The sequence below is a fragment of the Notolepis coatsorum genome (genome assembly GCF_963971535.1).
Source record: "Notolepis coatsorum genome assembly, chromosome: 1".
Classification (NCBI taxonomy): Eukaryota; Metazoa; Chordata; class Actinopteri; order Aulopiformes; family Paralepididae; genus Notolepis; species Notolepis coatsorum.
In genome coordinates, this window is record NC_140165.1 from 96,470,880 (window position 1) to 96,542,968 (window position 72,089).

At 44.4% G+C, this 72,089-nt stretch overlaps 2 protein-coding genes across 2 annotated transcripts; both read right to left on the minus strand.

Moving 5' to 3' along the window:
• Window positions 1-18,554: 18,554 nt before the first annotated feature.
• LOC311243764 (TRAF-interacting protein with FHA domain-containing protein A-like) lies at window positions 18,555-19,149 on the minus strand (the record flags this gene model as incomplete). The annotated part of the gene is given in 3 exon segments (XM_084333106.1): window positions 18,555-18,801; window positions 18,803-18,991; window positions 19,097-19,149. Coding segments are annotated over 3 exon segments (489 nt in total).
• A 4,978-nt stretch (window positions 19,150-24,127) lies between these two features.
• LOC311243852 (uncharacterized protein) lies at window positions 24,128-32,882 on the minus strand (the record flags this gene model as incomplete). Its single annotated transcript, XM_084333224.1, has 2 exons — window positions 24,128-25,905; window positions 32,684-32,882. The coding sequence occupies 2 exons, from the start codon at window positions 32,880-32,882 to the stop codon at window positions 24,908-24,910; spliced, it is 1,197 nt and encodes a 398-aa protein (XP_084189350.1). The 3' UTR covers window positions 24,128-24,907.
• Between the last annotated feature and the right edge of the window lie 39,207 nt (window positions 32,883-72,089).

A 72,089-nucleotide genomic window follows, 5' to 3' on the forward strand; every position in this document is an offset into this window, starting at 1 on the left:
ATGATTGGATAAATGAACGCGAAAGACGCGCATTTCAAAATGGAATTGGAGGATCAAAGTATCTAATGGATGTGTGATGCTATTAAAGATAATGCAATGTGCGATATCATGTGGGTAAATGAACGCGAAAGACGCGCATTTCAAGTGGATTTGAAGGAATATTATGTCATCATCAAATAAACCCTGTGCACCGTTATAACTAGATAAATAGATGCTGCATAACGATGTCTGGACAGGATAAAGAGGAATTGGGCCATTCTGAAGCTGTGATTGTGACTGAAGTTACCGCCGTTCACACTTCTGATAAAAATATTAATTTGCCTGTGGTTGAGGGAAAGAGACAAGTGAAACCCACGCAACGGGCGCTTGAGGCTAATTATGAAAAGCAATGTAATAGAAGAAAAGCTAAACTTGGACAACTCACAAGCAAAAGAAATGTGTTACAAGTAGAGCTGGGCCGTTAACGGCGTTAACGTGCTGCGTTAACGCTATACTAGTATCGCGCGATAATATAATTAACGCATTCATCTAAAAAAAAAATTTTTTTTTTTTTTTTTTTTTTTTTTTTTTTACATTTTTTTTTTTTACCTTTATTTACTCAGGGTAGGTTCGCTGAGCACAGACGCTCTTTTTCAGGAACGCCCTGCTTCACATTCACACAGTTCCATTCACACCTGGGAGCTGCCCAGTACAACCACAGTTGACACCATTGGCCACTGAGCAACTCCACTGGAGCAGTTGATTCAAGCCATGTCACATAGTTCAAGTTTGAAATGATTCTTTCTGTTTTGCTCCTGAGAGTGTGCTAGATACTGTACTGTACTGGTAATATTATTTATTTGTGTTAACTTCTGAATAAAACAACTTATTAAACACAAGTACATCTTATTGAACATTATTTTGATATTTCATTACCAATTATCATAGCAAAACAGCTTTTTCAAACAGTCTGTAATGCATTTTGGAATCGGGAGATGGGCTCATGGTGTAATGGGCCACCTGGCCTGAGAAACATAAGGAGGAAAGAAAAAGTAAGGACTTACTTCTGGTCATTATTTGGGTAGAACACACATATTTTGAATGCCTTCGGCAGTTTTTTTTTTTTTTTTTGTGCCATTTTAATCTAGATTAATCTAGATTAAATCCAGGATTGCAGATAGATTAATCTAGATTAAAAAAATTAATCTATGCCCACCTCTAGTTACAAGCACTTATGGTTGATTACAATAATGTGGAATTGGTTAAACAAGAATACAATGAATTTAATTCTAAAACGAATGACTTCAAATCACTTCACAAAACAGTACAGCAGCTGTTATCAGAAGAGGAAGCGGCAGAAGAACAAGACCAGTGGTACATGCCGAAGTTCAAAATCATATGTGAATTTCATGATAAGGTTATAGAATGGATAAATAATGCACCTGCAGCTATGGCACAAAAGCCACCAGAAGTGACACCAGCAGTGACACCAGCACAAAGTGTGAAATCATTTGTCAATAACTCAGTTGGCATGAAATCCACTTCAAGCACCGCAGCATTAAGACAGGTAGAGGCCGAAAGAGCCAATCTAGCCACACGTTCTGCTTATCTCAAACAAAGACAAGCATTTGAATTTCAGGAGGCACAGCTCAAAGCAAGAAAGGAAGCATTTGAATTAGAAGTGGAAATTGCAGCTGCTGATGCCAGGTTAAAAGTTCTGGATGTTACTAAACATGTAGACACCAGGCTTGATGTTAACCCCTTAATCCACATCAATGAATATTTTGACTCAATGCAATCCTTACCAGTGGACAGCCATAAGGTTAATTATAGATTGGATGATGAAGAGGAAGATGATGACTATGAAGAGAATAATGATGATGATGATGATGATGATGATGATGATGATGATGATGATGATGATGATGATGATGATGATGATGATGAAAATTATGAATTTGAAGGAGCAGCTTCCCATCCACCACTGAGATGAAGGTCTCAACATGCCCCTAGTGGCCAATTACGGCAGCCACAGAAACAAATGGCTCAGCAGCCTACAAGGTCACGAATGCCTGTTGCTCACCAACAACCCCAACAGCCTAACCCAAACTTTGGCTTGCAAGATGGTGCTCAGGTTAATGTTCAACCAGGCGGAGCCATGATGGACATTTTGAGAAAACAAAATGAAATCACAGAAATGTTAATTCAAGAACAGAGGTTCTCACTCTTGCCTTCTAGAGAGATTCCTGTTTTTAAAGGTGATCCATTAAGTTATGTCTCTTTCATTAGTACATTTGAACATTGTATAGAAAGCAAGACAAGTAACAACAGAGATCGACTGCTCTTTCTTGAACAGTTTACAGATGGAGAACCAAAGGCAATTGTGAGAAGCTGCCTTCACATGGATTCCCAAAAAGGCTATGTGAAAGCAAAACTTGCGGCTGCTACGCAAACATTTTGGAAATGAGGTTCTCATTGCTGCTGCCTATCAGGAACAAATTCTGAATTGGGATGCAATCCGATCAGAAGATGGTAAAGCCTTACACAAATACTCACTCTTCTTGAGAACATGCTGCAATGCTATGAGCAATAATGAAATTCTGCAAGACATGAACAATCCTACACACTTGAAATCTGTCTTGTCAAAACTGCCATTCAAGCACAGAGAGAGGTGGAGGACAGTAGCATATGGTTACTATGAGCGTACACACAGAAGAGCTAAGTTCCCACAACTTGTAAATTTCATTGAAAGGCAAGCAAACATTGCCATTGATCCCCTCTTTGGAGAAATACAAGACACAAAACCGAAGACAAGAGGACAATCCCTTCTCCCCGAAATAGTAATTTGAAATACATACCAGTTTCATCATACACTAAGAGCAGTTTTGCCACAGTAACCGAATCCTCAGAACCAAAGTCACAGTCGAGCACAAGCAGCTCTGCAGCCATGCAACAGAAAACATGTTTCTTTTGCAAAGAAAACCACAGCACAGACCTGTGCAACGAATTGGATAAGAAAATACACAAAGACAAAGTGGAGTTCTTTAAAGTAAATGGTTTATGTTTTGGTTGTGTGACTCAGGGTCACATGAGTAAGGACTGTGAAAGACGTGTGACTTGTAAAATATGTACAAAGAAGCATCCTACTGTGTTGCACATTGAATTAAAAAAAGATACAAGTCAAACTAGTCCAAGCACCGATAGCATGTCAGTGGGCAGTGCATTAGTCACCATGAAAAGGCCTATCCATACTGGGGCCGGTGACCAACAGAAACTGTCAATTGTTCCTGTGCAAGTCAAGTTGTCGAATTCTAACCAGGTACTTCAAACGTACGCTTTCCTTGATCGAGGAAGCACTGGAACCTTCTGTACTGAGGCTTTAAGGAAGCAACTGAATGCTAAGGCGACACCAACTCGAATCCTACTTCGTACTCTAGGACAAGAAAAGGTCATAAGTATTAACCGAATCAATGGGCTGGAAGTGTCAAGTCTTGAAGGAGATGATTTCCTAAAACTGCCACCACTCTATACTCAAACAGAAATTCCTGTAACCAAGCAGCAAATTCCCACTCAGGATGATGTGCAAGAATGGAACTACCTAAAAGAGGTTAAGTTGCCATATATTGATGCAGATATTGGACTCCTGATTGGTAATGATGCAGCTAAGTTTATGGAACCGTGGGCAGTAATTAATAGCAAGGGTAATGGGCCCTACGCTGTAAAGACAAGACTTGGATGGGTGGTTAGTGGGCTTCTACACAAACCCACAATAAGCCATAAGCAGCCAACCCATATTTTCGGCAATCGCATATCAATAATACATTTGAATGACCTCATGATCCAAAAAGGGAAATTCAAGAAAGATGTGGAGTTTCACAAAGAGTACACTGACTTTCTTGAAAGTGTCATTCAAAAGGGACACGCTGAAGCTGTGCCACAAGAGCAGTTAAATCTAGAGGAAAGAAGGACTCACCATGGAGTAGTGGCAGGCAACATGAATGACCACAAGGTGGCGCGATACAACGTAAGGAGGACTGTGTCAGAGGCCAAACGACGCTACAGGGATAAAATTGAACTCCAGTTTGAACAAGCTGACTCTAGAGCTATGTGGCAGGGGCTCAAAACGATGACAGACTACAAAGGCGCCTCCCTCAAACTGAACAGTGACATCTCCTTAGCAAATGACCTCAATACCTTCTATGCGAGGTTTGATGCTGGTAATAACAACACCAGCTCACAAGCCTCGGCAATGGGGGGGGGGGGGGTCGGCTGCTGATGGAGGCGCAGTATTCAGGGTAACAGAGCATGAGGTGAGGCGGACCTTTAAAAAAGTGAATATCAGGAAGGCAGCAGGTCCAGACGGCATCCCCGGCCGCGTCCTAAAAGTCTGTGCCGACCAACTGGCCCCAGTATTCACTGACATATTTAACCTGTCCTTTGAACAGGCTGTCATCCCCACCTGCCTGAAGAAGTCCACTATTATCCCTGTACCCAAAAAATCCAAGCCTGCTTGCCTCAACGACTACCGCCCTGTAGCTCTCACCTCCATAGCCATGAAGTGCTTCGAGAAGCTAGTAAAGGGCTACATCTGCTCCTCCCTCCCCATCAACATGGACCCCCTGCAATTTGCATACCGCCCCAACAGGTCCACGGAGGACGCCATATCCCATGTGCTGCACACAGCAGCATCACACCTGGACAAGAGGCAGGGGAACTATGTGAGAATGCTATTCATCGACTACAGCTCGGCATTCAATACCATAGTCCCCTCCATACTCATAGCCAAGCTCAGGGACCTGGGCTTGGGCTATGACCTCTGCCAGTGGGTCTTGGACTTCCTGACTGGCAGACCCCAGGTGGTGAGAGCAGGCAACTGCACCTCCTCATCCATCACCCTCAACATAGGGGCCCCCCAGGGCTGTGTTCTGAGTCCCCTCCTCTACTCCCTGTACACACACGACTGTGTGGCTCAGCGGAGTAGCAATACAATCGTCAAATTTGCTGACGACACAGTGGTGGTGGGCCTGATCTCTGCCAACGACGAGAGGGCCTACCTGGAAGAGGTCAAGGTCCTGGCGGGATGGTGCCAGGAAAACAGCCTCTCCCTGAACGTCAGCAAAACAAAGGAGATGATTGTGGACTTCAGGAGGTCGGGGGTCAAGGACTACAGCCCCCTCAGCATCGACGGGGCACCGGTTGAGAGAGTCAACAGCTTTAAGTACCTCGGAGCCTACATATCCGAGGACTTGACATGGACCACACACATTAACAGTGTTGTGAAGAAGGCACGACAACGCCTCTACTTCCTCAGGCGCCTAAGGAAGTTCCAAGTCAGCCAGAAGATCCTTAAGAACTTCTACTCATGTACAATAGAGAGCATCTTGACCGGCAACATCACCTCCTGGTTTGGGAATAGCACTGCACAAGACCAAAGCAGACTACAAAGAGTGACACGTTCAGCCGAACGCACAATTGGAGGGGGGCTCCCCACCCTCCAGAACATTTACTACAAGCGTTGCAAGGGCAAGGCTAAGAGAATCATTAAAGACTCCAGTCACCCGAACAACTGCCTCTTTGAACTGCTGCGGTCAGGCAAGCGATACAGGAGTCTCAAGGCGAGCACAGAAAGACTCAGAAGAAGCTTCTATCCCCAGGCCATCAGGCTGCTAAACGAACAATGAATGAACACTACACAACAACAACCACCAAACGCACATAGCACACACATCCACACGCACACACTCACTTTAAACAAACACACTGTAGCACCCACTCCACACACTTATAGCACACACCCACTTTAAACAAACACACTGTAGCACCCACTCCCCACACTTTATATTTATGGATGAAGGATTGCACTACAACTCGTACACCTTACTGTAAATTGTACCTAAAATTGTACCTCATCCCATTTCTGCTTTGCACTAGATAGTACTGTACATTAGTACACTGCATAGTATTGTGTATTGTATATTATATGGTAACTCAGAACATTTTACATATGTCTATACCGAACACTGTGACCTCATTTTCTTCTTCTAAATTCATGCTATATTATGTTATTATGTTATTTGATACTATCTTGTCTAGCACAGTCTCTGGAGCGTAACAGTAAGAAGCATTTTGTATGAAAGTATTCTGTACTTCTGTATGACAACTATTAAAGAACTTGAACTTGAACTTGAAGTATGCCACCCAAAGAAACGCAGACTGCGTGTAATCATGGCAAAGGCAAGAGACGCCCCCTTGAAACGGGTTACAATACCCAGAATGGAACTTACTGCTGCAGTACTAGCAGTGAAAGTGAACAGGAATGTGGATGAAGATACATTCAGAACCCAAGTGAACACCAAGATCAACCCTGCAGACCATGTGTCCCGAGGTCTTACAGCCGATGCATTTTTAAAGTGTGAAAACTGGAAGAAGGGACCGGACTTCCTACAGGAAAAAGAAGAGACATGGCCTAACTTACATGCTGATCTCACCCCCATACCAGCCGACAATCCGGAAGTCGAAAGAGAGAAGGTTACAGTCAATACCATTCAGATGACAGATCAAGATCCTACTAGCACTCTCATACAACACTACTCAAGTTTCTACAAATTGAAAAGAGCTGTAGCATGGATGCTGTATTTGAGAACTCACCTTTTGCAGTTGAGTAAAAAAAGGAAATATCTGATGCAAATTCAAGAACCAGACGCAGACAAACAAAGACAGACAATTGAAGTGGAGATGAAAAAATTTTAAAACACTGTAAAGGCACACAACCTCTCTCTGGAGGAACTGGACACTTCAGAGATAGCCGTTGTAAAATTCTGTCTCAACCAAGGATTTCAAGAGGAAATCAAAACATTGCAGAAAGGAAGTTTGAACATGCAGAAACACAGTTCAACCTACAAGCTTGATCCCAAACTTGAAAACGAAGCCATAAGAGTGGGTGGGAGATTAAACAGAGCAGCCATGCCAGAAGATGCAAAGCACCCTGCTATCCTCCCAAAAGACCATGTGTATGCAAAGCGCCATTGGAGACAAGTACAGTACCTGTCAGACCTATTTTGGACCAGATGGATAAAAGAATACCTACCTCTTATGAATGTACATAAAAAATGGAACCGCATCCGCAGGAACTTTGAAAAGGAAGACATTGTGATCATAGCTGACACGAATGCACCAAGAGGATCCTGGATGTTGGCTAGAGTCCTGGAAACAATGCCAGACTCAAGAGGACTTGTGAGAAGTGTGCGTCTTCAGACAAAAACCAGTGTACTTGAAAGGCCCATCAGCAAGATTTGCCTGCTGGTGCCAAACTCAAATTAGGTACTGAAGATTCAAACAGGCCTATACACCATGCCTGTTTCCCACCTCACAAGTATTTATTTTGTTTTGAACATTTTGTATGGCTCCAGCAGTTTTTTGATTTTGTATTGTTATTAGAGCCTGCCCATAACAATAGGGGTCGGTTATGTAGGAGCCATTTCATTTGATTTAATAGTTTTGACTAAATAGCGCCTCGTAAAATGGCACCATGGTCCTCCTATTAATTATGGCACAGCTGTGTGTAAACGCACGCCAGACGAGAAACAGTTTTTCAACCGCTCGTTTGCTACACACACACACAGCGCAGATTGAATGAATGAAAAACTGAAAAGAAAGACTTTGTTTAGAAATCATTTTGAGTTTATTTGAAACCCTTTTGCTGCGCCTGTTTGTTTTGAAACCCTTTTAGTACAAGTCTGGAGCCTGTTTTGTTTCATTGTTTTCCCGTTATTATTTGGAACTTTACGCAACTCCTTCCATAAAACTCAACCGGTTCGAACCCATCAGATGCAACTATCAACAAACATCAAACAGTGAGTAACAAACAGCCCAAGTCAATGTGGTGTGAGCGCGTTGAAGACGTATCCTGGCTTAGATATGCAAATTGAGCCTACACTATCTATTCTAAATCTATGGCCTTGCGATTCCGCGGCTGCGCAGTGTCGACAAGAGCAGGCGTTCCATCTCCTCTACAGAAACACTGACACTTCCATTCATTTAATGCAGGGATGTACACAGCATTTCACTTTCAATCAGGTATCTGATTAATTTAATGTAGCAATTAGTAGTTCTCCCAGTCCTTGGGTACATACAGGTTTTGACCAGCAGATGGCAGCGACGAGGCAGCTCAGCAGAGAGCAGCTGTCAACAAACATCCTAACAGAAAATATATACATACGAGGGGGAGGAGACTACCAGGGGTGCAGTCGTAATATGGGCGAAGGCCAAACGTCCGCGCACATGTTCCCTCGGTTGCGCACAGAACAGATGATATCCTTCCAGTTGGGAGATCAAGCAACCCCCCACCACACCTACAGGGCTTGTATTTGGTTGTCGGTATCCTATTATTATGCAAAGTCTAGGTGATAAGTGCCGCGGCCGGGGTATACGGCGCGACGAGTAATTTTTGTGTCGTCGCGCCGGCACTTATCACCTAGACTTTGCATAATAATAGGATGCGCGCACTTCGGCCTCAGTGACGAAGCCCAAACGTCGTTTGACCGCGTATGCCCAGCACTGCACCCCTGGAGACTACATTATTATAGGATTGAGAAGGCAGGCTGTTCAGTGGAGTTTTGCTGGGTTCCGGGGCATGCTGGGATTGAGGGAAATGAGACAGCTGATTCCCTTGCCAAACAGAGCCTGGGAAGGGAAGAAGAGATAAGCATTTCAATGGGAAGAGTTGAACTCAGAGAGAAGATTCAGAAAGGAGTTGAGGCTGAGTGGCAGGCTCAGTGGGAAAAGGGGACCAAGGGGAGCACTATTTCTCTCTGCAGCCTCGGGTCCAAATCAACGTGGCTGGATATGGGTCTAGGAGCGATAGGGTCAAGATGTGTAGATTGAGGCTGGGACATTGTGGGTTGAAGAGTACCTTAAGCATTGTGGGAAAACATCCAGATGGGCGGTGTGAATGTGGAGAGCCTGAAACTGTCAAGCATGTTTTCCTAGAATGTGACAGTTATAGGAAAGAAAGGGAAATCTTTTATAAAAGGTTATCAGAATTGGGAGTTTATTCTTTCTCTCTAAAAATCTTTCTTTGGCCTGAATAATGAGAACCACCAGCTGATCACAGAGGCAGTGCTGACATTTCTGCACGAGGCAGAGTTGTACCAGAGGATATAATGTTATTTTATTTATTTTGTGGGCGTAGTATAGAACTGAGGAGGGCAGTAATACGCCATGTTGCGTTTACACTGCAGGAAAAAATAAAGAAGAAGAAGAAGAAGAAGAAGAAGAAGAAGAAGAAGAAGAAGAAGAAGAAGAAGAAGAAGAAGAAGAAGAAGAAGAAGAAGAAGAAGAAGAAGAAGAAGAAGAAGAAGAAGAAGAAGAAGAAGAAGAAGAAGAAGAAGAAGACTACATTGGGAGGGGGCGGGGGAGGGGGGCGGGGCGGGACGAAATCTCCTGTTTTTTCAAATCCCAATGTTGACAGCTATGACGTACATGTCTAACGACAGTATTTTTCATTTAAAGCAAGAAAGTCCACCATTTAATCAGCTATCAGTTGCTGAATTAACGTTACTGAATTCAGTTGACCCGCTTCACAGCGCGTCTCTTGTATGTTTGGTTGCCCCTGGCAACGGCACGTGACATGAGAAAGCGGGAGCAGTTTTCAGTTTTCACTAGCATTTTTTGTCATCTAAATATTTTTCTAATATTGCAGTAATATAACATATACGTAGCCAGATACAGACATTTTGAGGTATAGAGCAGTGGTTCTCAAAGTAGGGTCCTTGAAAAGGTTCCAGGGGGAGGGGGATTAACCAGCCAAATTAGTCGTTCATTTCACAAATTGACAAGAAGTTAACCCAATAAGAAGAATGACTATTGTGATCATAGGTTTAACATAGGTTTAACTCTCTCCACTGTTATCTCCTCAACTACAGTATTGTCAGTATAGACATTTATGGAATGCTGGTGGGAATCATATGTAACAACAAAAATCTTGGGGGGTCTGTGAGATTACATTTTCATCAAATGGGCCTAGTAGTGCCTGTGCCGGGTACCAATTTGTGGGTCCTTGACAATAAATAGTTTGAGAACTTCTGTCCTAGAGGACCCTTTATGTGTGTGTGTGTGTGTGTGTGTGTGTGTGTGTGTGTGTGTGTGTGTGTGTGTGTGTGTGTGTGTGTGTGTGTGTGTGTGTGTGTGTGTGTGTGTGTGTGTGTGTGTGTGTGTGTGTGTGTGTGTGTGTGTGCGGGTGTGTGTGTGTGTGCGTGTGTGTGTGTGTGGTTACAAGAAGAAAGCAAGTGGAAAGCTGGACAGCCGCGCCCCCGGATTTGGGGTGTGGTCTGACTGGCCAGACCTGAATCACCTATGCGGCTGGTCCAACGTGGCCCTGGAGTGGGTGGGGCTGGACTCAGACGCTGTTAATGTTTCTGAGGAGATCATCTCTGACCCTACCATCTCTGTGAAGGCCACCATTGACATCTGTGGAACGTGGCAGGAACTGCCACTTACCAATGCCCGTGGCCATCTCATGTCGGCACAACAACAACGCCAACGTCAACACTGGACTGAGCTTAAACTGCAAGGGAAGCTTGCCTGTCTCCCTGCCGCTGACCACTCTGTCTTGCACGCAGTTTTTAAAAATGTAACTATTGATGAGAGCATCATCATTTTTACTTTAAAAGCTAGGCTACAGGTTTTACCATCAATGCTCAAACTTTCCATCTGGTTCCCTGGCAGTCATAGCCCACAGGCCACACTGCATACACCATGGTCACGAACAGACAACAGAAACCATGTCTCACATACTCAATGGCTGTCATGCATACAAAGGGCTCTACATTTTTTTCTTCTTTTTTTTTTTATTGCAAAACAAAATTGTTAAAAGTCAGTACTCAACACACAATGCATAATGAAACTAACAATTAAGGTGGCTAAAATGACATGCAAGTACAGAAACAGAAAACAAAAAAAAGTATATAATAATATTTTACCGTATACAGTGTATATCCAACGAAATTACCAATTGTACCAATGTCTTATACAGGATATACTCCTAATACCTATTATCTAAAACCCTACACACATATGCTCCAGCTCGAACCCCCCCCTCCCGGACCCCTCCTTGGATAGTACCTCCATTATCCCTCACTCCTAACCAGACACCACCATTATAAGCTAGCTTTTATTCTCTCCACCACTTCTAACCACATTGACATTTTGGATTCGTTGAGTCCCAGAATTCTTGCTGTAGATATTTCTTGATAAATCACATCGAGATATGTAAGAAACCAAACCTTCCGGCACATTTTTTCCGGTTGAAACCAGCGTGATGCGATCAGTTTTTTAGCTACTGTGATACCCGATAAAACCAATCTCTTTAGCTGTGGATTTACTGCAAACTCAAAAACATCATTCAATAGTAATACAGAGGGGTGTACTGGTATATTCCAAGATACGAGTTTTGATAATTGATGGGTCACATCTTTCCAGAATGCCTTAACTGGTGGGCAGTCCCAATACATGTGCATAAATGTTCCTTCGTCTCCATTTGTACATTGGGAGCATTTTGAGTCTTGTTTGAGACCCATTCTGTTCAGTCTTATAGGAGTCAAGTATGTCCTGTGAATATAGTTAAGATTGATTTGTTGATGGTCCGGGTTCCTTGATGTAAGACGGACATTTGCCCATGCTCCTTGCCAATCAAAGTCACTTTCCAGGTCTGGTATATCCCTCCTCCAGACAGAGTCTAGTTGGAGGGTTTCATACGAAGACGTTAGTAATTGATAATAAAAACCTGATACAAAACCTCTCGATGTCTCTCTTTCATAGAAGAATTTGTGGTATCTGTGGTGTTCAACTGGTATGTCTAATTATCTGTCTAAAGGGCTCTACATTTGTAGGCATGATAGGATCGTGGATCTGATTGCAGACAGTTCCACACTCGGGTCACCTGCAACATATAAGCTGTATAAGCACACCAGTGTGAAGCCATATATGCTCGATCTGTGTAGGGACAATTCACTGTTCTCTGATATTTCAGCAAACACCCCTGATGTTATTATTGTTAATGAGAATAACAGAGAGGTTCTCATCCTAGAAGTTGGTTGCACGTTTGACTACAGTCTAGAGGAAGCCTTTACAACCTAAATGTTAAAATATCAACTGTTAGACCATACCATATCACAACTCGGCTACAACTGTAAACTTTTAGTCTTCATATTTGGAAGCCTGGGTCATGTCCATAAGTTGGGTGTTAGAGGCCTTCAGATGGCCGGTCTTCCGAAGAGAAGAGCCAAACAATTAGCAAGATATTGCTCAGTGTCAGCAATTATTGGCAGCCGGGCAATTTGGAGAAGACGCTGCTATCTGTATCCATGAGCTGTGTGTAGATTGTCAGGTTCATCATCCATGTGTGTGTGTAACTTTGGTTGCCATTGTCAATTTGGGCACGATTGTATCAGAATAACCCACAATGTACAAGTGCACTGATAATATTTGTGTCCTTTAAACATTGTCTTTATGTGGACATAAATAAAGATTCTAAATGTGTGTGTGTGTGTGTGTGTGTGTGTGTGTGTGTGTGTGTGTGTGTGTGTGTGTGTGTGTGTGTGTGTGTGTGTGTGTGTGTGTGTGTGTGTGTGTGTGTGTGTGTGTGTGTGTGTGTGTGTGAGTGTGTGTGTGTGTGTGTGTGTGTGTGTGTGAGTGTGTGCAGGATAGTCCACTCCACAGGCATGTTGGGAGTCTCAAGCTCGGGAAAAGGTCTCTCTCCCACCTGGTTTTATGGAGTGCTTCTTTTTTCATAGATATCCTGCTTCATTTTAAGAGATGATGGTAAACAAATATACATATTCAAACAATACATCAGAAAACACATTATACGGTACACTGTTTATGTTTTAATGTACTGTGCACGTTTTATTTGTTTTTAAGTGACTGTTTTCATGCATTGTAATTTGGCCCCAGGGGTACTATATTAATTTCGTTCTGCTTTTTGCATAACCTGTAAAGAGAGGATGACAATAAACAGAATTTGAACTTGACATTATAAGAGGTTCTGTATGTCAGGGCAAAAAGGCAGCTCACGCCCCCTTTGGACTCTGTGCACACATGCCTGTGTGTGTGGGTGTGTGTGTGTGTGTGTGTGTGTGTGTGTGTGTGTGTGTGTGTGTGTGTGTGTGTGTGTGTGTGTGTGTGTGTGTGTGTGTGTGTGATGAGGGCATGTTGTAGTTGAGTCACTAAATCTCAAGTCCGAGTCGAGTCTTGAGTCCCCAGTGTTCGAGTCCAAGTCCGAGTCGACCAAAGAAGAGCCAGAGTCGAGTCCGAGTCGAGTCCCAATTACCCTAGTCCAAGTCCAAGTCATCAAGGTTGAGTCCACTCCACTCTGGCTCAAAGAGTTGACATACAAATAAAGAAAGGTCTACATTAAACATAAATGACACAGCGGTCACTATTTCAAAGGGAGTTTATTTACTTTGTGACACAATAGCCAAACAAATGCACTAGCCATCAATATCTTATGCCAAATGATTAGGCCCTATTACAATTTTATTTTTAATAAATAACTGTATTTATCAATTAACAAGTCCAAGTCCTCGTCTGCACCTTCCGAGTCTGAATGCAGTCAATGCTCGAGTCCAAGTCTGAGTCATCAGTGATCAAGTCCAAGTCGAGTCACGAGTCCTGAAAATCAGTCCAGGTGTACTTCTTTACAAATGCAGTATATGTGTTTATGAGGACAATGAGCTAGCTAACCGTTATTATGTATGTATTTATTGGGAATATCAACATGGTGCCATGAGTCCGACGGCACATTATTACAGTTCAATATGCAGAAACATTTCCCATTGGTCCGACAGTCCGTTCTCCCGAATACACACATGCTGGTGAACACTACAATTCTGCATGACCGCATGCGGGCACATTTGACAGTTAAATTGATTAATCAGTTACAGTAGTTGATAAAGTCCTACAACTACTAAGAATGTCTTTAGATGGACTGATAATATTTACTTTATGACAACTGAGTCGCTGAACTTTGGTTTTCCACAAAGTCATGTGTCAGTGTGTGTGGGATGAAAGACTATGATAAAGATCATCTAGGAGGTAATTAAATATTTATTTTGTATGACTTTGCAGTGTGTGTGTGTTAATATGTACTTCCCCTATATTACTGTATTCACACCTCCCTCACACTTCTTGTCTTTCCTCCCCCTTTTGTTTTTACACAGTCTCTCTCTTTCTCTCTCTCTCAAACAAGGACACACACCACCTTTCAATGGGGCTTTTCTCCAGAGAGCTTTTAGAAAGGTGCAGAATAAAAGTATTGCTAGTTGATTAATGGATTTATAATTTAAAACATTGTTATTGTGGGTCCAAAATGAATGTTGCATGTATCCATCCCTACTTCCCATTTCCCCACATGGAATGCACCTGATTGGATAAATGACATGTTGGTGCTCTAGTGTGAAATCTATTGACTGAATGTTATCAATAGCACCTTTAAGCATCCACCAACATTTCAATAAAAACAGATGATTATAGGCGGTCAGGTGGCGTAGCGGAGATTGCGCTTGTCACCAACGCAGGAGATGCTGGGTTCGAGCCGAGCTCTTGGCATTGCTACCAGCTTGGCTGGTTGTTCATACTAATACAATTAGCAGTATTAGGGGGTGGGAAGCTGGTGGCTGGGAATCTGGCGTTGTGGACAGCGACGCCTACAGGTCAGGTCTCGGCGCTTGCTCAGTGAGGGCAGGACTTGGTGGAGATAGCGTGCCCTCCAACGCATTACACTTCACCAATGAGAGTCCTCGCTGCCAAGTGAAAAGACGTCACTGGCAGTCGCTTCACGTATCGGAGGAAGCGTGCGGTCAGCTTCGGGACGCCCTTGTACCGACTCGTAGGAGAACATGCATACAGCAGCCAGGTAGGGGAATTGGCATGGCAACTAAATTGGGACGGGGAGAAAAACAGAAAAAAAAAAAAAAAAGAAAAAAAGATGATTATAACTATTATACAACCCAGCTCAAAAACAGCTAATTTGGCTGGCCAGATGGTCTTGGGGGGTGTGGTCAGATCACGGTTGATTGCTTATGCCTGTCAAGCTCAAATGCCCTTTTACTTTCCATTTAAAAACGTTTTGCTACCATGGAATAAACTACCAAATCTATCAAATGGACCCTACTGGTTAGAAAGCTTGACTAATCTACTAACCACCTAAATCTGTGTTTTTATTTAACTATACCTCCCCAGAGTATAGCACTAATGTCACTAGCATTTTCTATTCACATACATGAAATGGTTAACATTGGCTTTGCTATGCTACACTTTCTGCCAGAGGCAGAGGGATTTTTATGATTGGTTCGTGGGATTAATTGCACAATTATCGTACTCGTAACCACGCCCACTTCAAACCCAATATCAGGGAAGAAGGCACCGTCCAGAAATGGCACCTTCTTCTCAAACCTTTATTTGAATAGGCAGGTTAATTAAGAACAAGTTCTTATTTTCAATAACGGCCTATTTGGGGGTAAAAAGCCCCCTAGGGGAAAGGGGATGGGGGATAAAATCAAATAAATAAAAAGAAAACACAAAGGAACATTATTAAAAAGGCAGGACATACATACAGAGCAACAACTGAACTGAACAACAACTGGCGGACAACAGAACAATAGTGGCAGCATGGTGTTAGCACATGGAGAAACATCTACATGAGTGCTCTAGGGAGTTTGTTAAAGTTTCCTTAAACAATCGAAATTGAAATAAACGTTTCCATATTTAAGGTTTTTTGTAGTGTGTTCCAGCTATCAGCTGCTGCGTACTGAAAGGAGGAACGGCCTTGTGAGGAGTTGGCATGGGGGGCGTTTACCAGGATATGTGTGGCTGACCGGGTGTGGTAATTTGGGAGTGGACGAGGGTGGACTAGGCGAGTAAGGTAAGGGGGATTACGGCCTAGAAGTGTTTTATATACAAAGGCCAGCCAGTGGATGTTGCGTCTAATCTCCAGGGAGGGCCAGTTTACTAGGGAGTATAGCTCGCAGTGGTGGGTCCTGTAGGGGGCATTGGTAGCGAAGCGAATGGCGGAGTGATATAGGATATCTAAGCGCTCTAGATCACCTTTACGGGCCAAGCGGTAGATTACATCGCTAAAATCAAATAGCGGCAGGACAGTCATCTGGACCAGGGTGAGTTTAGCAGATCTAGTGAAGGAGGAACGGTTCCTATACAGAAAGCTAAGCCTTGCTTTGACTTTGGCCTGCAGTTTAGTTAGGTGTTCAGAGAAGGAGAGTTTGGTGTCGATCCACACTCCCAGGTATTTATAAGAGGTGACCAGTTCAAGCTTTTTGCCATCGGCGGCTACAATGGTGCCAGTCTGGGAGGTACCCTTGTGGCCGAACCACATAACTTTGGTCTTGCTGGTGTTTAGGACCAGGCAAAGGGCGGAGAAACCAGCTTGGATTTTTAGAAAGCTCTCCTGGAGAGTTTTCAGGACAGCATCCGGGGAGGGACCAGAGGTGTACAGGACTGTGTCATCAGCATAGAGGTGAATTAGGGAGTTTCCAGCGAACTGGCCTATGTTGTTTATATAGATGGAGAAGAGGATTGGAGCTAGTAAGGAGCCTTGGGGGACCCCCTTAGAGATGGATAGGGACTGGGTTAATAGGTTGTCGGTTTTTATTGACTGAGTGCGATCAGAGAGGTAGTTCTTGAACCATGCTACACTGTGATTAGTGACACCAATGTCTCTCAGCCGCTCCAAAAGCTGTTCATGATCCACAGTGTCAAAGGCCTTGGCCAGATCTATAAAGGCAGCAGCACAGTAGAGTTTGGAGTCAAGGGCATTGAGGACATCATTGAGGACTTTCATCGTAGCAGTCTCACATCCATGCCCTGAGCGGAAGCCAGATTGGTTTTCCGAAAGTATGTTGTAGGTTTCTAGAAAGCTTGTGAGTTGTTTGCAAACTAGTCTCTCTAGCACTTTTGCTATACAGGGTAAAATTGAAATTGGGCGGTAGCAGTTGGGGTCGGTATTGTTTCCTCCTTTGAACAGGGGCCGTACCAAGGCTGCTTTCCAAGCAGAGGGCAGTTCTGCTGTATGCAGGGATAGGTTACATAGATGGGAAATAGGTTCAGCAATGATGGGGGCTGCAGTTCTGTAGAAAAAGGGGTCTAACCCGTCAAGGCCAGGAGGTTTCTTGGGGTCGAGTTTGCTGAGTACTTCTAAAACGTCCTTCTCAGTAAATTCCTGCAGTGCAAAACTGTGATGCGTGGCTGGATTAGGGGCACAAAGGTTGGATGGTGAGGCAGGTGGCACTGTAGGGCTGAGGGGCAAGGGGTTGGATGGTGGGGCAGGGGGTGCCATGGACTCAAACAGGCTCCCAGCTTTAATAAAGTGATTATTAAAGGCCTCTGCCACACGCTCATTTCCAGTAATTACCATATCCCCAGTTACTAGGGAGGTGGGCAGCTGGGAGGATGAGGGTTTGTTCTCCATCTCTTTAACTGTTTTCCAAAACCTGCTTGGGTTTGAGCTACTGAGTCTAAACTGCTCTTGAAAGTAACCTCTCTTGGTTTTGCGGATAGCCTGGGTGCATTTATTTCTTATTTGTCGAAAGGATAACCAGACTTCATGAGATTTTGACTGACGAGCTTTACGCCAGATGGTGTTTTTGAGGCGAAGTTGTTCTGCTAGGTTGTGGTCGAACCATGGGCTGCATCTGTTTTTGATCCTCATTCTCTTCATAGGGGCATGTTTGTTGACTATTTTGCTGAATGAGTCATTAAAGAGGGACCATGCATTGTCAATATCAGGGATTAGACTTATTCTGTCCCATTTAACATTAGCTAGGTCATGGAGGAAAGCTTGCTCATCAAACTTTTTCAGTAGTCGTCTGTGGGTGATTAAGACAGGCTGTTTAGCTGTACTGCCATTTCGGATGCAGGCAGTGAAACAGTGGTCACTCATATCGCTACAGAAAACACCAGATGTGTGGTTTACTGGGAAAGTCATTAAGGCGTCATTACCATAAATGCTCGGGTATGGGTAATTTTATATACTGTATTTCAGTAGCAGCTTGTGTTTTGACCCCACCGGTCTTTGTCAACAATCTTTCTGTTAATACCTTCGAAAACACAATGCAAACTTGCAATAAGGACGAGTTATTGACTTAACCCTCCGAATCTGCGGCGGTTCATTATAGAGCATTGTTTATACAGTCAAGTCCATAAATATTTTGACATCAACACCATTTTCATAATTTTGGCTCTGTACACCACCACAATAGATTTGACATAAAACAACCAATATGTGCTTTAAGTGCAGACGTCCAGCTTTAATTTGAGGTTATTTACATCCAAAGCAGGTGAATGGTGTTGGCATTACAACCATTTCCTCCTTTTTAAGGGACCAAAATAAATTGGACAATTAGCTGCTCAGCTGTTCCATGGCCAGGTCACCTGACCAGAGATCAGGTGAGGTTTGAAATGTAATCCACCAATGGAGAGGCAGGAATGGCAGTGACCAAATGGTGGCACTCCTTCCTCATGAGAAGTATTGCATCACATGAGAGTTTCATCAGTCTCCAGAGGCTCTAGAGACTCCCGAGATCAGCCGGAAGGCCGTCTGTCAGACGGTGACATGAACCTGTATCCATGACGGGTGAGATACTGGGGACGTCTACTCCCATCTCCCTGGAGGGAGGGACCGGTAGCACTTCAAACTTCACCTCGAAGCTCCCCTTAGCCTCGCCCGGCTCACGGACCACCAGCATCTCGTATTCCCCGAACCGGATCAGGGCCTTGGCCTCCAGGTCCGTCCTCTCCAGGTAGCCCAGCGCCGACTGTTACCTGCCCCCTCTGACTCAGGTTCTGGACGGTGAAGAGCATCTCGGGACCACGGGGAGTGCGGTAAGCCTGGAAGGACAGCTGCTTCCGGGACACCCGGGTGTCAGCCAAGGCGAAGGTGCAGGCCTGGCCGTCCCGTCCCAGCCTCAGGGGGTCCTCTGCGGGCTGCTTGTGACTGTGGGTCCTACTAATCACCCCAAAGTACCAGAAAATACCCCAAAATACCCCAAAGTATACCCCAAAATACCAGAAAATACCCCAAAGTATACCCCAAAATACCAGAAAGTACCAGAAAATACCCTCCTCAGTCTCCATCGTCTCCATCGCCCGGGACACTGCCATGATCGCCCCTATGAATTCTGTGGTGGAAAGTACTGATTTAGGGCTATTACAGCGATGAGAGTTTTAGTTTGAGAAAGGAAAGGAAGACGTTTACATTTGTACATAGGAGGTGGTTTGCAGTGTAAAAGTAAATTATAACAAATTATTGTCAGCTGTCTTTTTTAAATACTCATCTGTATGCAGAGTACTGACCTGTTACATTTACATTTAGTCATATATTCTGACACTTTTATCCAAAGCAATTTACAAGTTCTGTACGACAAGTCAGCAGGAAGGGTACAACTCTTACAGCTGAGTAACAAGGATTATCAACAGTGCTGAAACTTGGGTGTCGCAGTGTTGGGTGCATAGTAGTAGACATATTAGTATAGTATGTGTTTCTCATTTCAGATATTGATTGAAAAAATGTGTATTTAGTCGCCCGCAAAAGATTGGTCGGGTTTTGGCTGTGAATAACACCATGCTAATAATGACCAGACATGAAGAACTGCCACTGATCTCGTTCAGTACCTTCTTGAGATCATGTGTACAAAAGATCTAAGGAAATTAATAAAGGGGAGATGATTAAACAGAAGGTTCTGTAGATACAGTACTGAATTCTCCCATCCGGACCAATGCAATTTGAAATATTATTATAGAATATAGAATAGCAGGCTTATAAATTAACTTATTATAGCCAATTTGCATATATATATATATATATATATATATATATATATATATATATATATACATATATTATCTTTCAAATGGCCGAGTTCAATTTGTATTTAGTATCACCAGGGCCCAGGAGTTCAAAACTTGTAATCCTTATTTATTGATTGATTGAACATTTTAATTAACAGATTGCAGAATGGGTACAGTACAGTACAGCTCAATACACACAATTGTGCAGACCAGAGAGACTTTCATCTTGTTTACATCTGGGTCCCCCATTTTCAATTCATAATGAGTTGAAATGAATGAATCCAAATCTGATCCGATCAGATAGGGATTAAACGTTTTGAACTCCTGGGCCCAGGTGTGCATAAGAACAGATAATGAAATCTACTGTAATCTACTGTACTTTTTTTATTTTGATCAGGGTGCAACCGTTTTGAAAAAAAAATCAAATCTAATTGTTGCTTCATGCTAAAAATAGGGAAGCTGCGCTTCAATATTTGTCAATAACGTTACGTTTTGTGGCTATTATCCCGAATAATAACAGTTATTAAAAAAATGCATACAGAATTATGAAGCTTGAAACCCCATAGAGGCTTTCAGGAAGTGTAGTTCTGAAAAATTCCAACGCAGATCGACAGTGCTGTCCGCCACAAAAAAATAATAAAATAAAACTACAATTCCCATGGTTCAAAATATCCAAAATAAACAGACCAAAATGAATGAAAAGTCAAATCTATCTAATAACAATTTAACAACCTATTCCTAAACTAACGTATTGATGATAATATACATTATAAATGCTGTTGTGACATGGTTATGATGTGTATACTTGAATACGCGTGAAAAAAAAAAACTATACTTTTGCCAAATTGTCTGGAGATTGATTTATGACATGATGTAATTTGCGGTCCGTCGACGGACCGCACGGGCGGAAGAGGGTATTAAAGGGGACGAATGTGTATCTTTTCAACTATTTTAGTTCAACTTCCTTGAATATTAATTTTTTTTTGCAGTCTAAATCTCATTTGAATTATTGATTTTAAAACCCATTTTTCTTCCTTCTTTGATTGATTGATTCGAATTGTATTGCTTGTGTCCACCTTGTGACATCACAATAATTATGAACAGCATGTTAATCTGAAGACTTCAAACCCTGGCCAAAAGGCAAGGAGTGTCTGACATTTCCCCCCGGAGTCTAAATAACATCCCAGAATCCATCATACATATAGCCCATTTTACACAATATGTCCCCGGTAAAATCGTACCTTTACGGTGACAATTTGAGACTCTGTCTTGGAAAGGGAAGGCTATTCTGCTGTGTTTACCGTACACCTTCTATGGGGTGATTTGAATTTATCCCCTCCCACTTATTCTAATTTATGGGTGTCTGTGGTCAGTTATGGATTCCCAGCATCGGCGTATTTAGACCACTATCAGTAGGGCCCTTGCCCTACTGTTGATCGCCTGTGCCCTACTGATTACATTATTTTTTATTTTTTTACTTCGCTTTGAAATATTATAGTGAAATATTTTGCACTGTTTCGATTTATCTTGTTGAAATCCTCCAACAGGCTCTTTTTTGTAAGTTGAATGGTTTGCACACCCCTATGACAGAGCATACATGGTACATCCCACCAGCTGACCGCGCAGTTCACAGCCAGGTAAATCGAGGCACCACGTTTGTTTTTAATTGTTTTTTGTTTTTAATTTAATCACAGTGGACAGACATCAGAAAGTTATTCGCCATGGGCAGAGATAAAGCGTTGCAGAGTAAAAATGAGAGAGGTAAGAGTTGTAAGACGGTCAAGACCCGCATGAATTTGAAGAATCTCCCATCCCTTAACCGCAACGTTACCGGAGGAATTAGCTGCTAGATAACGATAGCCATGTAACGTGCTTACCAGATATAGGCTAGCCTAGCTAGGACCTGTATACAGTAATAGCCTATCTATAGCTGCCTATGCCAGTAATTTTTATATTCTGCAGCTGTCTTTTGGAACAGTCTGCCCAGTGACTTGAAAATCGTCAATGCTGTTAGATTCAAGTCCAGCCTGAAGACTGAATGAATGAAAAGTTTATTTAACAGATTGCAGAATGGGTACAATACAGTACAGCTCAATACACACAATTGTTAAGGGGATGCAGACCAGAGAAAGACGTTTGTCTTGTTTACATCAGGGTCCCCCATTTTCAATTCATAGTGACATTTATGACATACACAACATACATGACATTTATGGCATAGGGACATACATGACATACAGGTATTTAGTACTGTTACATTTGTGACATATACGATATGCAAATATACAGTACTGTTACCCATAGATCCTGACAGAGTATGATGGGCATGGCTCAAAAGGGACTATAATTAACCTAGACACTCAGCAAAAAGGCACCCTTGCATGTTTATGAGTCTGTTATGTATATAGTAAATGGTATATGTGATGTGTTGTGATGTGATGTCATGTCTGTATGATGCATGTCTAAGCATGTCAGTCTAAGCATACCAACATCCATACAACAGAAAATAATTGTTCTGGCAGGCGATACAGCAGCCAAAAAGCTTATCGCTATGAGATGGAAAGAACCTGAGAAGCTCACAGTAATTAACTGGTCCCCGACATTGCTGGTTGTTATTTATTTGGAGATCTCGACTGCTCGGGTGGTTGGGGTGGGACAAGCAGGTATTGAATTGTGGACCGCGGCGGCCGAGGTGGTCAAGGGCACAATAACATGGTGCAGTGAACATAATCTCATACTTAATGAAAGCAAGACAGTTGAATTAATCAGACTTCAGGAAAAACATACCCTCTAAAACACCCATGCTCATTAACAACCAACCCATTTCTGCCACAGACACATTAAAATTCCTAGGAACACACAACAATAAACTGAGCTGGGACCATCACACCACCCATCTACTCAAAACAGCCAGAGACTATTTCACCTCAGGAAACACAAGGTCAGGAAGAATTGAATGGTCCAATTCTACACAGCCATAATCCAAAACATTCTGTCTTTATCCATCACTGTATGGTACGGCAACACACCCAAACACACACTACATAGAAAGGGCATCCAAAATTAAACTGCAAACTCCCCACTCTGGACTCTATACACAAACACCATACCATCACACGCGCAAACAAAATCATCAGTAACCCTCTGCACCTAGCTCACCACCTATTCCAACGCCTCCCCTCTGGTAGGAGGCTCAGGTCGCCTGTATTCTTAACCCAAACGGTGCATGCTTCCGCGTTCCGGTTTTGCGCTCTGATTGGCCACTGATGTTTCTGGTCGCACCAATCGTGTGACGGCAAGTTCTTTCCCCGGTTAAGCTTAGGCACTCTTTCGTAGTTGGTTAAGATTAGAGTTTGTCTTAGAGCATGGCGATAGAACGGTTAGGGTTAGGGTTTGCTGCTGGTCGAGGCGTAAATGGGCGCGTCACGCGATTGGGCGCACATGTCACATGACCAGAAACGTCAGTGGCCAATCAGGGCCAATCAGATTCGCAAAACGCATGAACCGTTTGGGTTAAGAACAGACGCGTTCAGGTCACTGGGCAGTCGAACTGTGAGGTTCAACCACAGTTTCTTCCCCAAGGCCATACAGCTGCTCAACTCCTCTTAATCTTCACCCCATGCTTGTTATGTTCTCTGGTTTTTTGTTACTGTACGTTGCACCTGATGTTTGTATTTTTTCGTACTGTACTGTTCCGTTGTGTCTTTTATGTGGTGTATTGTCACAGCTACCACCTGCACTGTGTATGAATTCCACCGGCCTGGCCGTGTGGCAATAAAAGGAACTTGAACTTGAATATATGGCGGCAGAGTGAGGGTGGGGTTGTAAAACAAATTGAAAAGCGCTTTATAAATGCAGCCATTTACCATTTACCACAACAACATCCAAACAACATGATAATTCAGTGGCTTCACTTCCATACAGGCTAGACACTCAATTCTGTCCAAATGGAAGCAAGAATCACCATCATCATATATTTAGTGAATTAGAAATGTTATGCAGTTGCTCCATAAAATAAAAAATAAAAGTATACTCTTGCAGGACGTTCAAATACAACTCAAAAGAGAAATATTGTGTTACTCTCGTCAGTTTGACAGTTGATAATAACTAGTGTGAAGACATGCTAGTGTGTTTAGTCTCAACAGTGGCATTGTTGACATTTACAAAAACCAGACCATTTCTAAATGTAGCTTATTCAACATGTATAGGCTACAGAGCATTCATAGCCCTCTCTCTCTCTCTCTCTCTCTCTCTCTCTCTCTCTATCTATCTCTGTATGATTATCTTGTAAATCATTATAAATAATTATTATAAATAAATGAAAAATGTTACCAAGCAATCTTTATTAACTATTGCAACAGCTGTTTGATGATCAATTAAAAGACATATGACATGATTCTCATCAATTGATTTTTATAAGCACTACAACTGTGATGATGACTCGGCAATTAAAAAGGTAGGTAAGGTAAAAGGTAATTTAAAGCTGCACTATGCAACCCCTGTGGCCATGGCAGGTAACCACACTGTGTTTAACCCTTTCAGGTGTGCGATCACAGCGGTTTCATTCACATTTTAAGGACTGAACGTTCCAATAGTGATGTCACAGTGGCTACTGGCCAATCGAACACTATAGATTGGAATCTTTAGGAAAGAGTTAAACATGTCAGATAAAACATTGACACAAAAATTACATTCCTTAAACCAAGGTTAACTTTGGGCACCGTTTTACATGTGATGCGCTAGAAATGAGACTGTAGCCTTGCAGAGCTGGTCCTGTCTGACCAGAACAGCTTGTGTGGGCAATTTCAATGTTCCATGCATCGCTGTGGAGAGGGTTTCCTCTTGTTCAGCGCAGCTCTGCCCTCTGTTCACGATTTAGCCAGAGAAGCAATATTCTTTCATGAAAAAGTTCCATAGCGCAGGTTTAATTTCACAACAGATCTCGTTATTTTCAGCTGGTAGCATGTACCCTTCTCTCTCACAAGGGCACAGCGATATGCTGCGTCCCTTACATGGTAATGGCATTATAGGCCTAGAATAGTGAAATGGGACAACATGGGGATGATTGGCTTCAATTCAATGACCCCCTTTGAAACTGCGCAGCTATAGGGTTTCTCCCCATGTGAAGTGTCCTGTGCCTCAGCAGGTTTCCCCTCTGACTAAAGGTTTTGCCACAAACGCTGCAACAGAAGGGTTTCTCCCCTGTGTGAATCCTCCTGTGCCTGAGCAGGTTCCCGCTCTGGCTGAAGGTCCTGCCGCAGACCAGACAGCTGAAGGGTCTCTCTCCCGTGTGAGTTCTCATATGCATCGTCAGAATCCTTTTTGAGGCAAATGTCTTATGGCAAACGTTACACATAATATGAGTTTTAAAGTGAGATCTCAAGCTCAGGGCAGGCTCCAACTGTCTTCCGGACAAGCTGCAATCCTTAGAAAGGCCTTTAGCGTTGTTCCTTATAGAATACTTGCTAGAAAAGGATATCCTGCTCACTTTACAATAAGGCGTGGAGGGAGCTTGGCTCCACGATTGCAGTTCCTGGGACAATTCCATGTGTATGTTGTTTAATCTCAGCGCGTGAGGGTCCGGCGGAGGCCCTCCGCTCTCCCCGCAGTCGTCGCCGTCTTCGAAGCCGTCCGACGCGGCGTCTTCCTGAAAATCACCGCTTGGTTCTGTGTCGCCGGCTCGCTCCGAGTCACGCGCCGAGCCGGACGGTCCAAAGCCCTCGCCGCCGGGTTCCGTCTTCATGCGTCCGGTCGAGGTGCAGGGTTCTCCGTTCTCCGCGTTCGAGTTCTCCCACATCTCCACGCGGCTCTGGCTGAACTCCGAGAACACGGTCATCTGCTCGGTCTTCACGGGGACGGTCGCGGCGGGACAGAGGAGCGGGAGCTTCTCCTCCTTCTGATTGGCCCACAGTTCCTCCCTCTGATGGGTGGTCCACAGCTCCTCCGCCTGATTGGTCCACAGCTCCGCCCGTTCCTCTCTAATCCTGGGGGGTTCTGGCTCCTCCTCCCGGCCCTCCTGCTGCTCCTCCAGGGGAACGTCCTCTTCAGAGTCGGAGAGCTGAGGGAGCTCTGCGGGGAAAGAACACATCTACATGAATACCACTGATAGAGGCCTTGAGCAGAATGTCTGTGTAGTTCTCTTTCTTCCTAGTTCCAACATGGCAGTCTGTAACCACAAGGAAGTGCCTAATTTCTGTGCAGTAGTAGAGCAGGTAAAACATTGGAAAAGCACATTACTGTTCCACTGTGACTTGTTTACAAGATCCAGTGTCTCCCTCGCCCCATCAGACAATCCATTCAACCATGATGGAGGAGACATACGCAGGCAGGGGGCGAAATTAACTTTTTGACTCACCGGCCAGTGGCGGGTAGATGGGAAGAATCTACCCGCCAAGCATATTTCTTACCTGCCAACTTTTTTTTGATTAAAAAGATAATTATTATTATTTTATATAATTATTTTTTTAATAAAATATATATTATATAATCATACTTGTAGTTGTATTATCTGCGAGACATCGCCACCTCGCTGTCTGCAAACAGCTCCACTGTCTGTGTGTATACTCGAGTGGCCTCCAGCTCCAGCAAGGATTCTCCGGCGCTGCAGCTGGACACTAAACTCTAGATTCAGCATGAAAGGATTCTCCTGCGCTCCAGCTGGACCCTATTCAGCAGCCCTCATGCGATGTAAGCCAGGGGCTCGAATACGCATGTTGTAGGACATTGATGTCAGGAGCTATCTGTAGCTACTGCTGGATGGCGTTGGGACAACGCCTCTGAACTATTTAGTTTACTGGGACATTTCGTAGTGACTAGTGAGCTAACGTGGGCTAACATGAGCTACCTAGCCAACGGAGGTATTATGCACTGGACACTTGCTGGAGCAGTTGTTGATGTTGGGAGCTATCAGTAGCTAGCCGGCTGGATAACGTTACACAATGCCTCATGTATTAAACTAAAAGTGAATAGTTGACTGGGTCATTTTGTAACAGTAGCTAACATCATTAGCTCACGGAGGTCCCTCTGACTAGACTAACGTCACGGTGACTGTCCTCTGTTTACATGCAGCATACAGAAACAGGTGCGGGAGGGGTAGGGGCAGCAGTGCGCGGTGCGCTGCATGTCTGTGCTGATACAGCGAGTGAGAACTCCGCTCAGAATTAGATCATGATTTTCGGTTTTCACATGACTATTTGATTGCCGGCCACACGGCGGGCAGACCTCTCAGTGGGAGGCGCCAAACGTAAAAACTGATCGCCAATGGCGCTTGGCGGGCTCTAGTTTCGCCGCCTGTACGCAGGTGTGCTGGGTGTCAAACAGAGATAGTGCTCGCAATATGATACTGTAGGAGCAGCAAGGATTCTGCCATTCGAGCATATACCCTGTGTAATGCATATTATACAGAGGGTAATCCCTGTGTCTCTCTGTAGCGCATATTATACAGAGGGTAATCCCTGTGTCTCTCTGTAGCTCATATTATACAGAGGGTAATCCCTGTGTCTCTGTAGCGCATATTATACAGAGGGTAATCCCTGTGTCGCTCTGTAGCTCATATTATACAGAGGGTAATCCCTGTGTCTCTCTGTAGCTCATATTATACAGAGGGTAATCCCTGTGTCTCTCTGTAGCGCATATTATACAGAGGGTAATCCCTGTGTCTCTCTGTAGCGCATGTTATACAGAGGGTAATCCCTGTGTCTCTCTGTAGCGCATATTATACAGAGGGTAATCCCTGTGTCGCTCGTGTGTAGGGCTGGGCGATAACGATAATTATCGCGATATATTTTAATAATTGATAATAAAAATAATATCGATAATTAAATTATTATTATTTTTCTTTTTTATGTATTTGTATTGTGACTTGCAACAGGGCAGCTTTAAAACCAGAGGCAGTGGACAGACTTGTCTTTCTTACCTGCAACTTAGCTTGTCCAAATGACAATACTGACCAAATTGAGATGTATTTTTCTCTTGTCCATTTATTTTGTTTGCTTTCAAATTTAAAATACAGTTTGAAACCGTCTGTACACAGTAGGCTATGTGTGCTAGCAGAGCTAGTCTCCAGTCGCGAGTCACAGTTAGGGATGGGTACCGAATTCGGTACTTTTGAGGTACCGAACCGAAACACGTCGGTACTACCGAGTATCGATTCAAGTGAGATACAGAGAAAAAAATTTTTAAAAATTAAAAATCTTTTTTTTCCCTTTTTTCTTTTCATGTCAACGTTCACACGCACAATAATATGCTTAACTAGGATTTGACTTGATTCAACAACAAAGCAGTCGGAGCAATGGCAAGCCGAAAACTGTCGAAATTGTAGTTATTTGAAGTTTGGATTATTTTTTCCACGACTGAGGTAGGTAAATTAAATTTCTTGAGACTAAAGTACCGAAAAAAGGTACCGGTATCGATTCACAGGTACCGGTACTATATCGGTTCAAATGTGAAAGGTACCCATCCCTAGTCACAGTGCATGTCCATTTTGTCCACGCCAAAAGATAGAAAAGAAACTAGCAGAGCCAGAACTGTTCAACTCCCCTGGAGCCACAGACACTTTTTTTGGTACTTTCGCTTTCAAACCAGCTGCAGCCTGAGAACTGGAGTGTGAGGGGCTGTAACACTAAAGATGGCAGCAACAACAAAGAATTGCTGCAAAATAAACATACATTTGTTGTTTAAATAATCATTTAAAAAAATTATATATATATTTTTAATACTAATAAAAATATCGATAATTATCGATATCGAACGATATGAAACATTTTATGGTGATATAGCGTGATAACATTTTTGGCCATATCGCCGAGCCCTTGCGTATGATAGAGGTCTCCGGTATTGAACCTACCTATATAGCGTGCGTTAAAGGTGCATTCACAGAGGACCTCAACAGGCGAAAGGACACAAACCTGTCTTGGCTAAAGGCAGCAACAGCTCTAGATCCCAGACTCAAGGACCTCAGGTTCCTGCCCAAAGCAGAGAGGGAAGAGGTGTGGAAAACGCTGAGGGAGCTGCTGAAGGACACAGAGCCTGCTGCATCACAGCCTCCAGAGAGGACATGGAACCAGAGCCACCCAAGAAAAAGATGCCCTCCTACTGATGGGGTCAGACTCAGAGTCTGATGATGAGGCACTTTACACAGACACAACTCTAGACCGGTATAGAGCCCAGTGCCAGCATAGACACCTGTCCACTACACTGTATATACAGACACAACTCTAGACCGGTATAGAGCCCAGTGTCAGCATAGACACCTGTCCACTACACTGTATATACAGACACAACTCTAGACCGGTATAGAGCCCAGTGTCAGCATAGACACATGTCCACTACACTGTATATACAGACACAACTCTAGACCGGTATAGGGCAGAGCCCAGTGTCAGCATAGACACCTGTCCACTACACTGTATATACAGACACAACTCTAGACCAGTATAGGGCAGAGCCCAGTGTCAGCATAGACACCTGTCCACTACACTGTATATACAGACACAACTCTAGACCAGTATAGAGCCCAGTGCCAGCATAGACACCTGTCCACTACACTGTATATACAGACACAACTCTAGACCAGTATAGGGCAGAGCCCAGTGTCAGCATAGACACCTGTCCACTACACTGTATATACAGACACAACTCTAGACCAGTATAGGGCAGAGCCCAGTGTCAGCATAGACACATGTCCACTACACTGTATTATACAGACACAACTCTAGACCAGTATAGGGCAGAGCCCAGTGTCAGCATAGACACATGTCCAGTGGTGGTCAGCACACACAGGTTGCCCATGCTAACCTGCCCATACTGCACAAAAATACTTGGCTACACCTACACCTGCATCTACAGTGCCATGTGAGAGACATATTTGGCCACATTGTCCAGAAGGTCAGCTATGTCATCTGAACATGTCAACAATCTAGTCTGCCTGAGCAACTGGTTAAAGAACTGTTTTATTTCACGTCACAAATAGATCAATACAGTCCGTATTAAGGGATGTTGTGTTTCTTTTTCAAATGTAGCCAAAAATAAAGACCCTAACCCTATCAAAACAGCAGTCAACGTGTATATTTTCAGCACTATTTTTGTTTAGCAATGATTTTAAGTGTCATTAGCGAAATATGAGTTTATAAAAAATTAAAAATCTCTGCACATTGCATCGGAAACCGGATGATTTAGACACAAGGACATGGCGGCGTCATGAAATCGTTGTAGTCCTAAGAAAGAGGAGACCCAGGGCTTTCGATGGACGTCTCAATTTCATAAAACTACACTACCCAGCTCACACCAGCCGCAGATACTCTTCCAAGTAATCGTATTCAACTACGACTTTGAAAAGAGACTGTTCACTGTCTCTTAAATAGCTCTACTCACTGTAGCATTTATTTGGTGTCACAGGCAAGCTGTTTACATTCACTTTGTAACTGTTCTTTATCTGGTTGTTTGCTAATTAAGTCTGCAATTAATTTATGTTGTGGGTAATGCTAGTGCTACTCACTTTCATTCTAATATAATCTAAACAGAGTAAAAAGTTTAAAAGAAAATATTTTAAAGTTAAAAGAAATGGATTCCCCTAAGCAGTTTGTCATTTCTTTATTCCAACACCGATTCACAGCACTAATATACAGTAAACAAACACATAGACCACTGCACTTCCGCGTTACAATGAAATCATGGAGGAGATTGCGGGGGGAGCAAATGAATGAATGTGGATTGCAGCAGCTACGCTTGTGTGGGTGCTAGAGACATGATCGAATAGACTTTTATGCGCCCGAGTCTCCTGAACACGGTGCGACCAATTCCAAATTGATCGGAACTAAATCGGCCAAGCTATAGTCCCTTTTTCAGCACCTACTCCCCATATGCATGCGCAGATTGCCAACGGATTCTGAAGGCGCACGAAGCCGGGCCAAGCCGCGTTGGAATGTTCCATCAGAGCTTGTGCCTGCTTCGGTGGCCAGTGTCCTTTCAGCCGAACAGAATAATGGAAAAATGATCCCACTCAATGGCCAGACACGTCTTATGGCGACATCTACAATTACCTCATTGAGTCTCCAGGTAGACTAATGTTTATATTTAAGTGCAGTGGTCTATAGCCGCTTACATTACCACCACAAGCTCCTCCCCTCTGATGGAACATTCCAACGCGGCTTGGCTCGCCTTCAGAATCCGTTGGCAAAAAATTATTTCAGAATCCCGGAAGTGTTGCGGTGGTCTATATCAACCGTTACAATACTGTAGCCTATTGGATAGGAGCGCTGAAAACCTAAACCTAAATCCAAAACCTAATTTGGGTGTAAGAGCTCACACAAACAACCCTAACCCTGGGGCACAGAGAGAGCATGTGAATTCTTGGCTTACGCTTTAAAAGGACAGATTCACTTTTTTTTTTAATGCCAGGCCCTATTAAAACATTGTCCGGCATGTTGACTAGTAGCCTACATACCATAATTTCACTCATGGCTTTAGTATTGAGAACCTTAGCACTGTGCTGCATCCTCTTACCATGCAGGCTCCAATCCAATCCATGATACACATACACATGACCGTTTCCAAAATAGGAAGCTCACGGTATAATCAGGTTTGTCTTCATATGTTATGAAGGTTATGAGTTTTGTGTTGAATTACACTATTATACAATTTTCTTTTAAATAATGTAGAATTTCCAGAGCAGGCTACCTATGTAATACTGTTATTTTACTTAACTGATGATTTCTGGCTGTCTATTTGGGAATGTAGTCAATCAAAGTATCATATCACAATATTTCTTTCTTAGTTTTGACGGGATAACAGTATTTGACAGTATTTTGTTTTCCAGTATGAATTACAATGTAATCATGACTCAATGTGTTTCAGTGTTTCAAGCCCGCTTCAAAAACAATCTCTTTGTGTCCCTGCCAGCACTCCTTAGTGTAAAGCCACTTTGAGTTCAAGAAATATGCTATATAAGTCCCATTTATTATGACATATTTTGTATACCTTTATCTTATAATATATTGGTCATGATGATACCATTTCGTTCAAAATTGTCTATTTTATTTTTTACTTTGTTTTGGAATATGTATTGTTGGTGACTGTATAGTCAAATTCATTATTTTACATGGATCCATGACGGTATATCTTCATTTCAGTACTATAGGCACAACAAGCAATCGACTGGTAAATATATGGTCTAGGACGGTTTATGATGAATAGAAAATGGGGGACCCTGATGGAAACAAGACGAAAGTCTTTCTCAGGTCTGCATCCTCTTAACAATTGTATGTATTGAGCTGTACTGTACTGTACCCATTCTGCAATCTGTTAATAAACTTTTCAATCAATCAATCAATCAATCAATCAGCCTAGCCCCTTTCGGGAGTCAGGACTGTGATGTATTGATTGATTGATTGAAAAGTTTATTAACAGATTGCAGAATGGGTACAGTACAGTACAGCTCAATTAATACATACAATTGTTAAGAGGATGCAGACCTGAGAAAGACTTTCGTCTTGTTTCCATCAGGGTCCTCCATTTTCAATTCATCATATGACACATGATGGACAGTACTGCTACATCTATACATTTATGACATACCAGATTTTCAAATACAGTACTGTTTGTGATACTAAAAAAATCCAGAAAAAGAGTGTATATACATTTGACATAGAAACTGTGCATTGGGGGAGGTTGGGTAGGTGGGGTGGGGCTGTACATTGGAGGTGGATTCACTCTCGGTGCATCACAGTCCCGAAAGGGGCTAGGTCTAGCCCTATATAATTATATCTGTGACCTCAGTAATTCCTATAGTTCTCACTGAATGAAATTGTTTTACTGGCCGTGATGAATCCAATGTGACCAAGTTACCAACCTGTTCTACTAACGTCGGGCATCTGGTTGTGAAATGAAAGGTTCTCCAGAAGCCTGCGCTGTCGATCGAGCTCCTGGTTTGAACGGAAAACCTCATCTTCGTATTCTAATATAAATCTCTCAACGACCCCAAAGATCTCCTCAGCGGCCGCAGTTAGTCGCTCGTTGACCAGCGCTCTCAAGATGAGTGTTTTAGACATGTTGTTTAGAGAAGGACAGGCAGCTGAGCGCGAAGCTGAGAACACTGGCTCTGCGCATAAATATGACGTCATGTGTTTATTTCCGCCCGACTACAACCCGCAAAGCATACTGGGTGAATGAATGAATGAAAACTTTATTTAACAGATTGCAGAATGGGTACAATACAGTACGGCTAAATACATACAATTGTTAAGGGGATGCAGACCTGAGAAAGACGTTTGTCTTGTTTCCATCAGGGTCCCCCATTTTCAATTCATATAGACATTTATGACATACACAACATACATGACATTTATGGCATAGGGACATATAGGTATTTAGTACTGATACATTTGTGACATAGGCGGTATTCAAATATACAGTACTGTTACCCCTAGATCCTGACAGAGTATATACATATGATGGGGAGGGGACTGTACATTAGGAGGGGGTGGGTGGGTGGGAGGGAAATATACATACGGCGGGGAGGGAATATATACATGCGGTGGGGAGGAGACTGTCTATTAGGAGGTGGTGGGGGTTTTGGGCATTTACGGTGGCCAGTTTCGAATTGCAGCCTCCCGTAGGTGCTCTTTAAGGGCGGTTTTGAATGTGGGCAGGGATTCACATTCCTTTACAGCTTTGGGTAGGGCGTTCCACATTGTTGTGGCATAATTGCGAAACGTGTTTAGTCCCTTGTTTGAGCCAAATCTGGGTTTAACATGATTTGTTGAGCTTCCTCTGGTGTAGTGGTTGTGGTATTCACTGACCTTTGGGAAGTATTTTGACATGTACATGGGCACCCCGGTCGTATAGTGTATCTTGTAGACCAGGCCCATTGCAAGTTGCTGTACTCTGTCGTCTACTCTAAGCCATCCTAGGTTGGCAAAGTGGGCAGGGGTGAGGTGGGTTCTGGGGTTCAGGTCAAGTAGTAGTCTGACCAGTTTGTTTTGTGATGTTTGTAATTTTGTTTTAAGCGCCTTTGAGGTGCTTTGGTACCATGAGGTGCACGCATAGTCATAGTACCCTTGAATGAGTGCTCCTGCCAGAGTCTTCAGGGTATTCTTGTTTACCAGAGAGGAGATCCGGTACAAGAATCTAGTTCGTTGGTTGACTTTTTTTATTACATTGGATGCCATTTTGTCACAGGAAAGATTTGCCTCTAGGATGGAACCCAGGTAGGTAATTTCGTCTTTCCTTGTGACAATATTGTCACCCACTGTAACTGAGAATCCGTCGGTCTTGCTGAGTTTGTTATTTGAACCGAAGAGAATGGACTCTGTTTTGCCCATGTGTAATGATAGTTTGTTATCAGCGAGCCATATGCAGATTCTGCCTAGTTCCGTGCTGAGGGTTTTTTCAACCTGCAATTTGTTCTTGTCAGAGACCAGCAGGGCTGAGTCGTCCGCAAACAGGAACAAGTTGCAGTCACAGGCTGACGACATGTCATTTGCATAAATTAGGAAGAGTAGCGGTCCTAGTATGCTTCCTTGTGGAACACCACAGCTCACTGTGAGGGGGGGGGATAGAGTACCGTTTACCTCTACCATCTGTTCTCTCCCCTCCAGGTAGGATTGCATCCAGCTCACTGATAGGCTATCAAAACCAATTGCTTTTAGCTTGTCCATTAGAGTAGGTGGTATTGATTGATTGATTGATTGATTGAAAATTGTATTAACAGATTGCAGAATGGGTACTATAACTCCTTCCAAGCACTGCAGACACAAGTGGTTTCCTTTCGACAGGTTTATTAAAGGCTTGGTCCTCCAATCCACCGTGAAAACTTAAACAGAAACATAAGTCGCGTCAGGTCAACACAAACAATAATATACACGGTATGAAAACACATCAGAAAAGCAAAATACAAACAAACATTAAATACCTCGTTGGCTGCATGCTACATAAAAAGGGGTCTTATTTTTCTGTTCTTGGTAACAGTCTTGATAGTGGTACACTACACATAGTGGTACACTCTTAGAATTTAGAGAGCCTGTACAACTCGTCTCTGACCATTCCTGCCGCTTGCTCGCAGGTGTCTTAATCAGTCCCAAAGGTAAAAACACGACAGCAGCCTAACGGGACACCATATATGACCAGACGTCAAAATGAATATATTATAAATTGTAGCAAATTAAATAATAAAGAAAATAAGAAATTAAACATAAATACATTCTCAAATATTACACTTACAAACTGAAATATCATATAAATGATGAAACCATATAATGGCCACAGTTACACTCCCACCAAATCGCACACACGTGGGATTTCTCTGAACATAATTTTGGTTATCTTCTAAATTAAACATTTCTTGTGGTCATTCAGCCGCTAGTTGTGCCCCTCCTGGGGACTTGTACAGAACTTGTAAGTCGCCCTGTATAAAAGAGTCAGCTAAATGACTAAATGTAAATATCATTATTAACATACATTTTAGGCAAAACATTAAATTAGTCTGCTTCGAGTAGCGTTATAACCTTCTGTACAGGTATCAAGGAACACTTTTAGTTATAGGTTTACCTTTTAAGGTGGTGTCACTAACCAGCAATTTCAATTTTCTAACCCTACCATCTGACCCCGTGTATGGCCCTTAAACATAGACAGGTAAGTAAGAGATCATATATTTTGAGATTCTTCCTCCCTTCCACATAGATCGGATCAAAGCAGTCTATGCCAAGCAGTCTATGCCAGCGTAAGTGAAGGGTGGAGTTGCTTCCGATCTTGTGGTAAGTCACCCCCTCTTTGTCCTTCAGTACATCTTCTGTACTTTCTACACTTGACACATTCCGAGAATCTCTGTAGGCGATCCAATGATGATCTGTTTTCCTTTGCTTTAGTGTTGGACACAAAAGCCTTGTGGAGTTCAGGATCATCTTCCTTAATTTCTCCCACCTTGAGTTCTCCGACACGTCGTTTTTTCTTCTTTTTTCTTTTTTCTTTTCTTTTCTTTTCCTTTTCTTTGAATGGTAACGGTATGTCGTAGTGACCATTGTTCTTTTGCGTGATGGTCTCTCTCAACTTCGACAGGCACTTGATATGTTCTTGAGACACAGGGTCATGTTCTCCAGTTTTTTCTGAGAAGTCTGATTCAAGAACTCTTATGTCTGAGGGAGTCATTCCTTTTACTTGGGTTCGGCTCACATAGTGTACTTCAGTTTTGAGATTAACAGAACGTTTCACACCTGCTGTTACTCGTCTCAATACTATGCAATGGCTGATTCCGATGTCTACACAGGGATTCCCATGGCCAACAATACTCCATCCAAGGTCTGTACGCTGTGCATAAGGCTGACTTTCTTCGCCAGACACAACTTCCCTTGGAAGCAGGGCTTGTGAGCAGTCGTACCCAATGAGCAGACCTACTTTACAGTCCTGCATAGGTGCAATCTTTCCTTGGAGGTGCTCTAGATGGGACCACGCTTTTGCAGTTCCATCTGTTGGTATGTGTGTTCTGTTGGCTGGAATGAAATCCCGCGTATAGACTGGTGGTAACAATATCTTCTTACCAGAGTAAAAGCCACGGATTTGTAAGTTGTCTATTCTTTCAGAGCTTACTACTGTGGTTCTTGAGGTCATAGTAGAGAGCTTGACTTTGACCTTGACTTTGGTTGCTTCCAACGCTTCTGCTACTTCCCTTATAACAAAGGTTGTGTCGCTTTGAGAATCCAACAGAGGGTAAACAAGGACTTCTTGTGTTGGTTGAGTCGTGGATGAAAGCCAGACACAAATTATTGCAGTTGTTTGTGTGTTAGCTTCATGAAGTATTACTCTATGTGAAGTAGAGTTTGTGGTTGTTTCTTTGCATTGTGTCGATTGAGGTCTTTCTTTGTACCATTGTTGACTTGTACTTGGCTTTTCTTCATTTAGCTTTAGCTTGGCTTGTGGTGGTCTTTGTCCTTCTTTGGCTCGCTCCTCATGCAGACATGTAGAATGTTGCTTGTGGCACACGTCGCACACATTCCTACTGTTGCAGCTCTTTGAGTAGTGACCAGACTTGAGACAACCAAAACATAGCTTTCCGGTTTGAACAAACTTGACTCTGTCTGTAACAGGTTTCTCCACGAACTTCCTGCATTTATGCAAAGTATGCCCTGACTTCTCACAGAAAATACATGTTATGACAGTATTTTCATTGGAACATGTGGTCAGTGCCTTTGCTTTAAAGCTTTGATATCTTGGGCATTTTGTTTTTTCAGTCTCACCTTGTTTCAGTGACTGTAGTGATGTAACAGGGTTGCAGGCAATTTTCGCTTCTCTTGTCAGAAACTTTACAAATTGGCTGAAGGAGGGGAATTGGTTACGCTCTTCTTCTTCTTGGATAACCATCCTGTTCCATCTCGCTGTTAGCCAATCAGGCAACTTTAAAAGAATTTTCCTGTTTTCATTACAGTCATTTAAAATGTCCAATGCCTTGATGTTGACCATGGCAGCCTCGCAACTCCTGAGAAAGTCTGCAAACTCTCTGAGCTCAAAGCTGTCCTTAGATCCCATCTTGGGCCATGCTTGGAGCTTGTCTCTGTATGCTTTTGCTATTGTAAATGGATTTCCATATCTCTCCTCCAAAATCTTCCATGCTGCAACATAGGCAGATTTGGTTCCGAGTAAGAAATAGCCATCAAGTGCTTTCTTAGCTTGTCCACTTACATACCTACAGAGGTAGTATATCTTCTCCTTGTCTTCAATGCTCTTCTGATCAATCAGTATTTCAAAGGAAAGTTTCCAGTCATTGTATTTCAATGGGTCCCCACTAAATAATGAAGGTTCAGGAATTGGAATTCTGTTGACACTTAAAGCACCTGCCAGCATCTTAACAAGCTCTGCTGTACTGTCATTTGAGGAGGTGGTCACAACTTGTGGTACGGGAGACGTATACAGGGACAGAGGACTTGTGGGAGCAGGCACTTTGTTGTCTGCTACCCTCTCATGTTCTAGTACGTCTTTCCGCTCTTCTTCTGTGGCCTCCACTTGATCGTACACAAGAATTCTTGCTTGTGCTGCATTAAGACCTTTCACTGCCTCCAAATGCTGTATCTTTCTCCGCTTTTCCTCCAGAGTCCTTTGTATAGCTCCATGTTCTTCTTCCAGTTGAGCTTTAAATTTAGCTTCCTCTTCCTCTCTCTTTATTCTTCGTTCAAGCTCTTCTGCTTCTCGTTCTAAACGACGCTTTATGCCTGCTGCCTCTTGATCAGCTAGCTTCTTTTTAGCTTCTGCTTCTAGGCACTGCATTTCCAATTGTTCTTTTTCTTGTTCTTTTAACACTTCCAGAACAGCTTGGCTTGCAGCAGCATCAGCGACAGCATCTCGTCGCTTTACAGAAGAACTGCTTGAACGCACTGAGGTGCCTTTCCTGGAAGAAGTGGCAGAACCAGATTTATAGGCGCTTTTCCTGGAAGAAGTGGCAGAACCAGATTTATAGGTGCTTGAGTCAAAGAGAGAGCCTGCTTCTGGCCACTCTCTCTCCTTCTTCTAACACACTTCCCCCCAGTCTAAATGTGGCTCTGGATACAATTAACTCAGAAATCCCTGCACACAGATCCACTCTCAGACGTGTGTCCTGGTCTGGAGTTGAGATGTCACGTAGTTCATCATAAATATGCTGCACATCATTAGAAAGACCTGTGACATCTGTAATTATATCAGTAAGCAGCTCATTAGACAAATGTTCTGTTGATTGTGATAACGGACCTTTAGAAGATTTAACTTGTGTCCTCCATTTATTGTAAATGTAGTTAAATCTTTGTTGCAGCGCTTTGATCTTATCCTCCTGCATTGCTTTACCCTTCATAGTTCTGGTTCTTTGAGATCGTTTTGGTTCCTCTTGCTGGGCTTCAGCACCTTCTACCTGACCTTCAGGTCGGTCTTGGGAATTTGCACTATCCCCAACACTGTCCCCTACTTCAATTGCAGGCTTAATTGGCTCTGTCATTGTAAATCACTACTTTAAATTGACCAAAATTTGTAAAGAAAAAATAGTAAATACACCTTTAAACCTTTAACATGTTTTGTACTCAAATTTGAATTAAATGCAGTACTATCCGAACAAATCAAATTGCTTAATTCAATTGGCTTTCAAAATAACCTCCACATATATATTAAGCACTTCAGAACGCTTAGGAACATGAATATTAAATGCCAATAATAGCCTTCACCTATAAATTATAAGTGTTTTTTATAGGTTATAATTTCCAAAACACACCTTAAATTAGAAATGGGTGTTCAATCAGAAAACATATTTATACTTTAACGTTGACACCTTAATGTGTGTACAAATGGTTAGCTTCAGTTAAATTATATAGGCAAATAAGTCAAAACGTTTAGCACGCACACCACAGTAATTAGAATCCACAGTCAAATATATTATAGAAACGTTTACAAAGCCCTCTTCTTGACCTGACCACTTTTAATTTATAATGTCCAAGTCCTTTATGGCTTTATCTTGAAACGCTGCTCATTATACTGTGTGCATCTTCTTACTTCTTTGTATTTATGCGTGTAGTGCGTATTGTTTGTGACTCATCTCATCTGTCCTTTGATGTCGGCGCGCAGGCAGCGCAGCAAACAATTGTCTGGGAAGGTCCGCTGGACGCCGGCCTTAAACTTGGACTTGCTTCATCGCCCACTTGCATCGATGAACAGTCGAGTTTTCACTATAACTCCTTCCAAGCACTGCAGACACAAGTGGTTTCCTTTCGAGGGGTTTATTAAAGGCTTGGTCCTCCAATCCACCGTGAAAACTTAAACAGAAACATAAGTCGCGTCAGGTCAACACAAACAATAATATACACGGTATGAAAACAACACATCAGAAAAGCAAAATACAAACAAACATTAAATACCTCGTTGGCTGCATGCTACATAAAAAGGGGTCTTATTCTTCTGTTCTTGGTAACAGTCTTGATAGTGGTACACTCTTAGAATTTAGAGAGCCTGTACAACTCGTCTCTGACCATTCCTGCCGCTTGCTCGCAGGTGTCTTAATCAGTCCCAGTCTCCGACCATCCCTGCCGCTTGCTCGCAGGTGTCTTAATCAGTCCCAAAGGTAAAAACACGACAGCAGCCTAACGGGACACCATATATGACCAAACGTCAAAATGAATATATTATAAATTGTAGCAAATTAAATAATAAAGAAAATAAGAAATGAAACATAAATACATTCTCAAATATTACACTTACAAACTGAAATATCATATAAATGATGAAACCATATAATGGCCACAGTTACAGGTATAGTACAGTACGGCTCAATACACACAATTGTTAAGGGGATGCAGACCAGAGAAAGACTTTCGACTTGTTTACATCAGGGTCCCCCATTTTCAATTAATCAGGACATATATATGACATACAGATAGACAGTAGGCTACTGCTACATGATACATCTATACATTTATGACATACGAGATTTGTAAATACAGTACTGTTTGTGATACAAAAAGAGTCCAGAAAAGAGAGTATATACATTTGACGTAAAAACTGTACATTGGAGGAGGTTGGGTAGGTGGGGTTGGGGGGGAACACTGTACACCCGTACAAGCAAAACTGTACATTGGAATATTGACAAAACCGTACATGGTCATTGTTACATCCCAATGTATATATTCCCCAGTGTGTGTCTCCATGTGTGTGTGTTCTCCATTTTGTTTCCTCCCTCCAGCCATTGTTCCCTTCCCCATTGGTCCCTGCCAGGCCAATCCTTCCATTATTGCAACACAGCAGTGATTGGTGGTTGGCTTTCCAGACTCCAACACTCAATCCACACCCCCCAATCATGGATCACCCCACACCTGTTAAAACATGGCTTTCTCCCTTCAGTCTTTCTCTCTCTCTGGCATGAGGCTAGGCCTAGTGTTATTTTGTGGCATTGTACTTTGATAATATCCCTTTTTGTTTATAGGCCTTTGTAATAGTGAAAGTGCCTTTGTGATTGTATGGCCGCAGAGAGAGCATTGTTACCTATAGATTGTTTTGTTATGTTTCCATTTTGTGGTATGTATCATTAATGTGTTTTTCTCCTCCTTTCTCAGGAAGCACAGATGGGGTGAGCTGCCATTTCCTTTGGATATTGTTTTCTCCTGTTTTGGTTAGGTAAGAGTAGTTTAGGTAATGTAATTTCTTTTACCATAGATTAGATTGGGTTTATTTGGAGTATAGTGGTGTTTGTTTGTTGTTTTGGCCTGGGCTCACCCCTGAGCTACATGTGCTTCCTTTGCATTTACCAATAAAAATCATTGTTGTTTACAAACGTGGTCCATCTTTTCTGTCAACCAACTGTTATGTTACAGCCCTTTACCCTTAGGCACACAGGGGTCGTAACATAAATGGGGGCTCTGCCTGGATTTTGTAACCCGTGTTCAATTGTTGGTTGATGGATTTGGTGAACTGTGTTTGTTTACACTTGTATAGTTATTAATTACTTTGTGTAAAAATGGCATTTGTGTAAAAAAAAATAATGGCAGTTAGTACTTTTGATCTGGGGAAATTCTTGAGCAATCCTACTTGGGAAGCGCTAGATAGCTGCCGCAAAGCAGACTTAGTGGAGATTGCCACACATTTTCAACTCTCGGTTCAACAAAAGCATCTTAAGCAGGATATCAGGTGTCTTGTGGTAGATAAGCTGTTGGAGCAGGGGACGCTTGTTTTACCTGCGGTCTCTGATGAACATGCAAGTCCTCCTGGTGAACCTACAGAAGCACCGCCCTCTGAGGAGCAAGCCCAGGGTGCTGAAAAGGCAGGTGTGAACGTCACATTGCCACATTTTCACTTGACCTCTCCTGTGTCAACTGGGTCTCGAGAAGGGGCCCAGGTCAAGGTTAGAATAGCACGTCTCCAGATGGAGGCTCAGGAGAAGGCACAAGCACGTGAGGCGGAGTATCGGCTTCGTAGAATGGAGCTTGAGGCAGAAAATGAAAGGGCTGTTAACATTCGTAGGTTGGAGCTTGAGCATGAAGTGGAAAAAGAGCTCAGACTGCGGAGGTTGGAGCTGGAAGTCCTAAGGAGTGGATCCAACTCTGCTACACCGACTCCTCCACAAGGCCCGGGTATGTCCTCCTCCACAGCTTATTCATCACACACTTTTGATATAAGTAAACACATTGCTTTGGTGCCTCCGTTCCGAGAGACAGAAGTTGATACTTATTTTAATGTGTTTGAGCGTATTGCTGCTTCATTGCGCTGGCCAAGAGAGGTCTGGCCTTTGTTGCTTCAATGCAAATGGACTGGTAAAGCCCAAGAGGTTTGTTCAACACTTTCCCTAGAAGATAGTTTACTGTATGATACTGTGAAGGCTGCCATCCTTCGTGCATATGAGCTTGTGCCCGAAGCTTATAGGCAGAGGTTTCGCAGTCACAAGAGAGCTGTCAACCAGACCTTTGTAGAGTTTGCTAGAGAGAAGGGAACTCTCTTTGATAAATGGTGTGCAGCAAGCAAGGCCTCAGATCTTAACTCTCTCAGAGAACTCATTCTATTAGAAGAGTTTAAGAATCGTTTGCCAGAGCGTATTGTAATTTACCTGAGTGAGCAGAAAGTGTCCACTCTGCAGCAAGCTGCTGTATTAGTTGATGAGTTTGCGCTAACCCATAAAACTGTGTTTGTTGATAGGCGTGACTCGTTTCTCCCCCATGATTTCTCTCAGAGACCTTCTGTCCCCAACCATTCAGAATTCACACACCCCCGACCAAAAATGTCACCTCCACGCTCAAAAGATGAGCGGACATGTTACTACTGTCATAAATCTGGTCATGTTATTTCTGACTGTTTAACATTGAAACGTAAGCAGCAACCGTCCTCTCAGAACTTTAGGCAACCCAAAGGGGTTGGTCTGATTAAAATGGCACCTGATTCCGATCAACAGATGCACAATGATCAGGATGTTCTCGATCCTTGTTTCAGGCCATTTACTTCCAAGGGTTTAGTTTCCTTGACAGGGGATCCAAAAGATCAGTGTACAGTTCAGATCTTACGAGATACTGGAGCCTCACAATCCTTTATCCTCTCTGATGTACTACCTCTGTCTGAGAAATCTTCCTGTGGTTCTAGTGTCCTGGTTCAAGGTATTGAGATGGGTTTCGTGCCAGCCCCGTTACACTGTATTCATGTACAATCTGATTTGGTCACTGGTTTCTTTAAAATAGGGGTGAGACCTTCCTTGCCAGTTAAAGGCATTTCCTTTATCATGGGAAATGATTTAGCTGGAGGACAGGTGAACGCTGTGCTGGAAGTGTTGGATCACCCAGACACAGATTCTCTGCCTGATGACTTGTCACAGAACTTCCCTGAAGTTTTTTCTGCAAGTGTTGTCACTCGTGCTCAATTGAAAAAGAGAGGTGATGAAATTAATTTGTCTGACTCTGTTTTTGCTTCAGCCTTTGTCAGGGAGGAGTTGCTGGCTCCAACTTCTGATTCCGCTGACAAACCGCCGACTCATAGTAAGGTACCCCCACAGACAACTGTAACTAGTTCCGACGCTTTGAAGTTACCCGTTACTCGTGAAATGCTAATTACTGCCCAGAAGGCTGACCCTTCTCTTGCAAAATGTTTCTCTTCTCTTGAAACAGAACAGAGGAGAGAGTTGCATTCTTATTTTGTGGATGAAGGAGTTTTGATGCGTACATGGAGGTCCCATGGTACTAGACTGGCAGAGCATGCACAATCGGAGATAGGGCTACCAGATCAGGTACCAGACTGGAGCACTGTTTATCAGATTGTTGTCCCTGCAGTTTATCGTCAGCATGTACTGTTCTTGGCCCATGACCACCCTTGGTCTGGACACTTGGGAGTCACTAAAACGTACAACAGAATACTTCAACATTTCTTTTGGCCCGGTTTGAAGTCCGATGTAGCACAGTACTGTCGTACCTGTAGTACTTGTCAGATCACCGGAAAGCCAAACCAGGTAATTCCACCTGCTCCCCTCTGTCCTATACCAGCGGTCGGTGAACCATTTGAACATGTCATAGTTGACTGTGTTGGTCCGTTGCCAAGGACCAAAGCCGGCAATCAGTTTTTGTTGACAATAATGTGTACCGCCACCCGTTTCCCTGAGGCTATCCCTCTTCGCAGAATTACAGCGCCTGTAATAATTAAGGCTTTGACGAAGTTCTTCTCCACGTTTGGACTGCCTAAGGTAGTACAAACGGACCAAGGCACCAACTTCCTGTCTAGGTTATTTGAGCAAGTGTTACAGTCCCTGGGTATCCGACATATAGTGTCCAGTGCCTACCACCCTGAAACTCAGGGGGCTCTAGAACGTTGGCATCAGACCTTAAAGTCCATGCTGCGTAAATATTGCTTAGACACAGAGAAAGATTGGGATGAGGGTGTCCCCCTTGTTCTATTTGCTGCGCGAGAGACCATACAGGAGTCTCTTGGTTTCAGTCCTGCTGAGCTCGTTTTTGGGCACACTGTTAGAGGGCCTCTGAAAGTTCTTAAAGAACGGTTCATGTCAAAGGGTGCCAGCACACCCACTAATGTGCTAGATTTTGTTAGCCAGTTTCGAGAGCGACTGCATCAGGCGTGCTCTCTCGCAAAAGAAGCGCTCTCTTCTTCCCAGAGAACTATGAAACGGCACTATGACGAGAAAGCTGTTTCTCGATCTTTCCAGCCAGGTGATAAGGTTCTAGTCCTGTTACCTATCCTTGGTTCTGCTCTTTCCGCTCGTTTTTCCGGACCGTATGCAATAGACAAGAAGATAAGTGATACAGACTATGTGGTTCGCACCCCTGATCGTAAACGTCACTCTCGTGTTTGCCACATCAATATGCTTAAACCATATTTTTCCAGAGATAGTGTGCAGGTGAAGACCTCAGACCAGACAGCCGGACTGGCCGTCTCTGCTGTTGCCTCAACTCCAATAGTTCCGGACTCTCCTGACGTTAGTGGTGAGGATGTAGATGGCTTGGAGTTGCGCAATGCAGCCCATCAGGGTGCTAGATTGTCCAACACTGAGATGTTATTGAACCTGCCCACTCACTTAGCACACTTACCTGAGGAGCAGCGAGAGGACATCACAAATTTGATTCAGGCCTACATGGCTCTGTTTGGTGATGTTCCCTCCTGTACTTCTGTATTGGCCCATGATATTAAAGTTAACAATGCTGTGCCTATCAAGCAACATGCATACCGTGTTAACATCACCAAGAGGGCCATGATGCAACAGGAGGTTGACTATTTGTTAAAACATGGTTTAGCCAAGCCAAGTTGCAGTCCCTGGAGTTCACCTTGCTTGTTAGCTCCCAAATCGGATGGAACTCCTAGATTTTGTACTGATTTCCGAAAGGTAAATGCTGTCACCGTGCCTGATTCCTTCCCACTGCCCCGCATGGAAGATTGTATTGACAACCTTGGATCTGCCACCTATGTTAGCAAACTAGATTTGTTAAAGGGTTACTGGCAGGTCCCTTTGACCCCCCGTGCCTCGGAAATCTCGGCGTTTGTTACTCCTGACAATTTTTTGCAATATACTGTAATGCCTTTTGGAATGCGTAATGCCCCGGCCACTTTCCAGCGACTGGTGACCCTAGTCCTGGCTGGTGTTCCAAATTGTAATGCCTATCTCGATGACCTGGTTGTCTATTCGACCAACTGGCGTGACCACATGACAACCTTGCAAACTGTCTTTGACCGCTTAGCTGGAGCCTCCCTGACCCTTAACTTTGCCAAGTGTGAGTTCGGCAAGGCTACGGTTACCTATCTTGGTAAGCAGGTAGGACAAGGCCAAGTGCGTCCGGTGGATGCAAAAATATCTGCAATCACAACTTTTCCAGTGCCTACTACTAGGCGGGAATTGCGTAGATTCCTTGGGATGGCTGGGTATTACCGTGGTTTTTGCCGGAACTTTTCTTCTGTCGTCACTTCTCTCACTAGCCTGTGTAGCCCGTCCAAACCATTCATTTGGACAGCTGATTGCCAAAATGCATTTGATAGTGTTAAAGCTCTCTTATGCAGTTCCCCTGTTCTCTCTGCTCCAGATTTCTCCCTGCCGTTCCAGCTGGAGGTGGATGCCAGCGGGGTGGGAGCTGGAGGGGTGTTATTACAGGAAGATCACGATGGTGTCAGTCACCCGGTTTGTTATTTCTCCCGGAAATTTAACAAACATCAGCTAAACTATTCCACTATTGAAAAGGAGACTTTGGCTATGTTGTATGCGTTGCAACATTTTGAGGTGTATGTCGGTTCGAGCGTATTACCAGTGGTAGTATACACCGACCACAACCCATTGGTTTTTCTGTCGCGGATGTACAACCACAATCAGCGCCTCATGCGTTGGGCGCTCATAGTGCAAAATTATAACCTCAGCATAAAGCATAAGAAGGGGTCTGATAATGTGTTGGCGGATGCTCTGTCTCGTAGTTGAAATCTCTGTTGCTGTCGACTCGTTCTACTGTATATTGCTGTCGACTTGATCTATTTTTTCTGTCTACTCGGTCTATGTTGCTGTGGGCTCGTTTTATGTTGCTGCTAGTTTTTTTTCATAGCTCTTTGTTTTGGAGTGCATGTTATCTCGGGGATGTTATCTCGTTGTTAAAGAAGAAAAAAAAAACATGTTTAGTTGGTAGTTTATGTAGGCATGTTTTTTGTCTTATGTATGGGGGTGTTACATCCCAATGTATATATTCCCCAGTGTGTGTCTCCATGTGTGTGTGTTCTCCATTTTGTTTCCTCCCTCCAGCCATTGTTCCCTTCCCCATTGGTCCCTGCCAGGCCAATCCTTCCATTATTGCAACACAGCAGTGATTGGTGGTTGGCTTTCCAGACTCCAACACTCAATCCACACCCCCCAATCATGGATCACCCCACACCTGTTAAAACATGGCTTTCTCCCTTCAGTCTTTCTCTCTCTCTGGCATGAGGCTAGGCCTAGTGTTATTTTGTGGCATTGTACTTTGATAATATCCCTTTTTGTTTATAGGCCTTTGTAATAGTGAAAGTGCCTTTGTGATTGTATGGCCGCAGAGAGAGCATTGTTACCTATAGATTGTTTTGTTATGTTTCCATTTTGTGGTATGTATCATTAATGTGTTTTTCTCCTCCTTTCTCAGGAAGCACAGATGGGGTGAGCTGCCATTTCCTTTGGATATTGTTTTCTCCTGTTTTGGTTAGGTAAGAGTAGTTTAGGTAATGTAATTTCTTTTACCATAGATTAGATTGGGTTTATTTGGAGTATAGTGGTGTTTGTTTGTTGTTTTGGCCTGGGCTCACCCCTGAGCTACATGTGCTTCCTTTGCATTTACCAATAAAAATCATTGTTGTTTACAAACGTGGTCCATCTTTTCTGTCAACCAACTGTTATGTTACAGCCCTTTACCCTTAGACACACAGGGGTCGTAACAGTCATTTACTGTACATTGAAGGGGGTTGGGTTAGGACATTTACAGGGGCCAGTTTCGAATTGCAGTCTCCCGTAGGTGTTCTTTGAGAGTGTTTTTGAAAGTGGGTAGTGATTCACATTCCTTTACAGCTTTGGGTAGGGCGTTCCACATTGATGTGGCATAATTGCGAAACGTGTTTAGTCCCTTGTTTGAGCCGAATCTGGGTTTAACATGATTTGTGGAGCTCCCTCTGGTGTTGTGATCGTGGTATTCACTGACCTTTGGGAAGTATTTTGACATGTACATGGGTACCTTGGTCGTGTAGTGTATCTTGTAGACCAGGCCCATTGCAAGTTGCTGTACTCTGTCGTCTACTCTAAGCCATCCTAGGTTGTCAAAGTGGACAGGGGTGAGGTGGGTTCTAGGAGTAAGGTCAAGCATTTTGAGATGTTTGTAATTTTGTTTTTAGCGCCTTTGAGGTGCTTTGGTACCATGAGGTGCAAGCATAGTCGTAGTACCCTTGAATGAGTGCTCCTGCCAGAGTCTTCAGGGTATTCTTGTTTACCAGAGAGGAGATCTGGTACAAGAATTGAGTTCGTTGGTTGACTTTTTTTATTACATTGGATGCCATTTTGTCACAGGAAAGATTAGCCTCTAGGATGGAGCCCAGGTAGGTAATTTCATCTTTCCTTGTGACAATATTGTCACCCACTGTAACTGAGAAGCCGTCGGTCTTGCTGAGTTTGTTATTTGATCCGAAGAGAATGGACTCTGTTTTACCCAGGTGTAATGATAGTTTGTTATCAGCGAGCCATATGCAGATTCTGCCTAGTTCCGAGCTGAGGGTTTTTTCAACCTGTAACTTGTTCTTGTCAGAGACCAGCAGGGCTGAGTCGTCCGCAAACAGGAACAAGTTGCAGTGACAAGCTGACGACATGTCATTTGCATAAATTAGGAACAGTAGCGGTCCTAGTATGCTTCCTTGTGGAACACCACAGCTCACTGGGAGGGGGGGGGGGATAGGGTACCGTTTACCTCCACCATTTGTTCCCTCCCCTCAAGGTAGGATTGCATCCAGCTCACTGATAGACTATCAAAACCAATTGCTTTTAGCTTGTCAATCAGAATGGAGTGATTGACAGTGTCGAAGGCCTTTTGTAGGTCCAGCATGACCAGTGAAACTCCTAGTTGTCAGGTGAGGTGAAAAGAAGTGGCTGGCGACTCCACATGTATCAGAGGAGACATGTGATAGTCTACTACACCCTCCCCAGACCGACAGCAGGGCAGCATGTGGTAGTCTACACCCTCCTCAGACCAACAGTAGGGCAGTATGTAATAGTCTACACCAGGGGTCAGCAACCTTTTTGACATGGAGTGCCTGTTTGAAATATAGTTGTAACTAGTGTGCCTCAACAATATTCCATGCATCGTAATTTATTTTCTCATAATCAGGTCTTTTTAATTAACATTTTTACATTATTACATCATTATTGTTATTGTTATTATTAACAATATTATTATGATGGTTGTATCAACCCTAAATCTGAGTTAGGGGGGGGATGCAATGCAGACAAACAGCTGCATACAGTGCAACCATTTCACTCACATTTGCTTATTCATTACTAATAAGTATACACAACCACATTATTTCAACCTAATAAAACTATGTTTATTGTCATTGTTTTAAGAACACAAGTTGACTTGGTAATACTCACATTTTGAGTAAAAAAAATGGCTTTTAACATGTGCAATGTTCAATGAAATAGAAAAATAAATAATAAAATGTGTTGATTAATCCCACTGGTCACAATGGTGACCGTAATAATGTTTGTTATAAGGCTCTGCAAATGTTACTGAATGATGTAGCAATGTATTTCCAGCTAAATTGAAATAATAAACAAATAAAGGGTCTCAATTAAATATGTGGTAGTAAAAAGAACCTGTGGGAGGATTTCAACAAGATAAATGCGACAACAGTGCAAAATATTTCAATTACAATTTTTTTTTTTTTACTGCTGCCCCCTGTGCCTATGCAAATGCCCCCGCGTGCCTATGCAGGCACGCATGCCTAGGGTTGCCTACCCCTGGTCTACACCCTCCCCAGACCAACAGTAGGGCAGTATGTGATAGCCTACACACCCTCCCCAGACCAACAGTAGGGCAGCATGTGATAGCCTACACACCCTCCCCAGACCGACAGCAGGGTAGCATGTGGTAGTCTACACCCTCCCCAGACCGACAGCAGGACAGCATGTGGTAGTCTACACCCTCCCCAGACCAACAGTAAGGCAGCATGTGATAGCCTACACACCCTCCCCAGACCGACAGCAGGGTAGCATGTGGTAGTCTACACCCTCCCCAGACCGACAGCAGGGCAGCATCTGGTAGTCTACACCCTCCCCAGACTGGGAGTAGGGTAGCATGTGGTAGTCTACAGTACACCCTCCCCAGACCAACAGTAGGGTAGCATGTGGTAGTCTACACCCATAATGATTAAATTGGGGGGATGGGTGCAACTAAAAAAGAAAAAGATGACTTAAGCATTCAAACTCTATTTATAAAGACTTGATATCGGCGGCAAAGTCCCACTGAAGAGAAACCACTTCAGTGTGATGATTGATGTTTCGCCAGAGTGGATTGTCTCAGAAGATATAGTAGGGGCTATGATGTCCTATTTGTCTATTTGGCTATGGTGAGTTGAGAGAATTGAGGAATCATCTGTGTCTGCGTCTAGGTCACTTTGGAGTAGGTTTCTTTGTACGCTGTTGTTGTTTTTACCTTTTCATATTCCAAAATTGTTTATTGTACTGCATTGAATGTTATCTGCTGCATGGATGACAATGCACGCACGCACGCACGCACGCACGCACGCACGCACGCACGCACGCACGCACGCACGCACACACACACACACACACACACACACACACACACACACACAGACACAGACACAGACACAGACACAGACACAGACACACACACACACAGACACACACACACACACGATGTTTGAATCTGTTCTGCTTACATTCACACCCATGACCACTTGGTGGTGCTATACAACCACTAGGGAATATTGCACTCCGGTTACATATTGGTGCACGCACCGGAAAAGGGAAGTAGTTAGTAGCTGGAGATGAGGGCTGGCGCTGAGTCATTTGAGATGGCGTCGGAGAGAGGAGGAAGGCACGGAGGAGGGTTGGACCCGGTCGCTCGGAGAGAGAGAGAGAGAGAGAAAGCGGAGTCGAAGCGTGGCGGGGGAGGGTCTGAGAATTGGGAGGAAGTGTGTCGGCGGATGGACGAGAGGGTGATGGCGCGGAGTTTGGAAGTTGATGTCAGAAAGTTATGCGGAGATGTGGAGGCGGTACCGGCGTTTAGGGTGGGATCTCGCTGTCGTGCTGTGTTTTCGGGGGACGGCAAGAGTTACTCGGGGGTTGTTTCCTGGATCGAAGGAAAAAAGTGCCGGGTCGAGTTTGATGGCTATAACGGTGACGAGGAGATGGATGTGGCAGCCTTGTTGATCTGTGATGAACTGCTTTCGACGTCGGGAGCTGGGGAGGGTAGTGAGAGCGAGGGAGGAGTCGATAGGGACAGGGACGGTCGTGACAGGGGAAGGGAGTCAGATGATGACAGTATGGAGGGGGGTGAGAGCGGGGGAGAAGGGTGGAGTAAGGTGGAGAAGAGGAGCAGAGACAGTGGGAAGGGGATAAAGAGGAAGAAGGGTAGGGGAGATAGCTCGAGTGGGTCAGAAGGTGAGGGTAGCGGAAATGTTAGTGCAGAAGTGAGGAAAATTGTGGTGGTAGTTCGGTTTGGGGATGCGGAGCAGAAAATGATGAGAGGGATGAATCCGATGGTGCTGTCTGATAATCTGAAAAAGCAGTTGGGGAGTATAGGATATGCGAGGGTCCTTCCTGATGGGAACCTGTTGGTTTCATGTAAGAGTGAGGGGCAGGCTGAGAAGGCTAAAGAGTTGAAGGTGGTAATGAATTGTTCAGTGGTGCAGGTGGGTAGGGTGGGGGAGCGGAGAGGGGCAGGCAGTAAGGGGGTGATAGCCGGGGTGCCGAAGGGCTTGAGTGAGGAAGAATTAAAGGAGAACCTTAAGGGAGGTATGCTAGTTAGAGTAAGGAGGTTGCAAATAACTAGAGATGGGAAGAAGGAGCCTAGTGAGGCAGTATTACTGGAGTTTGAGGGGGAGGGGCTGCCTGGAAGAGTGAATTTGGGGTATGTGAGCTACTCTGTGAGGGCTTATGTGCCGAGGGCGATGCGGTGCTATAACTGCCAGCGGTTTGGCCATATGGCCCGGGGATGTAGGGAAAGTAGGAGGTGTGCGAGGTGTGGGGGGGACCATGAGTATGGGGATTGCAGGGAGGTGAAGCCTAGGTGTTGTAGCTGTGGTGGGGAGCATAATGTGGCTTCTGGGGAGTGTGAGGTCATGAGGAGGGAGACGAATGTCCAGAAGGTGAGAGTGGAAGGTCGGCTCTCATATGCTCAGGCAGTGAGGGCGGAGGGGAGACAAGGTGGAGAGGCCAGGGGGCGGGAGGCGAGGGAGGTAGTGGTCGGTGAGGTGGATAGGCAGATGGCTGGAAGGATATTAGTGGAGAAGAAGGCGCTTGTGTTTTTTGTAGCTGAGGTGATTAATAGTGCTTTCGGGGTTACATCTAGGACTGCAAAGGTTCAGGTGGTAGTGAAGGCAGCAGTGAGTCATTTGGGAGTAGAGGGGCTGGGGTGGGAGGAGGTGCATAGGGTGCTTTATTCGGGCGGGGTATCACAGAAGGTTTGAGGGAGATGGGGGTTAGGGAGTTGGGGATATTGGAAATACTGAGTGGGGGAGGGGGAGATAAGGCGAGGGTGGTGATGTTTTTTTTTTTGATGAATGTGGGGGTGTATGATAGGGTCTGAGGGAAAGGGTCAGAGTTGGAAGTTAGATAGAAAGTTGAAATATACATGAGTCAGAGAGTGGGATATGTAGTATAATGTAGATGTAAGTTTATAGGGATGGTGGACAGTGTGGTTGTAGGAAGGTGTTTATAGGTTAGGTAGTTGGTTAGACTAGTGGTTAGAGAGGGGAGACTGGAAGACTGGCCCGATCTCCGGGTCAGTAGGTGGCGGTAAATGCCCCAAATTTGGTGGCCGTCCGCCGTAAAACACCATTTAGAAGAAGAAGAAGAAGAAGGGAAGTAGTTAGACTACTGCTATGATGTAAACAGACACACGTTTCCCCCGGCTCATGACTTGTTTGATTATTGTCATTTCGCCTATTAAAGCAAGTGAACAAATAGAATGTTGTTCTTATTTATAATCAAACAAATTAGCTCAGCCAAGTGAAGACTGCCAGCAAGAAGGAGGACACATGTATTGTACACGAACAGATCACGGAGACGGCAGTAAATAATGCCACCCGGGAATCTGTATATACACGAACAGATCACGGAGAAGTCGGCAACTAACGCCACCCGGGAATCTGTATACAAACGGTGCCACCTGCAGGACAAAACTGGTAGATAAATCTACTTTGCTAATTTCGTGGAGCTACTGGGAATACAGTGCCAATGACGTCTGTGCAAGTTGAATGCCCTGTCGAGGATTGTGAATATGTAGCTGAACATAAGGAGGTAGCAGTGGTAGTGGCTATGCTAAACCTACATGCAACGGAACATGCTGCAGCCTCCAGGACGCCGAGGGCTAATACCAAAATGGAGAAGCTCAGGCGCCCCTCTATATCGCTTGCCGGGACAGCAGAGACTTGGTCATACTTTATAACCCGCTGGGGCGAGTACAAGAGGGGCACCAAACTCGTCGGACCCGATGTTGTCACACAGCTTCTAGAGTGCTGCGAGGAGGATCTGAGGAAGGACCTCACTCGCTTGGCGGGCAGGAGCCTGGTGGACAGTGATGAGAGAGATGTCCTCGCGGCCATGAAGACGCTCGCCGTCCGCGCGGAGAATATCATGGTAGCCCGAGTGGCCCTGTCTAACATGCGACAGGGACACGAGGAACCCATCCGGTCGTTCCACGCCCGCTTGAAAGGGCAGGCGGACACATGCAAATACGAGATGAACTGTACAGGGTGCGATCAAGTCAACGACTTCACAGAGGAAATACTACGTGACGTGATCGCCCGCGGCATCGCGGACCAGGAAATACAGCTCGACCTGCTTGGTGAAAGGAACCAGAATATTCCGTTAAGGGACATGATAGAATACATCGAAGCAAAGGAGTCTGGGAAGCGCTCAGCGTCGCGCCTACTCGACCCCCAGAGCACGGATATGGTCAGTAGCTCATACCGTCGGGGGAAACAGCAGGATCTCCGCACCAGAGGGGCTACCAGGCCTGAGACACCGAAGGCCAAGCCTGAAGGAACGTGCGTTTACTGTGGCGGGATGGGCCACGGCAAAACGCCCCCGTGGCGCGCCAGGCGCGACGAGTGCCCCGGATATGGCAAGACGTGCCGGAAATGTGGCCGCCAAAACCACCTTGATAAGGTCTGCCTGGGTGGTCGGTCGGATAAGCCCCCGTTCGAGAGGACAAACGAGGTGTCCGACGAGCAGACGGCAGCCTTTGTCGAGCTATGCACGCTCACCGTGGCCAGCGCGGGCGACCAGCTACACACGCTCCCCCTCGCTCACCACCTATATGACGATATGTGTGACAAATGGATGAAGCGCACATCCAACCCGCAGCCCTACATTAACCTCTCCCTCACTGCCAAGCGTGAGGATTACAGAGCACTGGGCTTCGACCTCCCGAAACGCACCCGCACGGTAACCCTGCCCGCCATGGCCGACACGGGGTGCCAGAGCTGCCTGATCGGTATAAAGGTAGCACAACGAATGGGCCTGAGTACGGAAGACCTCATTCCCGTGTCCATGACCATGAAGGCGGCGAACAACGAAGGCATTCGGATACTCGGCGCCGCGGTGGTCAGATTCTCCGGTGACAGCAACAACGCTCGGAGGTTGGAGACGCGCCAAATCGCGTATGTGACGGACTCGTCCGATCGCATATTCCTCTCCCGCTCAGCCTGCGTGGATCTGGGTATGATCTCCGACAGTTTCCCAATGCTTGGGGAGGTGAATCTGGCGACCTCAGGACTATGCGACTGCCCGCAGCGTGCGGAGCCGCCAACTAGGTCGACCACGCTCCCCATGCCGGCGACGGAAGCTAACAGGGAGGCCCTACGCGAGCACCTACTCAAGGCATACGCTCAAAGCACATTCAATACATGCCCCCACCAGCCCCTACCAAGAATGTCTGGCCCGCCGCTCCGTCTCATGCTCGACGAGAACGCGACGCCGGTCGCCCATCACACCCCCATCCCTGTAGCCATACACTGGCAGGATGAGGTGAAGGCGGCCCTCGACCAGGACGTTCGCCTTGGGGTGTTGGAAGAGGTACCTGTTGGTACACCGGTGACGTGGTGTCACCGCATGGTGATCTGTACGAAGAAGAACGGCAAACCGCGACGCACAGTTGATTTCCAGGCACTCAACAAGCATGCGTTCCGCGAAACCCACCACACGCAGTCCCCATTCCACCAAGCGAGACGCGTGCCGAGCGGGAAACGGAAAACCGTGTTCGACGCGTGGAACGGCTATCACAGCGTCCCAGTGCACAGAGATGACCGCCACAAGACAACGTTCATCACTCCGTGGGGGCGCTACCGATACCTCTCGGCCCCGCAGGGGTACATGGCATCGGGGGATGGTTACTCACGACGGTACGACGAGGTGGTTGCGGACGTTGGTAACAAAACCAAATGCGTGGATGACACACTGCTGTGGGCTGACACGATCGAGGAGAGTTACTTCCAGGCGATAGAATGGCTGGATGTGTGCGGCAGGAACGGGATCATCCTCAACCCGGAGAAGTTCGTCTTCGGTAGACTTTGCAGGCTTCACGATCACCATGGACAGTGTACGACCGTGCGGCCGCTACCTGGAGGCGATCCACGACTTTCCACGTCCACGCAACATCACTGACGTCAGATCATGGTTTGGGCTTGTCAACCAAGTGGCCTACGCCTTCAGTATGGCCAAACGTATGCTGCCGTTCCGGACACTCCTGCAGAGTGGAGCGCGCTTCGAGTGGTCCCCAGAGTTGGAGGAGATATTCTGCGAGCCGAAGGACATGATTGTCCAGGAGATCGAGCGCGGTGTCCGCATCTTCGACAAGGCCAGGCCGACATGCCTTGCCATAGACTGGTCGAAGGAAGGCATCGGATTTTGGTTGTTTCAGAAGCACTGCCTGTGCACACCAGTTAGACCTTTCTGCTGCACCGACGGGGTGGAAGATCACCCTAGTCGGCAGCAGGTTCACGCACGCAGCGGAGTCCAGATACACGCCTGTGGAGGGCGAGGCCCTCGCGGTTGCAGACGCCCTAGACAAGGCGCGCTACTTCGTACTGGGCTGCGAGAACTTGATTGTGGCAGTCGATCACAAGCCGCTACTGAAACTCCTTGCGGACAGAGCACTTGACGACATACCCAACCCCCGCCTCAGGAACCTCAAGGAGAAGACCCTGCGGTATCGCTTCCGCATCGTCCACGTCCCGGGCATGAAGAACAAGGCGGCAGATGCCATGTCCTGCAGGTCGGTCAGCACCTCGCGGCCGTCACTCATGAACCTTCCAGATGACAGCGCCGCCGAGGTGACCCACCTCTCGCCCAGCATGCACACCGACGTGCTGTCTCTCCTGCGCCGAGCTGAGCCGGAGGACGACAGCGACATTGAGGATGGTGACCTGACGTGGTGCGCCGCGGGGCTGGAGTCATTACGGTCTGTGACATGGGATCGTGTCAGGGATGCCACTAGCAGCGACGGCGATATGCGCGCGTTGGAGGAGATGGTGGCTGATGGCTTTCCTGAGTCAAGGGTCGGGATGCCGGAGGCGATTCGCGGCTTCCACCAGTACCGTGAGGACATCACATCCACTGACGGGGTGGTCCTGTTCAAGGACAGGGTGATCATACCGCCTTCACTACGAGGTGAGGTACTGAGCGCCCTCCATGCTGCACACCAGGGCGTCTCGATGATGACGGCTCGCGCGGAATCCTCTGTGTTCTGGCCGGGCATGTCAGCCGACATCAGCGCCGCTCGGAACAGCTGCGAGCAGTGCCACCGGATGGCGCCCTCGCAACCTGGGGCCCCACCGACCCCGCCCATCCCCGCCGTTTACCCATTTCAGGCGGTGTGTTCTGACTTTTTCATGCACAGGGGGGTACACTACCTCGTGACGGTGGACCGTTACTCGAACTGGCCGATTGTCTCAAGGACATCAGGCGGCGCTCCAGACCTCATATGCCACTTACGTCACGCCTTTGCGACATACGGGACGCCTGAAGAGCTCTCGTCAGACGGGGGGCCTGAGTTCACCTCTGCCGAGACCAGGTCTTTCCTGCGAAGATGGGGCGTCCACCACCGCCTCTCATCAGTGGCGTTCCCCCACAGCAACTGCCGTGCGGAGATTGGGGTGAAGACCATGAAACGGCTGATCACCGACAACACTGGCCCGAAGGGCGACCTCGACACCGATGCTGTGCAGAGGGCGATTCTGCAATACCGCAATACGCCTGACCCAGACACGAAGATTTCCCCGGCCATGTGAGTGAGATTTCATCCCGATTGCCCCCGGAAAGTACAGGCCGCATGAGACTTGCCGCGAGACGCTGACAGCGAGGGAGGAGGCCCTCCGCAAACGCCACATCCGCACAGCGAGCACCTGGGCAGAGCACACTAAACGCCTCCCTCCGCTCGTAGTGCGGGACTTGGTCCGTGTGCAGAACCAGACAGGGCTCCACCCCAACAAGTGGGACAGGACGGGCTGCGTCCTGGAGGTGCGTCAGCACGATCAGTATGTGGTCAAGATTGACGGCTCCGGCAGGGTCACGCTTCCTGCACAAGTTCTGCCCGGTTCGCGATGACCGGCTTCCGCCCCGATCGATCTATGATGATTTGCCAATCCGCGTCGCCGCGCCAGTGCCCGTCGTCATTCCTCGGCTGCCTGGCCTCACACGCAGCTCTGGGTTGCCCATGACGGGGCCTCGGTCCGGCCTGCCACCTGCACCGCCGTCGGCAAGCTCTCCTCAGCGCTGGACACGGCCCACCTCTGCCCCGCCGGTGACACCGGCTCGGGACCCGTTGCCGGCCCCCGTGGCCCCGGTGGCTCTGTCTCCGCCGCCGGACGTTGTCGCGTCACCGCCGCCGCTGGCATTGGGATTACGCCGGTCTGCCAGGGCGACCTGCGTGCCCGCCTGGCACAGTGACTTTTCTATGGACTGACTTTACGTGGGTGGTGCTCATGTTGTATGCTATACTTGTTGGTTCGCAACTGGTGCACTTGACTCTGCTGTTTACTGTTTGCTGTTGCAGTGTTACTCTTCTAGGATTGTTTTATTTTAGCCTTTATTGTAGTCGTGTTAAAGACTCGGGAGGAGATAGGGAATATTGCACTTCGGTTACATATTGGTGCACGCACCGGAAAGGGAAGTAGTTAGACTACTGCTATGATGTAAACAGACACACGTTTCCCCCGGCTCATGACTTGTTTGATTATTGTCATTTCGCCTATTAAAGCAAGTGAACAAATAGAATGTTGTTCTTATTTAACCACAACTTCAAACAGTCCTTAGTATAAAATACCAACATCAATAGTTCTTGAATGGAGCCCTGTGGAGTCTCCATATCAGCACGCAGGGCTTCATACCTAGTATGGTTGTCAATATTCCAATGTACAGTTTTGCTTTTACAGTTGTACAGTGTTCCCCCCCCCCAACCCCTCCTACCCAACCCCCCCCACCCAACCCCACCCAACCTCCTCCAATGTACAGTTTTTACGTCAAATGTATGTACTCTCTTTTCTGGACTCTTTTTGTATCACAAACAGTACTGTATTTGCAAATCTGGTATGTCATAAATGTATAGATGTAACAGTACTGTCTATCTGTATGTCATGTATGTCATATATGTCCTGATGAATTGAAAATGGGGGACCCTGATGTAAACAAGACAAAAGTCTTTCTCTGGTCTGCATCCCCTTAACAATTGTGTGTATTGAGCTGTATTGTATTATACCCATTCTGCAATCTGTTAATAAAGTTTTCAATCAATCAATCAATACCAAGGCTGCAGCTCTCCATTCCACAGCTATATACCCACTAGTTACTAAACTAACCAGATTATCTCACATTTGTAAAAGTTGATTTTAATAATGTAATGCTCACTTCTAAATGGTGAAATGTACGCCCCATATTTGCAGGGCCAATCAGAAACTCAAAGGGAATTTTGTTCGAATAAGCACTTTTATTGGTTGAATCTATGTGGTCCTCTTTCAACACAGTCCAGCACTGAGGACCATATTGTAGACTCACCACTGTATAACCACTAAATGTAGTGCTTATTCCAATTAAATACCCTTTAAAGGTAGAATCTGTAATGCTGTCAAACAGCAACCTCTATGCAAAAGAGCCCCGCTTGGTAGTATTGTGTTTTGTTTCCTTTTTTTCTTATGGCATGAAATGTGGGTTGGAGTTTAGTAACTTATTATACAGTGAATTGCTGACCTCTCTCTGCAGAGCCTGAGGTTTGGCCAGCAGTAGCAACGCCTCCCCTATTCCCACTGAAGTCAAACCCACACATCATACAAAAACAAAAAAAACTTAAACAAAGTGCAATACCAAGTGGGGCTCGGGGTTGCTGTTTGACAACATTACGGATTCTAGCTTTAAGCTTCTCTGATTGGTTAGAAGGGAGAGGCTAGCACTGCAGTGAAATCTGCACTGCTGCTACACTGATTGATGAAACTCACTCACAGTAAGTCAGTGTAACTTGAATAGCTTTCATTCAAATCTTTTCAAATTTGCGGTGCAGATTCACGACCATGTGTGTGCATGTTTGCGTGTGGCCAAGCTCTCAAGACACATTTTTTTCTTTTTTTTTGTATTGATCTTTTTCCCCCTCCATTTTCCTCAGATTTTCTCCCATCCCAATGTTAGTCGTATGCCAATTCCCAGTCCCTTCCTGGTCGCTGCGCACTTACCCCCCACAGTCAGATCATCTGGGAGAGTGGAGGCTACCACGTGCTTCCTCCGACACACGTCCAGCCAATCACCGCTTCTTTTCACCTGGCAGCGCGGATTCTCATCGAGAGGGCGTAGCGTGTGGGAGGACCACACTATCCCCCTCAAGTCCTATCCGCGCTTAGCAGGCGCCCCGACCGAACTGTAGGAGTCGCTGTTTACAACGACCCGGACCCACCCCGCCAGCTTCTCCCACCCTCTAATACAGCCAATTGTATTAGTGCAGACGGCCAGCCAAGCTGGTGACAACCCCGGAGCTGTGAGCTGGATTCGAACAGGCGAATCCAGCTCACAGCTCCGGGGTTGGTGATGAACGCAATCTCCGCTCGGCCACCTAACCGCCCTCAAGACACATTATGACACATGCTCCTCACGACAGAACGATAAGATAGATGTTAAGAATCTGTGAAATGCCCCTTTAATTAAGACAGAATTTTCCTCCCCTTTCCTTCTCTTGTTCTCTCACCCTATCACTCTTTCCCATTTACACCTCACATGTGATAATGTTACAATCAGCCTGGGTCGCATTTAATTTCATTTAATTTCATTCATTTCATGCATTTCATTTCACTTTATTTATACAGGAAAGGGTTAACAATGACATTTCACATGTACATGTAACCTGGCCTGACTCAGTTACAAACTGGTTTTCAGCAGGTTCCTGTTCTGCAGCACATGAAACAATAATTAATATACAAAACGAATAGTCAGTTGCACTACATACAATCATACAATCCTGGCAAAAACATTACATTTTAGAGATTGTGGACAGCAAGGACAATCATGCAGTCATAACAGTCAATACAATCGACAGCATCAACTAAATTAAAACCTGGGAATGAGTGGGATCAGTGATTACAGGTGTTTTCTAGCATCAGATGTTGTTTGTAGGCCTGTTTGAAATGTGAGATTGCTCTGATGTGGGATGGGGTCTCGTTCCAAATGTTGGTGTATGTGTGGAAAAATTATCTTAGTCCATAATTATTTTTGTAAGCCGGTACTGGAATGAGTGCATGTGAGATTGATCTGGTGATGCATTCTTGTCTTGTATTGTGTCTTGGGAGTAAAGCTGTGAGTGTTGGAGAAGAGTTATTTCTGAGCATAAAATAGAACTTAGTGGCTAGACTTTTTGTGTAGTTCTGAAAAGTTGTAGCAGAGGAGTGTGAGAGTGCAGTACAGTGGTGAGTCCAGGGTGGGAAATTACCATGCATTGTATAAGCTCTATTGTAAAGTCTTACTATGGGTTCTGTATTTCTTTGTTGTGAGGGACCAGATTGGGAGACAGTAAGATATTGTTGAAAGAAAAAGTGCACATAGATATGTATTTGAAACAGTGAGGGTGAGAAATGGTCTGATCTTGCTGTAAACAAATAGTTTCTGATTTGCCTTATTATTATTTTTTTTTTACTTTTTTTTTTTAGCGTTTATCGCTTTTCTGGTCAAGTATGACCGACAGAAACAGGTTGAAAATGGGATGTAGAGCAGGGGAAGACATTCTGAGAAATGACGGCGGGTCCGGGAATCGAACTTGTGTCCCCCAGATCCGTGACGAGCACGGTTTTCCCCGACGCAGAAATGGCGCCGAGATATGCGGTGAGCTACGGGAGCTCCCCTCTGATTTGCCTTCTTGACTAAGTTATTGATGTGATGTTTGTAAGTGATGTGAGTGTCAAGAGTTACTCCAAGTTGTACACATGTTGTACACATGACAACAGAAGTCATGTTTGTGATATGTTACAATCAGCCTGGGTCACACATGACAACAGTAGTAATATGTTTGTGATATGTTTCAATCAGCTTGGGTCACATCACATGACAACAGTAGTAATCTGTTTGTGATATGTTTCAATCAGCCTGGGTCACATGACAACAGTAGTAATATGTTTGTGATATGTTTCAATCAGCTTGGGTCACATCACATGGCAACAGTAGTAATATGTTTGTGATGTGTTTCAATCAGCCTGGGTCACATGGCAACAGTAGTAATATGTTTGTGATATGTTTCAATCAGCCTGGGTCACATGGCAACAGTAGTGATATGTTTCAATCAACCTGAATCCCATGATGAGAAAGAATAAATGTCACCTGGGTCCCTGACTTGAACGGTTTAAGACACGGTCACCAACTGAATTAAACATAATGCTTATTGTGCTAAATGTCTGCTGGTGAGAGTCATGACAACATGTTCACTCATCAAGTGACAGCCACCTCTTTCTCATCCTTCCTGCCGCTTCCTCCTCCCCAACTCCTTCCTCTTATCCCTTTCTCTATCCTCTGGACAGGTACTTGCTGAGTTTGTGTCCCTGCCTGCCTATTGATCCCCATAGAAAGACAAGATATTCCTTTATTGATCCCCTTGGGGAAATTCATCATTTACATTTAGCTGATGCTTTTATCCAAAGTGACTTACAAATTGTGTACAACAAGTCAGCAGGAAAGGTACACCTCTGGCAGCTAAGGGTCAGTGGTATTGTTCGTCTAGCAGTGTCGAACTTGAGTGCTACCTTCTGAGTGCATATTATAGTATTGTAGCGGCTTCGCTATTGATGACTCACCGACTCGGTTGTTGTTTCTCACTTATCTCTTTATTCAATGTCTCAGGTACAAAGACTCGGTGCATCATCTATGCTTGCATTCCCATACCCCAAGAGAGCACACTCCAGGGGTACCACCCTCTTATACCCTCAGCCCTTGCCCCCTCCCCTCTACCAACCCCAGGCTCGCGTGACCAATAGCGTCACCTGCCAGCCCCAGGTTGGTAGAGTTCAGAGTGACAGCTCGGCTGACCAATCTCCTCAATCCCAGGGTCGTTACATTATAGACATATTAGCATAGTAGGTAGTAATATAGGGATAGTAGCATAGTACATAGTAGTATAGACATATTAGCATAGTAGGTAGTATAAGCATATTCGATTACTTAGTAGAAAAGTGCATAATAGTAAAGAAGGTTCTTTTTTTTCCAGATTGATTGAAGATGTGTGTTTTTAGTTGACAGTGGAAAATTGGGCCGGTTTCGGCTGTCCTGATTGTGGTGGGAAGTTCATTCCACCATTGTGGAGTGAGGAGAGAGAATAGCCTGCTTCTCTTTGATGAGCTCAGATATGAGTGGGTCTCAGGCAGCCAGAAGATGCAGAGAGTTGGGGACTTGAGGGTGTGTAGTGGGAGACTGATCCCCTCACTGCACGCTATGCCAGGTCAAGAACCTGGAGCGGATTCATACAGCAATGGGATGTCAGTGAAGCTCTCTCAGAAGTGGGGTGACGTGGGCTCACTTTGGTAGATTGGAGCTGGGTTGATTCTGGGGTCATAGCAGCACGGAGGAGGGGGGCGGTACAGGTATGGGCACGGTAATAGAAGAAAGGCATAAAAACAGATTTGAGCCTTATACCCTTCCTCCCATCTCCCCTCCTGCTCTTCTCCCCCTCCATCGCTGTCTCTACAGGTGCCTGCTGAGTTTGCGCGCCTGCCTCTCTCGCGCCTCAAACGCGGCCTTGGTATCCATCAGTTCGTCCAGCTGTCTGCGGATCCGAGCCATGTCGAGTTGTGTGGCCTCGCAGTGCTCCCTCAAGGCGGATGACTCCGCCCTCAGCTGCGTGGCGGCCAATGAGAGCTGCTCGCTGCGTTCGCGGCACTGCGCCTGCATGAGCTCGGCGTCGTTCAGGAGGGACTCGACGCTGACGGCGACGGACTCGCACTGGTCATCAGACATGGCCTGTAGGTAGAGGGAGAGATGGAGAGAGAGGCAGAATGAGGTGGACGGATGGAGAGATCATATCCGGAAAGATTCCACTACTGTCAACACTCTTAAATGGTAAAAGGCTGCATTTATATAACGCTTTTATCCAAAGCGCTTTACAAATTGTTCCACACATTCACACACTGATGGCGGGGGCAACCATGCAAGGTGCCAACCTGCTCATCGGGAGCAATCAGGGCTTAAGTGTCTTTCTCAAGGACACATCGACACGCTGCCCGGGAGGAGCGGGAATCGACCCGGGAACATTCCAACTGCTCCTGAGCCACTGTCACCTTAAACAAACACACAACTGTGTTTATGTGAAATATGAATCATTTCATAGACTTGAATTCACTCTGTAACTAACCTTAACCCAACCTCATGCCTAATTTATACTCAGGCGTCAAAGTGTTTGCAAAGGTTGCGGCGAGCCTGCCGACACCTACATGCAGCTGGCAAGAATGTAGGCTAACTGCACGTCCAATCCACGTGAGCTGACGTTGGACAGCGCAGAGCTGTGATTGCGGGGGCTGGGCCTGACGTACCTCTGTATTTACCGTTTATCATCTCGGGAGCTCAGTCGGAGTGTTCCATTATCCATTGTGATTTACTAGAACTCAACGCTGCACCGCCGCCTAGTGGTTCGGCGTGTACTGCAACCCACGTGTTGAACTGAGGTGGAAGTAGATCGGTTGAGCGGGGAGCGCCCATGTCCAAAATTTCGGCGACAGCCAACATTGAAGCATATCTCGGCCTTTAACCCTAACCATAACCTAACCTTAACATAACCTTAACCGTGACAATAGCTTATCAAACTAAATCAGGATGTCGAAAATGTCTGAAGAAGATAGATTGCCACGCTGTGTTATCCGGCTGCAAACTAGCCTAGCTTAGCACAAATGATTGGAAGTGGATACGGACCATTAGCCTAGGTTAAAATTCCGGGAGAAGTGTTTTTGGCCAATAGCCAACAGCTAGGCTAGTTGTCCGTATCTGCTTCCATTAATTTGTGCTAAGCTAGGCTAGCTTGCAGCCGGATAGCTTTCTACTGAATGCGCAGAGAGGACATTGGTATCTATCTTCTTGTCTGACTCTGGAGAAGACAGTGAGTGCTGTTGGCATGTTCCTAGTTTAAGGTTATGGTTAGGATTAGGGTCAGGGTTATAGTTAGTTGCGAAGTCACCTAATTCATAGCGTGAGTGTGTGTGTCTGAATACAGATTCTGCCACTTAGGACTTCCGGTTTGACGACAGTATGTGACGCATCTGTCACAAGCTCCGCTCCAATTTCTGTTAATTTCGCTTAAAAACCTACTTTATACAACACGAATGTGTTTAAACCTCGACATATATATTAACAAAGACCTTCAACTAACTATATCAACAGTAAACGCAGCATGCCAGCAAAGAAAGATAACTCAAAAAGACGTGAAGCAGATTCTCCAACGGTAGACGGCACAGTGACACGTTCCACAGTGAAAGAAAAAGCAGACGCTACTGAGAACACAAAGCCAGACAATCGCATGGATTCCAATATTCCGACGACCTCAGCCGAGACAGTCATGGAGAGTATGTCACCCGACTTCAAAACGCTGATGACAGCTATGATGAAGATCCTAACCGACAAGGTTAATGATATTGCTAAAGCTGTGGAAAGAGCTGAGACTAATGCTATCGCATTTAAGATAGCCATAGAGGCTAAACTTGAAGAAATCAAGACACAGGTTGTAGCACAATCCGATCGCATAACGGCGGTTGCAAATACTGGGATCGAATACTCACGGAAACAAGATGAGAAGAATAAGGAACTATTTGAAACTATCGCCGAAGTATCGAAGGAAATGCAACTGGAAAACAAACAGCTCCGGCAGATGATCCATGACAACAAGGAGGAAAACTTGATCCATCTGCTAGAAATAGAACGGCACGCCCGCAGATTTAACCTCCGTATATTGGGTTTGGATTAATCAGTCAACTGCACAGATGACAAGTTTGCTGCAGTGCTAGTCGAAATCCTAGGTTCTGAAATCCTATCTACAGAACCGATAGTGGACAAACGCTACAGAATTGGAACTGAAAACTACAACAACAACAACAAGGAAAGAGTGATAATTGCTAGTCTACGGGAAACTGCAACAAGAGACACGATTATCAGGGAATCACGCAAGAAATGGGGAAAACTGATGTACAAAAGGAAAAAAGTGTGGTTTTATGAAGACATGTGCAAGGAAGCCATAACTCTGCGGGCCCACTACAAGGGTATAGTACACCGGCTATATGAGAAAGGTCTCCACCCCGTCTTACGGTATCCAGCTATTCTTTCCATAGTTGAGGGAGAAGGAAAGAGATTTGTGCTACGTTCGCTTGAGGCGGCAGAAGATTACGTGAAGAATATAAAAAGTGGATGACAAGATTCATCTTTCATGGATAACTCTACAATTGCATGGACATCAAAAACGGCAACATACAAGCTTTTGACAACATTAAGAAATAAGTAATTTAATATAAAACGCTAAACACCATATATATATAGATTCATGGTAATATGCAGATCATGATTTGATACCGACCATTTTGGAACATTCTAGAATTTTCTACTCTATTTTTCTTACTTGAAGGCTATGAGTCATAACGGAATATTCTGGAATACACTGGATTGTTATTGTTATAAGGCACGAGGAATGTACTGGAACATTAAAACATCAATCTGCAAGTCACGAGCAGTGGAATACAATACCTTTTTCAATGATGGCCCCGTGAAACAACAACAATATGAGACTTGGTCATGAAATAGACATGAAGAACAACGACCACCATAGCAGATTAATGATCACGCATGACGGGGGACGATCTGCATACAAGTATTTAAAAATCTCCTTGTCGTTTAGATGTGTAAACATGCAAAGGTATTTAAAAAAAATTATTTTAAGTAGATACAGTATTCCCGGATTATATGGGTTTTCGATATCTAATTCTAAACATCATTATTTCTTATTCTTTATTTCTTTATTCTGAAATGTTCTAACCAATAAATGTTAACACTTTGAGTGCCACGCCAGGTTTTTCTTTTTACCCCCTGAATGCCACCATCTGCGCCAATGTTAACGTTAATATCGCCTAATCTATGTTTTAAATTATGGCTATGTGTCTAATCTGCCCATCGCATTATCAAAGACTATTTTCCAGTCAGTGCTGTCAAGGCAGATTGGTTTTTTATTGCGTCATTTCCGTTTCAGAGCATTTAGAAAAGCACCCGTTTTGAGATAAAAAAACTATGAAAATCGTCTTTTACTGGAATATTCCACAACGTTGATATTCGTCTGCCTTTTTATGAATCGTTTTCAAATAAACGCTAGATGATCAATATTATACGTGCACGCAAGCACATTCGGGCCGCGCACGGATAATCGCCGCATTGATTTCCTCTTGGACTTTTACAGTGAAACCGAAAGAGCCCATTTCACAAAACAGCTTATAACTTCATCAAAATTAGTCCTTACCTGACATCAGATGGTATCCAACTGGTATATTCCAATTCCTGATCATCATTCGAAAAAATCGATAAGTGTATAGATCCAACGCGATATAGTAGAACTCCATGATCAGCGGGGCTCAGAGGCTCCAGAATGAACTGTGGTAACCCCGGCTGGATCAGTGGACTGGAAAATGTGGAGTACCGGATTTTTTCCCCCATCCATTTTCATTGAGTCCATTCCAAAATCCCTTATGTCATCTGAAAGACGATAGGGGGCGCTTTTTTCCACATATAATCTCCGGCGGTGCTCGTGTATACTCGGGTAGGCTCGCGTGATGCAATATGATTTCAGATCGCTAAAAAAAAGAAAAAATAATAATTCCGAGAAATCTCGTGAGTGGCTTTCAACCACATAAAAATAAACCCGAGATATCTTGTGTGTGGCAGTTAAAGTGTTAATAGAAGGTTTTAAAAAAAAGAGTATAGTTAAATGAGTATACCAATTGAGGTATAATTTTCATTCTGTTATAATTACATTAACGGGAGAGAGGCTTGGTCACAGGTGTCATTCTATTAAATTAGAATTAAAAGTATAGATCCTATGGTATACATAGGAAAGCTTAGGATAAATTGCTCATTCTGGGCAGACCGGAGGTGCAGGAAAGGAAGAAGTTGTACGCGAAGGAGGTATCAAATAGGTACCTTGTACGACTTTGTAAGGGAGGGGGGATCAGGTTTTTCTTTTGTATATATGTATGTTTTTATGCTCGGCTCTCAACGGGACCTCAACAGTGGGATGTAAATCCATTGTGAATTCGCACTCCAGAAATATTACCAACAAATACAAATCAATATGTATAGATTATGGCTAGTTTGAATATAATGATCTGGAACACTGGGGGAATAAATAATCAACATAAACGCAAAAGCGTGCTCACATTGATGAAAAACAAACAGGTTGATGTGGCTCTCTTAAGCGAAACGCACATTTTAGTGGGAAACGAAGCTACGTTAGCGGACAACACATACCATAACATTAGTCACTCTTCCTTTGGAACAAGAACCCGTGGAGTTGCTATAGTCGTAAAACGGAAATTGAATATTGAATTGAAGGGAGTATGGTCTGATGCAGATGGTCGGATAACCATAGCTAAGATTATACACAAGAATAGGAAAATAGCGTTGGTAGCGGTATATGCCCCAAATCTATACGAAACTAATTTCTACACTGCACTAACTAGGGAAATGTTAGACCTTCCAGAATACTCATTTATAATTGGTGCGGATTTTAATGCCATTTGGGACCCTGGGTTGGATAAATCTTATCCCAACTATTCCAACGAACAAAAAAAGTCATCTAATGCGTTAAAGGATTGGGCAAAGAATACAGGTGTAAATGATCTATGGCGATCACTCAACCCCACAACCCGGAAGTACTCTTGTTGATCAGCAAGACATAAAACACTCTCCAGAATAGATTATGTTTTCGTAACACCGAGACTATTTGATAACTATGAAGTGGAGATGGTACCCAATGCATTATCAGATCACTGTTATTTACTCCTAAAAGGATCATTTGGTGTACTATCATCCCGAGCCCCAAGATGGCGCTTTAACACGACACTGCTGAATAACAAGGAATTCATTACACAACTCAAAGAAGCTCTTTCAGTATTCCTACCAGAGAATGTGAACTCGGTGCCGGACCCTAGAATATTATGGATGTCGGTAAAGGGAATGATCAAGGATTCCACTGATAGCTTTTCATCCAAAATACGCAAGAATCGATGCTCAAAACTGGCGGAACTAGAAACGCTTTACTCTACATTATTTACTTCTTTACAATATAACGACTCGGTTCGACTGGAATCTCAAGTTAATTTACTAAAAATAGAGATTAACGCCATTTACAAACAACAATCTGAAGTACAAATACGTAGCACAAGACAACAGCATTACTCTCAAGGTTCCAAACCAAGTCACCTACTAGCTACGCGATTAAGAGTTAACGCACAATTTGCAGATATAACTTCCATTAAAGCACAACAAGGACTTGTAACAGACACAAAAGAAATAAACGCGACATTCAAAGAATTCTACTCCAACTTGTATAAATCAGAAACGACCTTCGATCAAAACAAAATGGACACATATCTTAATCAAATTAACCTCCCCAAACTTTCAGAGGATGATGCTAAACAGTTAGAAACACCAATCACACTAGAGGAACTCAGGAAGGCCATATCCGAAATGCAAAGTGGTAGGGCTCCTGGAAGAGACTGTATCCCACCAGAAATGTACCTCTCATGCTGGGACATAATTGGACCCCTATTACTTAATATGATTTTATACTCAGTCAAGGAGGGGAACTTTCATAAGAACGACAATATTGCACTCATAACAGTCCTCCTTAAAAAAGACAAAGACCCCACCGAGTGCGGTAGTTATAGACCCTTAAGCCTCCTCGGAACCGATATCAAACTGTTCTCTAGTCTAAGGTATTAGCCATCAGACTTCAAAAGTATATGACGTCTTTAGTTCATCCGGATCAAACTGGCTTCATAAGAAACCGTTTGATCACTGACAACATAAGACGATTACTATACGTACTAGATGCCAGCAAGGACGACACCACACCTAAGGCGATGCTGTCCCTGGATGCAATGAAAGCTTTTGATAGGCTGGAATGATCATATCTATGGGCAGTATTAGAAAGGATTGGGTTAGGAAAAGGATTCATTGATATGATTAAAGTATTATACAAAGACTAGGGATGTCCGATATTATCGGCCGACCGATATTATCGGCCGATATCGGCAGTAAAATGTGATATCGGAAAATATCATAGGTTTTGCGTCACTTTGTTTGTGTTGCTGAAGAGCATTTGTTCCATTATTTTTGGGATAAATGTATATATATATATGTGACTCCACAGGGTTAGTCTTGTAGGTGGTTCATCTCAGCAGAGGCCTGTAGCTAGTGTCCAGTAGCAGTGTATGCTGTAATTATCTAGTATAGGATCTGTAAGCCCATATGGGCTGGGCATACACCTGTATGTAAGACACGAAAATAAAAAATATCAAATCAAATCAAATCAGTCACAAGGAAAGATGAAATTACCTACCTGGGTTCCATCCTAGAGGCTAATCTTTCCTGTGACAAAATGGCATCCAATGTAATAAAAAAAAGTCAACCAACGAACTCGATTCTTGTACCGGATCTCCTCTCTGGTAAACAAGAATACCCTGAAGACTCTGGCAGGAGAACTCATTCAAGGGTACTACGACTATGCTTGCACCTCATGGTACCAAAGCACATCAAAGCCACTAAAAAACGAATTACAAACATCTCAAAACAAACTAGTCAGACTACTGCTTGACCTGACTCCTAGAACCCACCTCACCCCTGCCTACTTTGACAACCTAGGATGGCTTAGAGTAGACGACAGAGTACAGCAACTTGCAATGGGCCTGGTCTACAAGATACACTACACGACCAAGGTACCCATGTACATGTCAAAATACTTCCCAAAGGTCAGTGAATACCACGATCACAACACCAGAGGAAGCTCCACAAATCATGTTAAACACAGATTCGGCTCAAACAAGGGACTAAACACGTTTCGCAATTATGCCACATCAATGTGGAATGCCCTACCCAAAGCTGTAAAGGAATGTGAATCACTACCCACCTTCAAAAACACTCTCAAAAAACACCTACGGGAGACTGCAATTCGAAACTGGCCCCTACAAATGTCCTAACCCAGTTGTACAGTAAATGACCAAGTATGGCTTTGTCAGTATTCCAATGTACAGTGTACAGTGTCCCCCACCCCCCCCCTACCCACCCCCCCCCCCCCCACCTCCAATGTACAGCCCCCCACCCACCCACCCAACCCCACCTACCCAACCTCCTCCAATGTACAGTTTCTACGTCAAATGTATATACACTCTTTTTCTGGACACTTTTTGTACCACAAACAGTACTGTATTTGCAAATCTGGTATGTCATAAATGTATAGATGTAGCGCAGTACTGTCTGTCTATCTGTATGTTGTGTATGTCATATATGTTATGATGAATTGAAAATGGGGGACCCTGATGTAAACAAGACGAAAGTCTTTCTCTGGTCTGCATCCCCTTAACAATTGTATGTATTGAGCTGTACTGTACTGTACCCATTCTGCAATCTGTTAATAAACTTTTCAATCAATCAATCAATCAATCAATCAATCAATCAATCAATCAATCAATCAATCAATCAATCAATCAATCAGACAAGAAGATAGATACCAATTCCTTCTCTGTGCATTCAGTAGAAAGCTATCCGGCTTTCAAGCTAGCCTAGCTTAGCACAAATAAACGGAAGCGGATACGGAACACTAGCCTAGCTTAAAACTCAGGGACAGGTGTTTTTTGGCCAACAGCTAGGCTAGTGGTCCGCTTCCATACATTTGTGCTAAGCTAGGCTAGCTTGCTGCCAGATAGCTTACTACTGAACACACAGGGAGAGGAAGGCTATGGATGGATAGATCAATGGATTGATGGACAAAGATAGACACATAGACAGAGAAATAGATAGATCAACCGACCAACCAATAGATAGACAGACAGACAGACAGACAGACAGACAGACAGACAGACAGACAGACAGACAGACAGACAGACAGACAGACAGACAGACAGACAGACAGACAGACAGACAGATAGATAGATAGATAGATAGATAGATAGATAGATAGATAGATAGATAGATAGATAGATAGATAGATAGATAGATAGATAGATAGATAGATAGATAGATAGATAGATAGATAGATAGATAGATAGATAGATAGATAGATAGATAGATAGATAGATAGATAGATAGATAGATAGATAGATAGATAGATAGATAGATAGATAGATAGATAGATAGATAGATAGATACAGTATAGACAGACAGACAGACAGACAGACAGACAGACAGACAGACAGACAGACAGACAGACAGACAGACAGACAGACAGACAGACAGACAGACAGACAGACAGACAGACAGACAGACAGATAGATAGATAGATAGATAGATAGATAGATAGATAGATAGATAGATAGATAGATAGATAGATAGATAGATAGATAGATAGATAGATAGATAGATAGATAGATAGATAGATAGATAGATAGATAGATAGATAGATAGATAGATAGATAGATAGATAGATAGATAGATAGATAGATAGATAGATAGATAGATAGATAGATAGATAGATAGATAGATAGATAGATAGATAGATAGATAGATAGATAGATAGATAGATACAGTATAGACAGACAGATAGACAGGTTAAAACACTGTGGTTAACTTTGGAGCTTTAAGTGGCAAAGAGGCTTAACAGGGCTTATCTAGGCTACACTGTCGCCTCTCTTTCTGACTTTTAACCCTCTCACCTGCCCCCACCTTCACACACCAATCCGACAGCAGATGTACCATCACATGTACAGCATCGCCAATGACTTTTGTTTAATTTGAACTGATAGTCACACCCCCATTTCACTAGATATGAACAAAATTAGTGAGTGAGAGAAAGAGAGCGTTAGCTCCATAGAATCACTTGTTACTTAGTGACCTGGGCTGTGGACCTATCACGGCT